The 72,089-nt window shown below is 38.6% G+C and overlaps 2 protein-coding genes and 3 pseudogenes across 2 annotated transcripts; all 5 read left to right on the top strand.

Moving 5' to 3' along the window:
- The first annotated feature begins 730 nt into the window (after positions 1-730).
- On the top strand, positions 731-1,695 carry LOC140507363 (olfactory receptor 14C36-like; annotated as a pseudogene).
- Positions 1,696-9,136: 7,441 nt separating this feature from the next.
- LOC140508497 (olfactory receptor 14C36-like) lies at positions 9,137-10,072 on the top strand. Its single transcript, XM_072616452.1, has one exon. It carries the CDS (start codon positions 9,137-9,139, stop codon positions 10,070-10,072), a length of 936 nt encoding a protein of 311 aa, XP_072472553.1.
- Positions 10,073-36,260: 26,188 nt separating this feature from the next.
- Positions 36,261-37,063, top strand: LOC140508496 (olfactory receptor 14C36-like; annotated as a pseudogene).
- A 17,599-nt stretch (positions 37,064-54,662) lies between these two features.
- Positions 54,663-55,598, top strand: LOC140508495 (olfactory receptor 14C36-like; annotated as a pseudogene).
- Positions 55,599-64,789: 9,191 nt separating this feature from the next.
- On the top strand, positions 64,790-65,728 carry LOC140508494 (olfactory receptor 14C36-like). The gene has a single exon (XM_072616451.1). It carries the CDS (start codon positions 64,790-64,792, stop codon positions 65,726-65,728), a length of 939 nt encoding a protein of 312 aa, XP_072472552.1.
- Positions 65,729-72,089: the final 6,361 nt, after the last annotated feature.

Raw genomic sequence — 72,089 nt, 5'->3', positions numbered from 1 at the left:
TGGCTGGGCTGATCAGTGGACTTCTCCATCCTCCTGTGCCTAAACAGGGGAAATATATTTTATATACATCTCCACCATTGACTTTCAATTTCTTGTTTCAGTCAGTGGGAGAGCGTTTAGAGGGAAATGGTAGGAGAAAAGATTGGAGTCCTTGTCTCCACTCCCAGCAAAAGCCATGAAAATGTTGAAACTTTTTTTTGTAAAGTTTCTGACTTTCTCTTCTATACTGTTTATGGCTATTTACAAAAATGAGATGTCCATGGGAAAGGAACACAGAGGGATTCACACTACATCTAGGAGGACTTTAAGAACTAAAGAATCATCATAGTCGTTGGTGACTTCTGATCTAGGACAGATTGTCTGTACTGATTATTCATTCAGAGATTATCAATACATTACAGGAAAAGGAAGTCAATGAGGTTATTGGGAATGACTTCGAGTCCATTAGCATTTAATCTTTGATAGACGAAATTCCCAGGTAACAAAATGTCCTTTGTCAGCACAGTTATGCCCCTCTCATATAAATATCACTCTAAGAGAGTTTTTCCTTGAGCAATAACCTGACTTTCCCACAGTCACATAGCAATACATCAGGAACAATTTCTCGTACAGTAATTAAAAAATTAAGAAAGTCTTGTAATCTTTAGACACAGTGTGTTCTTAATAATCACTGCTTGACAGATTGTTTCATTTCTCTTTGGCTCCTCAGGTCACTCAAAGGATTCTGAAAATGTCTAACGTTACCTCCACTGTGACTGAATTTCTCCTTATGGCGTTTTCTGATACCCGAGAGTGGCAGATCTTATATTCTTTGCTCTTCTTTTTCATTTACTCAGCAGGACTAATGGGGAATCTCCTCATTGTCATTGTTACCACATTTGACAGGAGACTCCACACACCCATGTACTATTTCCTTAGGAATTTGTCCATTGTGGATGCCTGCTTCATATCAATAACTGTTCCTAAGGCATCCATTAACTCCCTGATGGACAACAGAGTTATCTCAGTTACTGGATGTGCAGCTCAGATATTCCTGGTAATTTTTATGGCATATGTTTCCTGGTAATTTTTATGGCATATGTTGAGCTTACTTTGCTCACTGTTATGGCCCGTGATCGTTATGTTGCTATATGCCACCCACTTCTCTATCCAGTGATCATGAATCCTCGTGTCTGTACACAAATGACTTTGTCATGCTTATTCACTGGACTTTTCTATGCAGGGTTCCATACTGGTTACACATTTCGATTATCTTTCTGCCAGTCCAATGTGATCCACCAGTTCTTCTGTGACATCCCCTCTCTACTCAAGATCTCTTGCTCAGAGACATTCAGCAATATCTTATTCTTACTTATCTCTATTCTGGTGATTGGGGTTGGCTGCTTTGTCTTTATAGCTGCCACTTACATAAGAATATTTTCTACTGTGCTCAAATTTCCAGTGAAAGAGGACCAAAAAAAAGGATTCTCCACTTGTCTCCCCCACATCGTTGTGGTTTGTTTATTCCTTACTTCATCCTCTTATGTGTACCTACAACCACCTTCTGATTCTGGGTCCATTAAAGATATAATCCTTTCAATATTCTATTCCATAATACCCCCCTTTCTGAATCCTATTATATACAGTCTAAGGAATAAGCAGATGAAAGAGGCTTTAAGAATAATAATGAAGAGAAAGCCTTCTTTAAAGGAATAAAGGATAAATTCTTGGGGTAGCTAGGTGGTGCAGTGGGTAGAGTACCAGTACAGGAGTCAGGAGTACCTGAGTTCAAATCTCACCTAAGACACTTGACACTCACTAGCTGTGTGATCTTGGCCAAATCACTTAACCCCAACTGCCTTAGCCTGGGTCATCTCCAGTCATCCTGATGAATATCTGGTCACTGGATTCAAATGGTTCTGGAGGAGAAGTGAGGCTGGTGACCTGCACAGCCCTCCCTCACTCAAAACAAAGTCAAGTGCAAGTCATAGCATCATTCCTCTGATGGCATGGTCTTCTTCAGCAATGAAGGACAAACACACAAAGGATAAACTCTAATTCTTTCCCAATGTTGTTGAACCAAATCCCTCTGTAAATGAAAAATACCTTTAAGATATATATTTTCACTTGTATTTTGTTGGTTTATATGTTGCTATTTATATTTTGATGGGTACAGATAAATCATTGGTCTAAATGAATCAAACGTTCCTAGAATTGACTTTGATACTGTAAATATCAGTAGCAATTTTTAGCATTTTGATATATGTTCAATAATTCAAAATACTATAATTCCCTTAGCCCAAGTTTTTGACAGCACTGCTTATGACATATATGTCAGGAATGTTTAGCACATATGATTCAGAAGGTCCATTTTTTCCAATTCACTTTCACATAGAAAATTTTGACCAATTAGAAGAAGGCAGAATTTCATACTTTTAAAATTACACACCCATATATAGATATATATGTGCATATACATATATGTATATGTATATATGTGTGTATATACACAGGGTGCTTGTCCATGTCACTCTTCCACTCAGAAATCTCTAATAGCTTCCTGCTTCCTGTGTGATTAAGTGAAAACTAAAATATATAGAAGCTAATGTCTTTTACACTGCCAATTCCATCCACCATTCATGACTCGATGTGAAATAACAAGTGCCTATGAGCAATAAAATAATTAAACTTTTTGAAAATAAATGTGGAAAGATTTAAGAATAATAATCAGTAGATTCACAGACAAAATTAAAAGGACAAAGAATAGTATATTTAGGAGAAATAGTTGATTCTTTGTAAAAGTGAGTGACTGATTTAGAATGCAAGAAGCAAATACAGAAGAAAATTATGTAAATAAAATCAAAAGGAATAAGATTTTAGAAAGAGTTGCTGAATGAAGAAAAAGTATTTCTTAAGCACTCACAATAAGCCTAATACTGAGGCACACCCTGTGAATACAAATAGAAAAGGGTGAAACAGTTCATTCTCTTGGGTAACTCATACTTTAAGGGGAGGGAATAAAACACCAAAGATAGTTTCACGATACGGTAGATGGGAGACTCAGATGATTCTGATATTGTCTCTTCTGAAGCTATTTTCCAAGTAAGTTCTTTTTCTATGAGATATTTTACCTTTTCTTCCATTGTTTTCACAATTTCGATTTTGTTTGATCACCTCTTGTTTTCTCACAGACGCATTAAATTACGCTTGCCCAATTCTAACTTTTAAACTGTTATTTTCCTCACTAAGGTTTTGTATTTTCTTTTCCATTTGGCTAATTATACTCTTTCAGGTGTTTTCTTCAGAATATTTTCTAATCTCCTTTTCCATTTGGCCAGTTCTAATTTTTAAGTATTTTTCCAAGTTTTGATTATTTTTTCATAATTCTCTTGCATCACTCTCATTTCTTTCCCCCATTTTCTTCTACAATTCTTATAGCATTTTTAAGCTCTTTTTGAACTCTTACATCAATTTTTTTTCTAGGCTTGAGAATATGTTGCCTTTTTCTTTGGAAATTTTGCCCATAGCTGTTTTGACAGTTTTGACCTCGTCTGAGTTTTGTCTTAATCTTCTCTGTCACCATCATAACTTTCTATAGTCAGACTCCTTCTCGTTGCTTTTTGCTCATTTTTTCTCCTTTCTTTTAAATTTGTTCTCTGTTACCAGGTGGGAAAGGGTTTTGCCTGAGACTCGTTGTACCAGTGGCTGCAACCCCTGACTATTTACCTGGTGCTACGCTGATGATGCTGATGAGGGACTTTTGTGTCTGGTGTTCTGTGGATTGGGTGGCTGGTGCTTCTGGAGGCTGACTGGTTCTGACAGCTTACGCTGAGATAAGACCCCAGTGGTGGTGTCATGTGTGTGCTGAGGCCTTGTGGGGCTTTTTTGTGTTTCTCCAGGGTTACAGTGAAGCACATTGAGGTCTGACTGCTAGAGGGTGCCTGTTGACCTTGGGTTGTGTTGAAGTGTGAGAAAGTATGGTTACTGGAGTATGCCTGTTTGCCCCAGGCTGTGCTGAAACATGTGGTGATTTTTGGTGCTGCATTCTGGTGTGTTTTCTGGCTATGTGAAAGGCAAGTGGGAGGTCCTGGTGTTGTCTTTGGCTTGCTCCACCATATTGGGGCTCAGGATCTCCCACTGGCTTGGTGAGGTCGGATTTGCTGCTGACTTGCTAGGATGCTTTCTATCCTGGACTACACTCCCCCTTTCCCTGAGTGAGATGCACCTTTCTTAACAATCCTACAAATCTCTTAGATTAAAAGATTGCTCCACTCTATTTTTCTGCTGGCTGCATTCTTCTAAGCTTTATTCTGGGGAGCTATTTTATGGTTGTTGGAGGTGAATACGAATGAGCTATAATGATTTAGTGCTCACTGCCATCTTGACTCCTGGAAGTCAAGCACCTGTGTTTTCTTGGTGCTAAATTCTTAGGTTCAAATTAGTACAAGCAGCAGAGAATTGATTCATAATTTGTTACATCTCGGTTTCAAAGCTGTATTGAGTGCACAGTTATTGGCTCACAAACAAAAGACATGCATCAACACTCCATCTATTTTTGTTTTAGCTTGTAGTCTTTCCAAGTTGAAGAATTTCCCATCAGTGTGATAGCTGACTTTGATGATGTGTTCATCCTCTTTGAAGACATTTGACAATATGGTGACAATATCATGGGAAAAAACTTGAGAGCCACTGTACAACCTTGCTTGACCAAATTGATGACTAGGAACACACTAGAGCATTGTCCATTATTCAGAACTTGGCTAAACATGCAGTCATGACATTTAGATACAAAGCTGATGAAATGCTTCAGAAACCAGATTTTGCCATAATTTTCCATAAGCCCTATTGACTGACAGTATCAAGGGTAGAAATATACTTTTATTTACCTTAAGTGGTGCTTAAAATCTAACTAATCTTTTGGAAATCAATTTTGAATTTTCAAAAAATCTCATTAGACTGGATCTAACTTTTAATACTAAGAGACATTAAGGTGCATATGGCTCAAGCACATGAATTACAGAAAAGAAGTTACCACAGGCTTGAGAATTTTCCTTCCATTCCTTTTTATCACAACCAAAATCAAATGGTGAAACAACTGTTATGTTAATGTAAGAAAATATATTTTACTCTAAGGTCAGATGACAGATATCAAAGACGTGAGTGAGAGACCAGAGAACACAAAGCCATCAGATGGGGATACACCACTATCCTCTCCGTAGAGAGATGGGGAGCTGCGAGTTTCAAGAGTTTTCTAATCTCTCACATGTCATTACTATGTTGGTAGCTTTCCTTAACTAGTATCTCTCTTGTAAAGAAAGGCAAAAAAGGGAAGAGGGATCCTTTGGAACTCAATGTGATGTAAAAGGGAAAATATATTGTAAAACATTTTGCACAAGATTTGTGAAGCTCTGGTATATATGTTAGTCAAAGACATAACCATAGCCACAGGATACTTGTATCAACTGAGCTAATAAGGCAAACGCCTCCCCAGGACACTTGGATCTTTTCTCTTCTGCGTTTTCAAGAATAAGTGAAGGAGGCTTATTTGGTTCTTTTTGGGGAACCAGAGAGATAATGAATCCTACAACCATTATATATGTGTATATATGTGTATATGTATGTATGTATATATATATACATATATACATATATATATACATATATATATGTATATATATATATACATACATATATATATATATATATATATATATATTCAAACACATACACCTTAATTAGTATTTCTTGAACTCCATGCCAGTGCTCCTGAGAGGATTTTATTTGGCACCTTCTCTTTTGATACCCAGAGACAGTTTCTTTGTTTTTGACTAAAGAACATGGACAGTGTCCCCAAGGAGATGCAAGTAAGTTTTAGCAAAAAGTGAAATTGGCATATCGTGTCAGTCTATCAAACATTCTGTACAACTTGAGCTATAAATGCAATGGTGAAAATAGAAAGAAATCATGTTCATAAACCAAGGAGAGTATTCGCTGAGGACAATGGAAACTTCATAATTTTCTGCCAATCCAGCCTGAACTTGGGAAATTCTGGAGATCTTTTCCATGGCATTAAAATTCAGTGATATTACCTTTGCGTAGTTCAGACTGGAGAAGATAACACCACGGAGACTTGTTATCTTATTCAAGAAAGATACAGTGAGTTTTACTGGATTGCTTTTTCACATTATCCCCTTTTATTTTTTTCTCCTACCTTTTTTATTACTCTTTTTTCCCCTTTCTCTATTTTCTTTCTTTCTTTGGTTCTTTTTCCCTCTCAGCCCTCCTTTCTTTCTTTTCTCTTTCTTCCTTCTTTTTTCTTCCTCCATTCATGCTTTCTTTCTTTCACTCTTCCTTCCTGCCTCTTTCTTCCTCTCTTTTGTTTCTTTCTTTCCTTTATGTCTTCTTTCATTTCCTTCCTCCTTTCCTCTCTTCGTTCCTTCCTTCTTCATTTCTCTATCCCTCTATATATCCTTGCTTTCAAACCTTTCCCTACTTTCATTACTTCTTGGTAAAGGAAGTCATATCTCATGAAATGAAAATATAAGTGAAACCATAGTTAGAATTAAAAGAAAACTGAAAACAGTCTGTGGAAAAACAGAAAAACTTTCTTACATCTCAGTTCAGTAGGGATCAAGAAGGGCAGTTTATATACAGGTAGCTCTGAGGGTGTGTAAATTTCCATCATAGTTGTAGAACTGGAATGGGTAGTAGATGTCATCCAAAGAAACAAAGGAAAAGTGACTAGTTCAAGGCTTGCACCTTTGGAAGTGAGATCTGCTAACTCCAAAGTCATATATAGTTTTTTAAAAAAAATCTGTCTTTGAACCAAGTAGTCATTCTGTTATAAACATTGGTCCAGTCACCCCTGTTAAATATTACTTACGCCAGCAAGACTAAAGAACAATAAGTGAAAGGAAGGAGATGATACTCTTCCGTAGGTGCTAACATTTTCAAAACTGACTGTTTCAAGTACAAGAAAATGTTGAGCAAAAGATTTCCAACTTCTAGAAAGAGGTCAATACAAAATTTGAAATGCACACAGAGAAGTTAAGAGAAACTTAGAATCTTTGGCACTATGTCACTTGAAGGTGACATCTGCCTTCAAGCTCAGAAAGCTTCCCTCTGTCTAACACACTTTAAATATTTGTGAATTTCATATTTTTATTCTATTTGCGTTTCTAAAAGTGTGTCCTCTGTTCTGCTCATTTAAGTGGCTGCCAGGTTAATGATATTTGATCACTTCCTGACACTGCCCAGCCATAAAACTCACTACATATCTGATTGAAACTGCAACAAATGGGTGAATGTGTATAAAACTAAAAGAAAAAAGTCTTTCTCGTTAATTCTTTTGAAATATCAATAAATTCCATATAAAAACAAGCTTATTTTGACAATGTAGACATTTAGGAAGCAGGTATCTCCATAGATTTTCCCAATATGTTCTTAGTATATTGTCAACAATAATAGTCACAAATATTGGACTGAACACCTTCTTTTCTCAATTTAATTACCAATAATTTGAACAGACTCAGCTTTAGGTTTTCCTTTGATGGACGCTTGGAAAGTAGTTCTGAGCTGGGCTTGCAGGAACTTTTGTGTCTGGGTGTGGTACCTTGATATTATAACCCTGGAAAACTTGTACCTGATGTCTCTCATGTATCATTTTATGTTTTGTTGTTGTCTTTCTTTTTATATCACATTGATAACAATTTCCCTCACTATCACCCCCAAGAACATCCATTTGTAAAAGAGACTGAAAAACAAATCAATCTTTTGGTGGGAAAACAGAGGGACCACAGTAACTTTGAACTAGCTCAACTACTATGAAAAACAATTAGGAGCAATGCTTGATAAATAATTGGGTTGTGAATAATATCCTTTTATCCAATGCTACCCCTTATTCCTAAGAGATTAAAGAGAGAAAGGACTCATATGTATAAATATGTTTTAAACAGTTTTTTTATGTCAAAGAATTGGAAACGAGGGGATGAATTTGAATTAGAGAATGGATACACAAATTATTGTCCATAACTCTGAAATGAATGGGATCATTTCTAAAGAACTTGGGAAGATCTGTGTAAAACGATGCAAAGTGAAGTGAGCAGAAACAAGAAAATAACTTATGTAATAACAGCTTCAGAAACAGTAATTCTAATTAACATAATAACAACCTCCTGATACAGAGGTAATAGACACAGTACTGATTAAAGCATGTTTTCTTTCCTTTGTTTCCTCCTTCGTTTCGTTCCTTCTTCTCCTTCTTCCCTACTTTCTCCCTCCCCTTCCCTTCTTTCATCCCTTCCTTCCTCTCCCCTTTCCTTCTGTTCTCCCTCTTTTTCTCCATTCCTTCCTTATTCTTATATTTTTTTTTCTATTTTTTCTTAGAAAGCTAAAGTGGTCATTTGTTTTAAGTGCCCACGCATATGTATAATAGGTTTCATTTTTGTCACCTCAGTGAATGGGGGAGAAGGAGTAAAAAGAGACACATGTTTAAAATGACAATAAAAATGATATATACAAAAAGAGGGATCACATACACTTATGTATGTATATATATGAATATGCATATATATTTATGCATATTTATGTACATATATATGTATGGGTGTATTCAACATAAACAAAACGTAGTTTTTATGTCAGGATCTGCTTATTTTTACTTTAAATATGTTTTCGCAGATAAGTAATTGGCAAGAAATACCTGCCTACCCTTTGTCCCAGCATCTTGCATCTTTAACCTTGAAAGACTTCTTTAGGGAAATAGTACACATAAAAGACATAAAATATCTAATGTCAGGAAAGTATGCTCCCTTGGATGCCATTCTGTATGAGAAAAGAGTAGAGTTGGAGGAGGAGGGCTATAGTTCTCTCATTTTCTTTCCCTGATGCCTTTCAGTTGAAGAAAATTGAAGTGATAAGATCAGGTGAACACAGGTCTGCACCTCTCATGTAACCCTTAGGGAGATTTTCCTTGAAAGGTAACAAAACTGGTTCAGAGTCATATACCTAATACTTGATATGGGCGATGTCTTATACAGTAATGATAAAAATGAAATGATGTCTTCTAATCTTTACACACAATGTGACCTTAATAATTACTGTTTGAAATATTGTTTAATTTTTCTTGGCTCCTTAGGTCACTCACTGAAATCTGAAAATGTCTAACTTTACCACCACTGTGACTGAATTTCTCCTTATGGGATTTTCTGACTCCCATGAGCTGCAGATCATATATTCTTTGCTCTTCTTTCTCATTTACTTATCAGGCTTGATGGGGAATCTCCTCATTGTCATCATCATCACCATTGACAGGAGACTGCAGACCCCCATGTACTTTTTCCTAAGGAATCTGTCCATTGTGGATGCCTGCTTCATATCAGTAACTGTTCCCAAGGCATTCATTAATTCCCTGGTGAACAACAGAGCTATTTCAGTTACTGGATGTGCAGCTCAGATATTTCTGGTGTTATTTCTATCATATATTGAGTTTACTTTACTCACTGTTATGGCCCGTGATCGTTATGTTGCCATATGCCACCCCCTTTTCTATTCCATGATCATGAGTCCCAGTGTATGTGTGCAGATGACTTTAATATGCTTGTTCACTGGCCTGTTGTATGCAGCATTCCATACTGGTTACACATTTCGATTGTCTTTCTGCCAATCCAATGTGATCCACCAGTTTTTCTGTGATATCCCCTCTCTTCTCAAGATCTCTTGGTCAGAGACTTTCAGCAATGCAATATCCTTTCTTTGCTCAGTTCTAGTGGTTGGGATTAGCTGCTTTGCCTTCATCACTGCATCTTACATTTGCATATTTTCCACAGTGCTCAAATTTCCAGTGAAAGAAGACCAAAGAAAAGCCTTCTCTACTTGTGTCCCCCACATCATTGTGGTTGCTTTGTTTCTTATTTCAGGCTATATTGTATACCTACAACCATCTTCAAATTCGGGGTCCCTTAGAGATATGATCCTGTCAATATTCTATTCCATTGTACCTCCATTTCTGAACCCCATTATATACAGTCTACGGAATAAGCAGATAAAAGAGGCAGCAAGAACAGTGATAAAGAGAAAGCTTTTTATTGAGTAATAGAGCATGAATTGTAATTCTTTTCCAATATTTTTCAAACTAATTCATCTATAAATGCAAAATCCTATGAAGATATATTTTGATTGTGACAAGTAAGATTCTGAATTTACTATTTTTATTTAAAATATAGTAGAGATTGACATTGCATGTACCCTCAAAACAACAAACACTGCCATTTCTTCACCAGGAGAAATCCAACCTGTATTCCATCCAGTTCCTCTTACGCCAAATCTACTCCTCTTTACACGACCCCAAGCTACTTACCTAATGAATAGAACATCAAAAACATTCAGACGAGGATGAAAGGATGATTTCTGAAAGAGAAGTTAAGAGTTAGGGAAGGGAATACACTGAAAGCAAAGAAGATGCAAGTGTGGATGGTCTTAAAATATAATATAGGGAGAAACAGTAGTGATACAACAACACGGACATTGTGGGATAGGGCAAGAGAACGATTTATCACTGCTTAAATGCAAATTGGGTGAATAGAAAAAGATATGCTGTACAGGGAAGAAATATTTAACACTAGGGGCAGCTAGGTGGTGCAGGAGATAGAGCACTGGCCCTGGAACCATGAGAACCTGAGTACCAATACACTTACTAGTTGTGTGACTCTGGGCAAATCACTTTAAAAAATCAGTACTTGTCCTTCTAGAAATATATCTTTGCACTTTCAACCCAGAAAGGTGACTGAATTATGTCACAAAAAGTTGATGTAGCACATGGTAACATCTTGCCTTAGTAATGGAGGTTCAGAATTCTTGCCCAAAATATCAGAATAAATTGAAATGGAATATAACTGTTATCGTATTATTTGCGTCCTCTATTTCAGAGAAAATGATGACACCATCAACAGAAAGAGGAAATGTAAGATGTATTTCAGTGGGAAAACAATAAGAAATCATTTTCTTGAGCCTGAAGGTTCAATGTCTTTCTATCATCCAGCTACCGATGATACTGATGAGCTGAAGGAATGAAATGACTCCAAGGTCTTTCTTTTTGGCTACTTGGAGGAACTGAATAATAAAAAGGAATTCATTTAAAAAAATACCATTGCAGTTTAACATGTCATACAGTTGGGCACTCCCTACTATTTTTTTTCACAAATTTTAAAATTTATTTACTAACAATTTTTAAAATATATTTTTTTTTGTTTTGAGAGCAATGTGAATTAATATGTTTCCTTATTTCTGAAAAATTCCTGTGTACATGCCTTGGGGGAAAGGGTGGGCTTGTAAATAATAATTGTCAGTAATTAATTATTCGGTTAACTTCACTGATGTAGCTAGCCAAGCAGGTGAATTGCTTTCTTTCCTTTGTTAAATAATCAATTAATAAATCAATAAAATTTTATTAAATGTTTACTCTGTGCTAGACACTGTGCCAAATACCATACAAAAAAATACAAAGAAAGACAAAAAATAATCTCTGCCCTTATGAAGCTCATATTCTAACAAGGTAAATAACTCTGTATATAAAGATGTGTTTATACACACACAACGAGTTGATGAGAGGTAAAGGAAAGTTCACAGGAGTACTCTCTAGGATCTGGGAGCATTGGGAAAGGTATCTGACAGATAGGAAAATATGAGCTGAAACCTGAGGGAAGGTCTCTAAGAGGCAGAGGTGAGGGAGGAGGGCACTCCAGGCACAGGGAGATAGCCAGGAAGTTGGGAGATCAAGTGTCATGCGTGAGGAAAAGAAAATAAATCCTTTTAGTTAGAATCTGTGGAGGAGAAAGAAGTGTAAGAATTCTACAAAGATAGGAAGGGGCCAGATGGAAAGAAGCTTTATATTTGAGTCTGGAGCTAAAAGTCAGCTCTACTGGAGTTTTTTGAGTCGGGGTAGGGTTGGGTGACATAACCAGACATACTTTAGGAAAACAAAAAATAGAAAAATACATGAGGCAAGGAGACTAGTAGGGAAATCACTGCAATAGTCAACATAAGCTTAAGTCCTGAATTTAGGAAGTACGTGGCAGTGAGAACAGAGAAAAGGGGAGAGATGTGAAAGATGTCCTAGAGAGTAAAATGGCAAGATTCGGTAACTGCTTCGGTAGGGGGAGTGAGTGAAAGCAAGAAGATGAGGATAACACTAAGGTTCCAAACGTGGATGACTGTTTTATATAGAAAGTTGATGTTGTTTTTGCCTCAGAGACATTCAGGAGACAAATGGGTCTTGGGGAAAAGATAATGGAATAAGACTTCTGGCCATGGATCACAATCCAATCATGCCCATTCACCTTTTGCAATTTGTTTCGTTTCACTTTTAAAATGAAAAGGTAGATGGATTCAGACCTGCAGAGCCCACCTTCCAAAGGATACCTGCCAAAACGTCAGATCAGGCAGCAGAAGGTAAATGTTGGGGAGAGAGAGAGAGAGAGAGAGAGAGAGAGAGAGAGAGAGAGAGAGAGAGAGAGAGAGAGAGAGAGAGAGAGAGAGAGAGACAGAGAGAGACAGAGAGACAGAGACAGAGAGACAGAGACACACACACACACACATACACACACACAGAGAGAGAGAGAGAGAGAGAGAGAGAGAGAGAGAGAGAGAGAGAGAGAGAGAGAGAGAGAGAGAGAGATGGAGAAAGATGGAGAGAGACAGAGACAGAGAGAGACAGAGAGGCAGAGAGACAGAGAAAGTGAGTGTATGTATATCTAAGTTATGACTACCCTGAAGGGGGCAGTACTAAGAAAGACAGAGGTTAGGAAAATGTTGGATAAAGGTATACACTGAGGTAAATCCCACAACTGACTGCCTATAGTGGGATCTCTTTTTCCTACCCTTCAATTACATGATCACTTACCCTTTGGAGTCATATCTTGGCATCCCAGGAAGCTTCCTCCCTTCCCCTGATTTTGGAAACCATTGACTTAGTCCAACCCATATATGTCAAAACTCCTCACTAGAACATATCCCACTCCTGGTCATCCAGGCTCTACCTTAACAGTTCCAAGGAGTTGCGAACCTACCACTTCTCCAGGAAATCTGGCTATTGTACTTTTGAACAGCTGTAACTGACAAAAAAAAAAAACAGGAAGTTTTTTTTTTAAATAATTTATTGAAATTTTAACATTCATTTTCACAAAATTTTGGGTTCCAAATTTTCTCCCCATTTGTCCCCTCCCCCCACCCCAAAGCACCAAGCACTCTAATTGCCCCCTATCACCAATCTGCCCTCTCTTCTATCATCCCTCCCTTCCCTTGTCCTATCTTCTCTTTTGTCCTGTAGGGCCAGATAACTTTCTATACCCCTTTACCTGTTTCTTATTTCCTAGTGGCAAGAACAGTACTCGACAGTTGTTCCTAAAGCTTTGAGTTCCAACTTCTCTTCATCCCTCCCCCACCCACCCATTCCCTTTGGAAGGCAAGCAATTCAATATAGGCCATATCTGTGTAGTTTTGCAAATGACTTCCAAAATAGTCGTATTGTGTAAGACTAACTATATTTCCCTCCATCCTATCTTGACCCCCATTGCTTCTATTCTCTCTTTTGATGCTGTCCCTCCCCAAGAGTGTTGACTTCAAATTGCTCCCTCTTCCCATTTCCCTCCCTTCCATGATCCCCCCACCCTGCTTATCCCCTTCTCCCCCACTTTCCTGTATTGTAAAATTGGTTTTCATACCAAAATGAGTGTGCATTTTATTCCTTCCTTTAGTCGAATATGATGAGAGTAAACTTCATGTTTTTCGCAGACCTCCTTTCTTTTTCCCTCCACTAAAAAGTCTTTTGCTTACCTCTTTTATGAGAGATAATTTACACCATTCCATTTCTCCCTTTCTCCTCCCAATGTATTTCTCTCTCACCGGTTAATTTCATATTTTTAAAGATATGATCCCATCCTATTCAATTCACTCTATGCTCTCTGTCTCTCTGTCTCTCTGTCTCTCTGTCTCTCTGTCTCTGTCTCTCTCTCTCTCTCTCTCTCTCTCTCTCTCTCTCTCTCTCTCTCTCTCTCTCTCTCTCTCTCTCTCTCTCTCTGTGTGTGTGTGTGTGTGTGTGTGTGTAATCCCACCCATTACCCAGATACTGAAAAGTTTCAAGAATTACAAATATTTTCTTTCCATGTAGGAATGTAAACAGTTCAACTTTAGTAATTCCCTTATGACTTCTCTTTGCTGTTTACCTTTCCATGCTTCTCTTCATTCTTGCGTTTGAAAGTCAAATTTTCTTTTCATCTCTGGTCTTTTCATCAAGAATATTTGAAAGTCCTCTATTTCATTGAATGACCAATTTTTCCCCTGAAGTATTATACTCAGTTTTGCTGGGTAGGTGATTCTTGGTTTTAGTCCTAGTTCCTTTGACTTCTGGAATATCCTATTCCATGCCCTTCAATCCCTTAATGTAGAAGCTGCTAGATCTTGTGTTATCCTGATTGTATTTCCACAATACTTGAATTGTTTCTTTCTAGCTGCTTGCAATATTTTCTCCTTGACCAGGGAACTCTGGAATTTGGCCACAATGTTCCTAGGAGTTTCTCTTTTTGGATCTCTTTCAGGTGGTAATTGGTGGATTCCTTGAATACTTATTTTGCCCTCTCGTTCTAGAACATCAGGGCAGTTTTCCTTGATAATTTAATGAAAGATGATGTCTAGGCTCTTTTTTTGATCATGGCTTTCAGGTAGTCCCAATAATTTTTAAATTGTCTCTCCTGGATCTATTTTCCAGGTCAGTTGTTTTTCCAATGAGATATTTCACGTTATCTTCCATTTTTTCACTCTTTTGGTTTTGTTTTGTGATTTCGTGATTTCTCATAAAGTCATTAACCTCCATTTGTTCCATTCTCATTTTGAAAGAACTATTTTCTTTGGTGAGCTTTTGAACCTCCTTTTCCATTTGGGTAATTCTGCTTTTTAAAGCATTCTTCTCCTCATTGGCTTTTTGAACCTCTTTTGTCAATTGAGTTAGCCTATTTTTCAAGGTGTTATTTTCTTCAGCATTTTTGGGGGTCTCCTTTAGCAAGGTGTTGACCTGCTTTTCATGCTTTTCTTTCATCTCTCTCATTTCTCTTCCCAGTTTTTCCTCCACCTCTCTAACTTGATTATCAAAATCCTTTTTGAGCTCTTTCATGGCCTGAGCCCATGGTATATTTATTTTGGATGTGTGGGATACAGAAGCCTTGACTTATGTGTTTTTCCCTAATGGTAAGCAATGTTCTTCCTCATCAGAAAGGAAGGGAGGAATTATCTGTTCATCAAGAAAGTCACCTTCTATAGTCTTATTTTTTTTTCCCCTTTTCTGGGCATTTTCCCAGCCAGTGACTTGACTTCTGAGTTTTCTTTCCACACCCACCAGGCCTCCAGATCCACCCAGCCAGTGCTTGGGGTCTGAGATTCAAATGCTGCTTCCCAGCCTCAGGGCTTTGGGCGGGGGTGGGGCTGCTGTTCAGTGTGAGTTTCAGTTCCGGTGCTCAGGTCAGGGCAGGGCCACCTCAGGGGGCTCAGTTCCTTCAGGGGGTTTATGTGGAGACCTTCAATAATGGATCCTGGCTCCTGCCTGTTTGGGGAGCCCTGGTCTGCTCCTGCCTCCACTGCTGCCTCCTGAGGGGGCCTGAGTTATGGGGGCACCCCACTCCCCTCTCGACCCGCCAAAGAGACCCTCTCACCAACCCTTGTCACCTGTGGGTGTATGGACCCGCGCGGCCACTGGAGATACCATCCCTGAAGCCTGCTGGGATCTGCTCCTCTTGGTGCCGAGTGGCCAAGGCAGGGCTGAGCTGGGCTCTGTGTCTGCAGCATGAAGGACCTTTTGTGAGAGGTTTTCAGGGTCTCTGGAACAGAAATCTCTTCCACTCCGTTGTTCTGTTGCTTCTGCTGCTCCAGAATTTGTTGGGAGTTCTTTTTTTACAGATATTTTATGGGCTGTGGGTTTGGAGCTACAGTATGTGTGTCTTTCTACTCTGCCATCTTGGCTCCGCCCCCCCACATTGATTTTCAAAGAATGAAGATGTTCCTCCCCTCCACCCCAATCCTTCAGGATTTTTAAAGCCCTATTATTCAGAAAATAATTTATACCTATGCTAGCTCACCTCACATTTCTACTACACGAAGTACCTCAACAAACCATCAAATATATTGCTTCATCTTCGAAAGAAAGTTTTCAATATCAATTCATAGCTGGTACCTAGAAGTCAAAATCTATTGAATAGCCCAATATCACTCTTCCAAACCTCATATTCCATGAAAATTTGAAAGTTTTGCCCGTCCCCCACTTTTTTAGCAAAAGTGTTTATCAGAGAATGAAATACAGAGATTAAAAACTTGATCATAAATCAGAACTCTGATTGAGTACACATTGAACAGAAAAAGACCGTAGGAATCTGTGATCATATCATTCACTTTTGCAAAATAGATATTTTGAAAGAAATATTTTTTACATTTTATCCTAAAATTTAGTTTGCTATTTTTCAATATTTTTTGTTGTGTTGGCAACACAAGTAAATCAGAGAATGGAATGCCACCTCTCTCCATATTTCCATGTTTTTCACAGACACAATCACTGTTACCTTTTTGAAAGTTAAAAACTGTCACTTAGCATTAAATATGTAAATATATCAAATTATAATTTAAGAAAATGAAATTGAGTGTAATGTTATTGTCTATATTTCTAAATTTACCAAATAATATCTAATAATTTAATTAAACAATTAATTAAACAATATATAACATACATTAGTTTAATATATGATTTATTATATATTATATCATGATATTTTAATATAAATATTTAATATTAAATTATTATTATTATTAATATTAAAATTAAAATATTAAAATTAATTATTATTAATATTAAAAATTGCACTTTTTTTCTTTGCTGTTTCTGACAGTGTAAACACGTACAAGCCTGAAAAGTACAACATCAAAATACTCCAGTCTTTAAAGAAAATATTCAGGCTCTAATGTAAAGTTATGTAACTGAATATGCATTCATTTCTGCACGTTGTTGTAAATTATGATAAAAGGCTCTTTCATGACAATTATCAATTTGGCCCTTGGTTGGGGGAAAGACTTTCAAATTTAGGGTTTATTATAGTTGCACTCATAACCGTAATGATTACAATACATTTTTAAAAAAATGAAGAAAGACTTACTTTGTGAACTATTAAAAGTGTTGGTCAAGGCCCCAGGATGTTTCAGAAAAATACTGAAAACAGAGTCAATTACGTCTAGACTGCATGCTTTTGCAGGTGGCCACCATAATAGTAGTAGTCAGGCCTCATTTTTCTTGCAAAACTGTGTCACATAAAGACACATAAGGTTCTGCCCCACACAGCATTGCTGGACATATTCAAGTATATCTGAAGGAAATTGGAAGGGAATAAGCACAAACATTTCCTTGTTATGTGTTTGCCAGGAACAGAGTTTAGCAATGTTATAAATATTATATTATTCCAGATAATAAAATGACACCATTTATGTTATCAATAAATTTATCATCTGAGACAATGTATTCAGTGAAAAGAGTACTTTGTTCTTTGAAGTAATTCAGGACATTTAACAATGAGCAATACATCTTTGAGCAGTGAAGCAATCTGCCTAACTCATTGATGAGTTTGAGCCCATTTCTTACCTTCAATCTGATTTAACTCATCTGCCAAGAGCGTTTACTGGGGTTTGGCTGTTGTGCATACTACATCTTGCAGCTAGAGGTGAGGTTTGGATGCTAGGTAGAGACCAAAGACCAAAGAACATCCCTGAAAAGAACTCAGCAGTCATCCCACCAAAGCTGGTAAACTGACATAGGCGCTATGAATATCATGTTGGCACTGCATTGCCATGCACTGGGCTAGATGCTTTACAAATATCATCTCTTGATCCTCATCACAATTTTGAGAGATAGGTGCTATTATTTACTCCATTTTACAATCGTGCTAGACAAAACACAAAGAGGATAAGTGACTTGTCCAGGATTATGCCCTTAGTAGGTGCGTGGGTTAATATTGAACTCAGATCTTCCAGAATATAGGCCCACTGTGCCACTTAGCTGCATTAGGAATAGAAAACAAAAGCAGAAAGAGATACAATCCCTGTGTCTTTCTCCTCCAATTCTATGGGAGAAGAAAACACAAAAGGAACTCAAAGGTGGGGAACACCAGCAGAAGTGGGGGGAAGGGGATACACATAAAACAGCATACTAGAAAATGTATGAAGGGTCAGGAGGGATCTCTGGAGAGGACAGAAGGCAAATTTGGCCTTGGGTCTCCTCCTTAATAGAAATATTCTGAGAGAAGTCACCCAATAAGCAGAGTAAGGCTGCAGGTGATAAGGGTTCTTTGATTGTGATAAACTTTGTGAAGAAGGAGAAAATGTCTGGGACAAGGTAGAGAAAATCCCAGAGCAGAATATGGACTGACGTCAAGAAAGAATGAAGGACCACGTTGTACGAATATTTGGGACTGCTTTCTTTATCAGCCAGAGGGTTTCCAACCTATTCTAGGTTTGTGTGAGACACAGCAGAGATGGAGGTGTACCACATGCCCAGGGTGAGGACAAGCCATGTCTTCCAGAGAGTTCAGATCAAATGGGTTAATTCTTCCAGTGTGATATTCAGTAGTCCAGTTTAGAGAGCACAACATCAGTCAGGCAAAGAAAGGAGAAAGCACAAGTTTGGAAACATACACAAATATCTATTGATTCCACACCAAGAACCAGTAGAAGCTGGATAAAATGAAATGGTCAATAGTATTTTCAGACCAACCATTTTGGAGCATGGTCTTTCTCCCTGTTGGCTGATTGGTTGTTGTGCTTCGTTCACGAAGAGGACCAAAATGACATCACCATGATAAAGTGAAGTTTCAGTGTGTCTGAATGTGGCTAATCAGATCAATACGAACTTGGAATGATCTACCACAGGTTGGGCAGAGAGTCCGGGTGAATATTTGGGGTGGATAGTCCAAATTTGCGTATCCTACATTTATTTTGTGCTATCTCAATTGTGCTTTGCTCATAGAGCACAGCTCTCTGTCTGATGTGGGCACACCAAGTTGAAAAAGTAAAGAGGTGGCATCATTGTGCAGATTATTTCATAGTTCATGTAATGTGGTCGTTTTATTTGTTGATTTTTATTTGCTACTTTTTCAGATAGAATTATTTTAAGAAGGGAATTTAAAACTAAATTTCATATGGAACTTGAAGCATATTACTAAAATATTTGAAATAAGGTGATTCTGTGTATGAAGCTAGTGTACTCATACACAGATGAAACCCATCATATTCGTTATATTATGTTCATGATCTAACACTGATTTAACCAGATAATTTATTTCATCCGTATGATTATAGAAATCATAGAGAACTCAGATTTTCTTCCTGAATAAATGAAAAATCACTTTTACTTTAAATTTTTTCAAATATGATTGAGATATTAGTAAGATTCGAGAATTGTAATCATTAATAACTGCTGCCATGCATTAATAGGCAGCTACATGGTATAGTGTATAGAATGTTGGACCTGAAGTCAGGAAGATTCATCTTCTTGAGTTCAAATCTAGCCTAATCCTCTTATTGGTGCGATATTAGACAAGTCATTTCACCTTTTTTGCCTCAGTTTCCTTATCTGTACAATCAGCTGCACAATAAAATGGCAAATAATTTCAGTTTCTTTACTAAGAAAATCTCAGGAGGGGCGGAGCCAAGATGGCGAAGTGAAAGCAGCAACTCACCCAAGCTCCTGGAAAAACTCCTCGGGATATCTCTGGGGGGAGAGTCTGACCAGACTTTGGAGGTATAGAATCCAGTGGGTGACGGACTTTGACGGATTCGGAGCCCAGGTTGGACTGGAGGGTCCACGGGAGGGATCTGTTCCGCGGAGGTAAGACCCCGGCGCACAGCGCAGCGTGGTTGGCGCGACAGGGCAGAGGGGACCTGAGGGGCCCGAGAGTGGCGGGCGAGACCAGTGGAGCAGGAGATAAGCCAGGCCGAGCCGATGAGAGCCGCTGAGGGCCACATATCAGCGCAGCAGCCCTTAAAACCTTCAGCCTGAAGACTGGACTTCGGTGGGTCAGCTACTTGAACTTCCAGGAGTTGGGATGGCGGAGTGATCAGTAAGTGCTCTCTCCTCCCCCCTGATGACCGTGAGGGAACGATAAAATTCTTCCCCAGATTAATCCTGGATCAGCGGGAACAGTAGAAGGGGGCGGGTGGTCTCACAACACCAGAGGCTGGAAAAGTGGCAAGGGGGGATTCTTCCTACTGTGGCGGAGGCGATCTGGAGGGACAGACGACCCAGGGCAGAGAAAATTCGCACTGAGACCCAGGCAAGCCTCAGAGCCGGGAGACAAGCCCCAGGAGGGGCGGGAACACGCATTAACTTCTAGGCGTACCCCAGCCCTCCAGGGGAAAAGGGAAGACAATAGGGAAGCTGGGATCACCATCCCCTGACCTTGCCTTTGCTTCAAGTCAGCTGAGGAGATCTCCTGAGACAAGACCACCCCTCCCACACACCCAACAAGCTAACCCCAGGGTTGATCTGGGAAACAACAACAACAACAACAACAATAAAAAGCCTGCTTTCAGCTTAGACACACAGCAGCCCAACTTAAAAGATCTGTATCTTCTGACTGAAAGAACCAAAAGCTACAACACTCAGCCAACATCATGAATCGGAAAAAGCAGACAAAAAGTGAAAGAACCATAGAATCTTTCTATGGGGATAACAAAGAGGTCAGAGCTGAGACTGTACTTTCATCTGAAACCTCAGATGGGGCTATGAATTTCTCACAAGCACAATTAGATTACCTGGAACGTCTGAAGAAGGATATAAAAGAAAAACTGGCTAATGATTTTAAAATTATAAAAAAAGAATTCACTGATGAGAACATCACTCTGAAAAGGAAAATTGAAGAAATAGAAAAGGAAGTTCAAAAATTAACTGAAGAGAATAACTCCCTAAAAGGAAGCGTTAATCAAATGGAAAAGGAAACCCAAAACCTAATTGGGAAAATTGAACAGATGGAAAAGGAAACCCAAAACCTAACTGGGAAAACTGGTCGAATGGAAAAAGAAATACAAAAATTAAATGGAGAAAATAGCTGCTTAAAGGGAAAAATTGGTCAGATGGAAAAGGAAATGCAAAAGCTAACGGAAGAAAACAATACGATGAAGATTAGAATTGGGCAAGTAGAAACTAATGACTCAATGAGGCAACAAGAATCAGTCAAACAAAATCTAAAGAATGAAAAGATAGAAGAAAATGTAAAATATTTAATTGGAAAAACAACTGACCTGGAAAATAGATACAGGAGAGAAAATTTAAGAATTATTGGCCTGCCAGAAACCCATGATGAAGAAAAGAGTCTGGACAACATCTTCCAGGAAATCATCAAGGAAAACTGCCCAGAAGTACTAGACTCAAAGGGCAAAATAATCATCGAAAGAATCCACCGTTCCCCTCCCGAAAGGGATCCCAAACTCAAAACCCCAAGAAATATAGTTGCAAAATTCCAGAGCTATCAAGTGAAGGAGAAAATGCTACAAGCAGCCAGAAAGAAACAATTCAAACATCAAGGACACACAGTCAGGATCACACAGGACCTTGCAGCTTCTACATTAAAAGATCGAAAGAACTGGAACCCAATATTCCATAAGGCAAAGGAGTTGGGACTTCAACCAAGGATCAACTACCCAGCAAAGTTCAGCATAACATTTCAGGAAAGGAGAAAGTCATTCAACGAAATAAGGGATTTCCAGAGCTTCCTGACCAAAACACCAGAACTCAATAGACAATTTGATCTTCAAATGCAGGTCTCAAGAGAATTATAAAAAGGTAAACAGAGGGGAAAAAACAAAAACAAAAACTTGCTACTCAATTAGGACAAACTGTTTACCTCCCTATAAGGGAAGATGATACCTGTTAATCTTATGATAAAAGGGATATATGTAGAGGGAACGGGCATAAAGTAAATGATGTCATGTCAAAAATATGATTTAAGTATGAGAAGGGAATGTAATAGGAGGTGTGGAAAGGGGGAAGCAGAAAATGGCAAATTATATCACAGGAAGAAGTACAAAACTATAGTAGAGGGATGGAGGGGAGGGAGATGAGCATTGTTTCAGAGGTATTCTAATCTGATTTGTTCAAAGGAGGGAACAATAATCTTAAGTAGATAATCCTAACTAGCTCTATAGGTAGTAGGAGGAGAAGGGGGAAGAAAGGGGAGGGTGGCTAAAAGGGAGGAAAGAAGCAATAAGAGTAAAGGGGAGTAAAAGGTAGGGGGGCTAAAAGAAGGAGGGGAAGGCTGCAGGAGGAGGGGGTGAAAAGTGAATACTATTGAGGAGGAGAAGGGAGAAGGGAGAGCTAAAAGCGCAAATGGTGGGAAAGGAGATGGAGGGAAATACACAGATTGTAATGATAACTGTGAATGTGAATGGAATGAATTCTCCCATAAAACGGAGATGGATAGCAGAATGGATTAAAAACCATAATCCAACAATATGCTTCTTACAAGAAACACATTTGAAACGGGGTGATACACATAGGATAAAGGTCAAAGGATGGAGCAGAATATATTGTGCTTCAGCTCATGTAAGAAAAGCAGGAGTAGCAATCCTAATCTCAGACAAAGCAAAAGCAGAAATAGATCTAATCAAAAGGGATAAGGATGGAAACTATATCCTGCTAAAAGGCACCATAGACAATGAAGCAATATCATTACTAAACATGTATGCTCCAAGTGGTATAGCATCCAGATTCTTAGAGGAGAGACTGGGGAAGTTGAAGGAAGAAATTGATAGCAAAACTATACTAGTGGGGGACCTCAACCTCCCCCTCTCTGAACTCTATAACTCTAACCTCAAAATAAACAATAAAGAGGTGAAGGAGGTAAATAAAACTCTGGATAAGGTAGATATGATAGACATTTGGAGAAAATTGAATGGGAATAGAAAGGAATATACCTTTTTCTCAGCGGTACATGGAACATTTACAAAAATTGACCATGTAATAGGACATAAAAATCTCACAATCCAGTGCAGAAAGGTAGAGATAATCAACGCATCCTTCTCAGATCATAATGCATTAAAAATTACATGTAATCAAAGGCCATGGAAAGAGAAACCAAAAATCAATTGGAAACTAAATAATCTAATTCTAAAGAAGGGTTGGGTTAAAGAAGAAATCATAGAAACAATCAACAATTTCATTCAAGAGAATGACAATAGTGAGAAAACATACCAAAACTTATGGGATACTGCAAAAGCAGTTATTAGGGGAAGTTTTATATCTTTGAATGCTTACATAAATAAAATAGAGAAAGAGGAGATCAATGCCTTGGGTGCCAGGCCTAGAGGCCTGTATTGGGCTACCCGAGTCTTTCCTACCTCACCTCCGAGGTCTTCGGCTGGCCACGCCGGATGCACGTATGAGAGAAAGGACGTTCCAGAGTCGAACAGGGGTTGAGCTTTATTTCAGGGTCTGGGTTACAAGTGCAGGGAGTGTCTTCCTTAGGAGGAAGAGGGGGAGATTTCCTAAGGAGGCTAAGCTTAAGGGATTGGAAGTAGAAGTACAAGCGGGGAGAGAGGGGGAGGGGAGAGAGAAGAGAAAAGAAGCGGAGCCCTACTGTCCTCTTTGGTTCCACACGTGCTAAGAGCGCTTTCAGCCTTCCTCAATCCTACTTAACTTTCAGCCACACAGTTTGCATCTCAATACCGTGCTATTAGGTAACTAGGTGTGCTCCAATCCGGGACGACCTCGAGGGCAGGGAGACTCCACCCATCACGTATCTCCCGGGAGAGGCGGAAATACCCGAGCTAGCCGAGCTAGCTCAGTCTGACCTTCTCGAACCCCCGCTGTTCATGGAGGGCCTCGTAAGACTCTAAGATTTAGAAGTCCCACTTTTACCCGCCCGAGACTGTCCACACGGAATTGAGCTTCCAATCCCAACATATCGCCTTCTTTGTTATGCGCGGAGCGCACCTGGCTCTGGAGCAAACAGTGGCTGGAGGCTGAGTGGATTAGGAAGGCCTTTAGCATATGAGTACCCTACAACAAGACTTCATTCACACAGAAATCTGCAGCTAGCACAACTGACAAAGGGAGGCATCAAATAAAACAAAGATGAAACTAAATGGCTGAGTTACAACAGGGGAAGTGCAATCAACTAATCCCAAAGCATATTTTAAGAGGAGCAGCTGGTGTAGGCGCCTTACATCACCACTCCCTTAATCTTGCAAATGGATCTATACAGGTGGAAAATTGGTCACCTCCTCCCCACCCAAGTGTCCTGGGTTTGTGATATCAAAGTCCTCATTCAGCTGGTGAAAAAAGGATGCCTAGATTGAAGCTGTCAGCAGCAGTGTCTGCGGTTGTGATGAGTGCTGCCTCCTCTCTAGGCAGCAAGGTTAAAGCTGTCAGCAGCAGGCTCAGGTGGTGTATGATCCTTCTCCGGGGTCTCCGGGCTCTCCACCTCCTGCGTCTCCGCCGTCTCCGACCTCAGTTCCCACCTACGGATCCTTCTAATGGGAATCCACGCATCACCTTTTCCTGTGGAGACACAAGCATACCCTGGACCCCATATTAGTATCTTAAAATGTCTCATAGCTGGAGTATTATGTGAGCCTTTTGAGACAGCTGTATCAAGCTCTGATTGTATTAGGCCTCTTAATCTTGGCTCTGATTGTATTAGGCGACTTTTTCCCCTTCTTTGTTTAGCGAGGATCGCCTTTAAGGTACAATTGATAAGAATGCATAGTGGCTGTTTATTTTGGTATAGCTGCTGCCAGGTACTTACAAATGCTTGATTAACATCTGTAAGGAGCCTGAATTTCCCAGATTTTTTCTTTATAACAAACACAGGAGCATTCCAGGGTGCTAATTGCTCCTTAACCAGTATTTGTAATGCCTGGAGTTTTTCTGGAGTCAGGGGCCACTGCTCCACCCAAATCGGGGTGTCTGACTTCCAATTCAAGGGTGGGGACTCCAGTACAACAGCAATGGCCCTTACTAAAAATTTGATAGCTTCATCCCGAGGCGGCTCATAATGTCCCTGCCCCAGATGTTAAAACTAAGTCCTGGAATCACCAACGGCCATACGGTCCCTTGGCGATCCTCTGCCTCCCACTTTACTGGGTGCGTTGTCTCTAAGGTATTTTGGCACCCTCCTATTCCCCACACTGGTCTTTGTCTTTCTTTGAGCTTCCAGTGCCGGGGTACTGAGCGACCGCTAAGGCAGGTCCTATCCGCTCCAGTATCAAGGAGGCCAGTCATGGGAATTCCATTGAGCCAGATTGTACACTCGGGTCTATTCAGTCCTATTTCCTTTAGTAACTGGATTTGAACTGAGTGCTTTAAAGGAAGGGCAATAGCTATGGGAAGCTGATTGTCTATATGAGCTGGCTCAGCTACCACATTGGAGCATGGAAGGGCTGTGGTGCCGGTGGGATAAACTCCTGTATATATAACTATGGGTGCATGAGAGGGGTTCTGTAATATCAGGGATTCCTCCTGTATGGGGTCTCTCAGGGGGATCATGGCAAACTGATGAGCTGCAAGCTGGCACTTCTCTAAGCTGTAAAGGTGTTGCATTCCTTCCTCTGGCCCCATAATCTCCTGTATTCTCCCTCCAAGGGGCCGTCCCGATTCTCTGCCAAAGGGTACACTTTCGGGGCCCTCGAGGGGCCCCTCACCCCGTTTCCCGACTTCCTACATTGTTTAGCTAAGTGACCTGGCTTTCCACATGAAAAACAAGGGTCCTGGCCCCTCCCTGTACTTATTTCTTTCCTACACTCTTTCTTAAGGTGTCCCGGTTTTCCGCAGTTAAAACATTTTTTCTCCAAAGAGATATTACTTAAGGCGGCGGCCAGGTACTTCCCTTGCACCTGTGCCAAGTAGACCTGACTTCCTACCCTTTCACATCTCTGTATCATTTCTTCAACAGATGCATTCTTTGGCAGTCCCAGCATTGCCTTTTTGCAGTCATGATTACAATTCTGCCGCAGCAATGTCCTCAACACTATCTCTGTCCCTTGGTTTTCCTCTCCCATATCTCGACCTACTGCCTCCTGCAGCCTGGCCACAAAATTAGTAAATGGCTCATTGTTTCCTTGTGTAATCCTAGTCATGGGAAACTCTCTCTCTTTCTTAGAGGCTATAACCTTCCAGGCGGCAATAGCCATTCCGGCAATCAAAACATAATCGGAGGCTGAGTACTGTAATTGATTTCCTGTAGCCTCAAACTGCCCTGTTCCTGTAAATTGCTGATAAGCCTGGGGGGCCTGAGCCCCTAGCCCACCGGTAGTGCTCTTTACCCTCTGAGAAAATTCTGATACCCAAATCACATTCTGCCCAGGGGTAAGGCAGGCTCTAGCTAAGCTCTTCCACTCATTAGGAGTCAGAACGAACTGACCACTGAGAGTTTCAAGCATGGCTATGACAAAGGGTGAATTAGGGCCATGCTTGGTACAAGCCTCTTTAAGAGTCGCCACTCTCTTCCACTCTATGGGTATGTGGCTCCTCCGAACCCCACCGGGGACACTGGGGTCCGCTATTTCTAACACAGGAAATGTCCCTACATCTTCTCCATTCTCTATAGCCTTTCTTATTCCTTTTTCTAAACTGGACTGTGGCCCTGAACTGTCTGACCAATGGAGCAGGTTATAAGGAGGCGCGGAGGGAAGGCACGGCGTATTCTCCCCTGCCTCGCCTTTTCCATCCGCTAGATGGAGCTCCGAGTCTATTTTTTCTTTACGCTCCTTAACTTTCCGCTTAACTTTCTGCTTGCCTGGACTCTTCGTCCCTCCCGTGTTCTCCCCTCCCCTCTCTCCACTTCCACTCTCATTCCAATCCCGCCCTGGCCTCTCCGGCCCTTCCAGCAGGCTTTTAATTACACCGAATATCAGGAAATCTAAATCCTCCAGCTCCCCAGGGTATTGTTGCTCGTAAGCAGTCATTTGCTCTCCAACCGCTCCCCATTTTTCTCTTGATATTCCTGCCTGCTTGAGCCAAGGAGAAACTTTCCAAATCCTTTTACAAAATTCTCGGAGGTCATCTAACTCTATTGTGACCCCCGCCTTCCTGCATTGCCTGTGAAGTTTCTCAGCCCAGACCTCCTGTTCCTCTGGCTCTATTACTGGCAATAGATTCCCCATCTTCGCCCTTTTCCCAGGGGTTTGGGAAGTTTCTCTCCACTTTCTCTCCTTCCGAATCTAGGATTCGGGACTCGCTTCTTTCACAGCCCCTTCCGGGTGTACCCCAAAAGCACCCAGGATTATCTACGCTCCCAATCCCTGTTGGGGCGCCAACTGCCAAGCCTAGAGGACTGTATTGGGCTACCCGAGTCTTTCCTACCTCACCTCCGAGGTCTTCGGCTGGCCACGCCGGATGCACGTATGAGAGAAAGGACGTTCCAGAGTCAAACAGGGGTTGAGCTTTATTTCAGGGTCTGGGTTACAAGTGCAGGGGGGTCTTCCTTAGGAGGAAGAGGGGGAGATTTCCTAAGGAGGCTAAGCTTAAGGGATTGGAAGTAGAAGTACAAGCGGGGAGAGAGGGGGAGGGGAGAGAGGAAAGAAAAGAAGCGGAGCCTACTGTCCTCTTTGGCTCCACACGTGCTAAGAGTGCTTTCCGGCTTCCTCAATCCTACTTAACTTTCAGCCACACAGTTTGCATCTCAATACCGTGCTGTTAGGTAACTAGGTGTGCTCCAATCCGGGACGACCTCGAGGGCAGGGAGACTCCACCCATCACGTATCTCCCGGGGAGAGGCGGAAATACCCGAGCTAGCCGAGCTAGCTCAGTCTGACCTTCTCGAACCCCCGCTGTTCATTGAGGGCCTCGTAAGACTCTAAGATTTAGAAGTCCCACTTTTACCCGCCCGAGACTGTCCACACGGAATTGAGCTTCCAATCCCAACACTTGGGCTTGCAGTTGAAAAAGCTAGAAAAAGAACAAATTGAAAATCCCCAAGTAAATACCAAATTAGAAATAATGAAAACCAAAGGAGAGATTAATAAAATTGAAATTAAGAAAACTATTGAATTAATAAATAAAACCAATAGTTGGTTTTATGAAAAAACTAATAAAATTGATAAACCTTTGGTCAATCTGATTAAAAAAAAGAAAGAAGAAAACCAAATTACTAATATTAAAAATGAAAGGGGTGAACTCACCTCCAATGAGGAGGAAATTAAAACAATAATTCGAAGCTACTTTGCCCAAATTTATGCCCACAAATTCGATAATCTAAATGAGATGGATGAATATTTTAAAAAATACAAATAGCCCAGAATAACAGAAGAGGAAGTTGAATACTTAAACAACCCCATCTCAGAAAAAGAAATTGAACAAGCCATCAATGAACTCCCTAGGAAAAAATCTCCAGGGCCAGATGGATTCACAAGTGAATTCTATCAAACATCTAAAGAACAGTTAATTCCAATACTACATACACTATTTTTGAAAATCGGGGAAAAAGGAGTGCTCCCAAATTCTTTCTATGATACAAATATGATTTTGATACCCAAACCAGGAAGAGACAAAACAGAGAAAGAAAATTATAGACCAATTTCCCTAATGAATATAGATGCAAAAATTTTAAATAAGATTTTAGCAAAACGAATACAGCATCTTATCACGAGATTAATACATTATGATCAGGTAGGATTTATACCAGGACTACAGGGCTGGTTCAATATTAGGAAAACTATTAGCATTATCGATCACATCAACAACAAAGCTAACAAAAATCATATGATTATCTCAATAGATGCAGAAAAAGCTTTTGACAAAATACAACATCCATTCCTACTAAAAACATTGGAGAACGTAGGAATAAAGGGAACTTTCCATAAAATAATAAGCAGTATCTATCTAAAACCTTCAGCAAGCATTACATGCAATGGGGATAAGCTAGATGCATTCCCAATAAGATCAGGGGTGAAACAAGGTTGTCCATTATCACCACTATTATTCAGTATGGTACTAGAAATGTTAGCTGTAGCAATTAGACAAGATAAAGATATTCAAGGAATAAGAATAGCCAAAGAAGAAGCTAAGTTATCACTATTTGCAGACGATATGATGATTTTCCTAGAGAATACCAGAGATTCAAGTAAAAAATTACTTGAATTAATAAACAACTTTGGAAAAGTTGCAGGTTACAAAATAAACCCACACAAATCTTCTGCGTTCCTATATATTAGCAACAACGTCCAACAGGAAGAGATAGAAAGAGAAATCCCATTTAAAGCTAGGGTAGACAGTATAAAATACTTAGGAGTCTACCTGCCAAAACAAACCCAGGGATTATATGAACACAATTACAAGACACTTTTTGCACAAATAAAGTCAGATTTAAGTAAGTGGAAAAACATTAGTTGCTCATGGATAGGCCGTGCTAATATAATAAAAATGACAATTCTACCCAAATTAATATACTTATTTAGTGCCATACCAATTAAACTATCAGACAATTATTTTCTAGAGCTGGATAAAATAATATCAAAATTCATTTGGAAAAACAAAAGGTCCAGAATATCAAAGGGACTAATGAAAAGAAATGCTTGGCAAGGTGGCCTAGCGCTACCAGACCTCAAACTCTACTATAAAGCAGCAATTATCAAAACCACTTGGTATTGGCTAAGAAACAGAGAGGTAGACAAGTGGAATAGACTTGGCACTCAAGATGCAGTAGGCAAGCAATATAGCAACCTTCTGTTTGATAAACCCAAGGACCCCAGCTTCTGGGATAAGAACTCATTGTTTGACAAAAATTGCTGGGAAAACTGATAACAATGTGGCGGAAATTAGGCATAGACCCATACCTGACACCGTACACAAGAATAAAGTCCAAATGGGTACATGATTTAGGTATAAAGATTGATACCATGAATAAACTGGAGAAGCAAGGAATAGTGTATTTATCAGACCTATGGAGAAGGGAAGAATTCTTTACTAAAGGAGAGATAGAAAGCATTATGAAATGCAAAATGGATAACTTTGATTACATTAAACTGAGAAGTTTTTGCACAACCAAACCCAATGCAACCAAAATCCGGAGGGATGTAGTAAATTGGGAAAGAATTTTTACAGCTAAGCTCGGGGATAAAAGCCTCATTTCTAGAATATATAGAGAACTGACCCAAATGTATAATCATACAAGTCATTCCCCAATTGATAAATGGTCAAAGGATATGAACAGGCAATTTTCAGAAGAAGAAATTAAAGCTATCTGTAATCATATGAAAAAATGCTCTAAATCACTATTGGTTAGAGAAATGCAAATCAAAACAACTCTGAGGTAGCACATCACACCTATAAGATTGGCAAACATGACAGAACAAGAAAATGATAAATGCTGGAGAGGATGTGGGAGAGTTGGAACACTAATTCCTTGTTGGTGGAGCTGCGAGTGCATCCAACCGTTCTGGAGAGCAATTTGGAACTATGCCCAAAGGGCTACAAAAATGTGCATACCCTTTGACCCAGCAATATCGCTACTAGGACTATATCCCCAAGAGATCATAAAAATGGGAAAGGGTCCCACATATGCAAAAATATTTATAGCAGCACTCTATGTAGTTGCCAAAAACTGGAAGTCAAGGGGATGTCCATCAATTGGGGAATGGCTGAATAAATTATGGTATATGAATGTAATGGAGTATTAATGTGCCATAAGAAATGACGAACAAGAAGACTTCAGAGAGGCCTGGAGGGACTTATATGACCTGATGCTGAGTGAAAGGAGCAGAACCAGGAGAACTTTATGCACAGCAACGACCACAGTGTGTGAGAGTTTTTTCTGGTAGACCTAGATTTTTGTAATAACACAAGAACTTCTTACAAAAAAAAAAAATAATAATAAATCCCAGTGGTGGTTCTCAAGGCAAAATGCCTTCCACACTCAGAGAGAGAAATATGGAAGTCACTCACATAATGTAACAGATCATGTTTGTGTATGTGTATGTGTTTGTGTATCATGTTTTGATTTGTTATACGATTTCTTTCATTTATCTTAGTCTGACTACATAGCATGACTATAGTGAAAATATAGTCAATAGGAAAGTATATGTAGAATCTATACAGAATTGTATGCAGTCGTGGGGAGGGAGGGGGGGAGTGGAGGGTAGGTGTGGGGGGGATAAAATCACAATTGTATGGCAGTGATTGTTAAACATTAAAAAATAAAAAAAAAATAAAAAAAAGTAAAAACTCTTCACAACCTAAAAAAAAGAAAAAGAAAATCTCAAATGGGATCAGAAAGTGTTGGAGATGACTGAAAGATCAGACAATAGTGTGCATTTATATTTTTAGAAAACTAAAACCAACTCTCATGATATGACTTAGTTGCTTTTCTTTCCATGCGGATACCATTGCTCCATTGAAACTATTTCTGAGTTTTCTAAGTCTAGATGGACACCAGGGATAATGTCCCTGAAGGTAGAGCCAGAAGTGTAATGTGCAGTATTCCAAGAACTAACATCCTGCCAAGTCAGAATGCCATGATTGTTCTGAGATAGTATAAGAGCCCTTACAATCTCTGACTTTCCTGAGAAATTCCTGAATAATTGGTCCTCCACCTCGAAGCTGCTGTTTATTATTTTGTAGTACCAGGAGTCATGAGAATCTAAGAGCAAGGATCTCTCTTAATTTATATGGGAAAAAAAACAAGTAAGTATCCATAGAATGACCCTTCCCTTCCTTTTCCCTCTCACACATACATATTATTATTTTTCCTGGCAGGAGGTATCTTCATCTATGATCTCAGTGTAATGTAGTTCTTGCAGGAAAGAGCCCCCTGTACTAATGCAGATCGTCACTTGCTCTGCAAATTCTCTGCTTACACAGTTTCCTGAGCACAGAGAGGCTGAAGCTCTCACCCGGGCTCCCATCAAATTAATCTGTCAGAGGCAATACTTGAACCTAGGTCTACAGATATCAAAGCTACCCTCTATACATGTGCCATGACCCCACTCCTTAAATATTAACATGCATCTGTTTACACTTCTGCTTATATAAACAGGTAGTATCTATGTAAATACAAGTATGTGTGTATAACATATCAGTAGATACCATATATTCATGTATGACAGTTTTAATTATCATTATTATTTGTCCTTCATGAATGAGGGGGACCAATGACCACACAGGAGATGTCTTGTCTCACGAGGGAATTAGATTTAAGTGAGGCAGAGTTGCCCAACATCATGAACCTCACTGTCCCTATGACAGTATGGCATAAGGAATACTCATTTTACCTCAAAATTCAGGAGAAGTAGACTCAGGCAAATACCACCTGTGCGATTCTGGGCAAGGCCCTGAACCTTTCAATGACCCAGAGAATTAACTGATCAGGTGGGAGAAAAGGAACTGATCTGCAGTTTCAGATGGTGTTTTCTCACCTGCAGTTCCTTATAGCAATAAAATCATAAGTCTGTTCTATCTCTTTACTTATCAATTTGCCTGTCTATCTTCAAAACAATTTTTTAACTGAACTAATCCCATATGTCGAAGTGGTTGATATAGTGACCCCATAGGCATATGTGTAGATAAAGTCGATATTGACAGTGTTTGGATACAGCGAAAGGAGTAAAAATGACAAAAGGTCTTTAAAATATTGGCAATAATTTCAAGGTCAAGTGTGGGATTACTTGAAAGGATGCCATATTAACTTGAAAGAAAATAACCTGATTTATATTAACTATGTTCATGTGTGTACCATTTACATAAGTATATACAATCACCCATGTTACAATCCATTGGAAAATATTTATGCATACACACATATATCTATGTACCCATGTTGAATACACACAACCATACTCATGCCTTTACATGATGGTTAACAAGGTGGCAAAATGAATAGAGCACTGGGCCTGGAGTCAGATAGACTACTCCTTTTGACTCCATTTGAGTTTTTTTTTTTTTTGTCAATAATACTGGAGTGGTTTGCCATTTCCTGTTGCAGTTCATTTTATAGATGATAAAACTAGACCCAAGTAAGGGTCTAGTCCAGGGTCACAAAACTAGTAAATGGCTAGGCCTGGGTTTGAATGAATGAAGAGTAGTTTTCCTGATTCCCAGAGGAGTTCTCTATCCACCGTATCCTCAACTCCCTCATGAGTTGAGTGTTATTAGACAAAAAGCAATCATCCCTTGCCCTCAAGAATGTCACACTGCAGAAACTGGAGTACCATGTGAGAAGTGGAAAGAAGATGAAGGTATTACATACAGTAAATGCACCAGGTGTGGAGATGCTCCCCTATAGTCCTTGCTACCAGGAAGCTGAAAGTGGATGCATAAAGGTGAGTACAGGAATTTTGAACTACAGGGGGACTAAAACTGATGTAGTGTCCACAGTATGCCTGGCAAGAACATGATAAGCTTCTCCACTGATCTTGTATTGAGATTGGGCCATGAATGGCTGCTATACTTCCAAATTGGGTAGAAATCGAGAGAGAGAGAGAAAGACGGGGGGGGAGAGAGGAGAAGAAGGTAGAGGGGGAATGAGAGGAAGATTGAGAAAGAGTAAAGGAATAGAGAGGAAGAGGGAGGATAAAGAGAGAGTGACAGAAGCACAGATACAGAGACAGAGAAACAGACAGAAAGAGGGAGAAGGAGGGGACAGAGAGAGAGAAAGAGAGAAACAGACAGAGGAAGAGGGAGTGAAGGAGATGGGAGGTGGAGAGGGATGGGGAGAGAAAAGGAAAGAATGAAGGAAGGAGGAAAAGAATAAGGAAGAAAGAAAGGAAGCAAGGAAAGAATAAATGTAAATATATACCGAATAAATGGAAAGTATTTTCTGTAGTGGGGAGAAATGGTTAGAAATCGGGGAAAGAGAATCCAGAAGGCTGTAGGAGTTTTCACCTGAACTGTAGGAGGTTGAACCTGAACTGAAACTGAAACATTCTATAATACAGAAGTTAGAAGGGAGATAATTCATGACATGAGGCAGAGTTATTGAAAAAGTGCAGAAGTTGGGGATGTGAAGTGCGGCATGGTGGAATGTAATTCTCTGTCCAGGAAATACATGAAAACTTAAAAGTAATGTGAAATGCCAGAAGGCAGCAAGAAGCCACATTGTGAAAAGCTGTAAGTGTGCAACAGAGTGATTTGCATTTTTCCCTGGAAGCGATAAGATGCCATTAAAGATATTGAAACTGGGAAGTCAAGAGGCCAGATCTGGATTTTCAGAGTACCACTGGTTGTTATGCAGACGATACACTGAATGAAGGAGCTCCCATGTGCTTCCTGAGACCGGCAGACTTGTGAGTACAGAATCCAGGGTGAGAAATGATGAGGACTTGAGCTAGTATAGTGGCCTTGGGAGTAAAAGGAAGCAAATAACTATGAGAATTTTTGGAAAGTGATGGTAAGACTAGGGAATTAAGGATGATAATGGGTAGATAAAAAGGAATAAATAAAAATGGAAATAATGAGACAGAAGTAAAGAGAGGGAGGAAAGGAAGGGAAGAGGAGAGAGAATCACAGGAATTCATCCCAGGAAATGTAATATATTTAGTTCATAGGCCCTGATGGGCATTGTTTTAACTGAAATTATGTCCCTAGTAATCTAATTTCACCTAACCTTCGTTAAATAATTTATGCTCCAAAACTTGATCATTGGAAAAAATTCTTATTTCCAGTAGCTTCACTAATACACTCAGCAGAGCTTTCAATTGACTCAATCATACTGAGAGGTAATTTGGAATTATTCTTCAACATCTCTTGTTAAAAAGAATTCACTAGTAGATATATTCTACAAAGCAACCAATGACAAACTATATACACATAAAACTAATAGCAGTACTTTTTCTTCGAGCAAAAAATCAGAAACCTATCCCTTATCAATTAATGGGGGGATAGCTAAACACATTGGAGTACACAAATGTAATGATATGTTACTCTGTTCTGTATGATAAAAATGAAGACAGTAAAGTATGAAGAAGTCATACAATCTGATGGAAGAGCTGATAAATTAATAAAACTAAGGAATACATACGTGCAATGACTACAAAAATGTCAAAGGAAAGAACTGCAGCAAATGTATCCAAATTGAAGGTTTGGAAATCATTACTAAGCTTGGCCTCAAAATGAGAAGAGTCAAGTCCTTTCTTTAAATCTTTGTTGCAAAGGCAAGAGACTGTGGGGATAGTACTATTAAAAAAATGTCAGACTTTTTCAATGGACTGGATGGTTTTATTGACCCCTCCCCCACTTTTTAAAGATAAATGAGTCAGTAATTTTCAAAAAGCAATGCTTTTCAGTAAGGCATCAGTGCAGCGACATATGGGGAAATCTAGGGGATCTGAAAGTCATTGAAAAAATGACTTGAATTTAAGCTTTAAAATATCAGATCCCAGTGATGGCAAGTAATTGAATCCTATAACCTTCTTATGAATATAAGGATATTTTTATTAAGTTGGATTTCAATTTGACATCTTGTGTAAAATTTGGACAATCAGACTGATCAGGATGTGTTTATTGGCTAATTCTTACAGGAGCAAAAATGTGAAAAAGCTAGAAATTATACATTGCCTACCATCTGTCAGTGATTATGCTAGGTGCTTCAAGACCATTATCTCATTTGATCATTTCAATAGGACCAGGTAGGTGCTACTATTTTTCCCATTTCACAGTAGGGAAGACTGAGGCAAATAGTGTTTAAGTGACATATACAAGGTCGCACCTCTGAAAGTGTCTGAGACTGGTTTTGAACTCAAGATTTCCTGACTTCAGGTCCAGTGCTCTATCCAGTATGTCACCTGGATACCTGGAGGCCATTAAAATGTAACTTCACTGGATCATCATGGAATGAATTGACCATAGATACACCAACACACAGCCATCATGCACAGTCTAGAATGACTTAGCATATGGGATCAGGGATGCACTGCATATGTGTTAAATGAAAACCAATGCAATAAAATTAGGAAAAGATCTCATCAGATTTGCTGCATGTCTATGAAATGACCATTTACATCAAAGTTCAAAGTGGACTGATGCTTTCCTACATCATGCCAAGGTTCTGATATGGGTCATTTAGGCAGGGTCCACACCAAGGAGTGAAGTCTCAGTTCTTTAACGTATGGAACAGATGTCAACAAAGTACCAGGGATAGCAATCTTTTGCCTCCTGAAGAAACCAACACATTATTCAAAAATCTTATGTGCCAAGAATAATACAAACTGCAATGTCTACTGTTCTAACAATATATTTCTTTCTTGCTCCTTAGGTGACTGGATAAGAGATTTAGAATATGTCAAACTTTACCATTGTGAATGAATTCTTTCTCATGGGGTTTTCTAATATCCGAGAGCTGCAGATCATCTATTCTTTGCTTTTCTTACTGATTTTCTTGGCTACCCTGTTGGGGAACCTGCTTATTGTCATTATTACCACTACTGACAAGCGTCTTCACACCCCAATGTACTTTTTCCTGAGGAATCTGTCCATTGTAGATGCCTGCTACATAACAGTCATTCTCCCTAGAGCATCCACCAACTCTTTTTTGAACAACAGGGTCATCGCAAAGAGTGAGTGTATGGCCCAGATCTTCCTTGTGGTTTTCTTCGTTTATGTGGAGTTGACCTGCCTCACCATCATGGCCCGTGATCGCTATGTTGCTATATGCCACCCACTCCACTACACAGTGATCATGAGTCCCAGAGTCTGTATGCAGATCACATCAACATGTTGGCTTACTGGCCTCCTATATGCAGGTTTCCATACTGGTTACACATTTCATTTGTCTTTCTGCCAATCCAATGTGATCCATCAGTTCTTTTGTGATATCCCCTCTTTACTCAAACTATCTTGCTCTGATACTTTGAGTAATGAAATAATTATAGTTGCCTCTGGCCTGGGAATTGGGGGTGGGTGCTTTACCTTCATCATATTTTCTTATGTTAGAATATTTTCCACTGTGCTGAAGTTTCCAGTGAAAGACGACCAAAGAAAAGCCTTTTCTACCTGCATCCCTCATATCATCGTTGTAATGGTGTTTCTGATTTCAGGCTTTTATGTGTACCTTCGGCCATCTTCGGTCTCTGCATCCATTGAGGACATGATTCTTTCGGTGTTTTACTCTGTAATACCACCTTTCTTGAATCCCATCATATACAGTTTAAGGAACAAACAGATAAAGGAGGCTGTGAAAACAGTGGTAAAGAAAAATATTTTTTCCTCGAAGATAACGAACTATTGATGTCTGTAACTTATCCAGTCCTCTTACACTGTAGGTGTAAGCTTCCAATTTTTCCACTTTCCCCACTGCGTATTCGGTGACAGTGAATTTTTTCTGTTCCTACCACACAACAGTCCATCCCTTGACTGTGGGCATTTCCATTGACTGCCACAATACCTCAAATGCTGCTTATACTTTTCTCTGCCTCCTGGCTTCCCTAGCTTCCTCCAAGGGGAAGTATAAATCCTGTTTTCTACAAGAACCCTTTCCTCTTCACTTTCTTCTTTACTACTGACTTTTCTTTGCTGTTACACCATTTAACTGTCCTTATCTATATCTATATAGAAATGTCCATTTATTTCTATATAAGCATTTATGTCTTTCATCCCCTATAAGAATGTGACCCACTGGAATATAAAGGCAGGGATAATGATTTTGCTTATTCTTCCCTTGAATCCTTTGAAATCCCCTCTTCCCAAAATCATGATGCATACTGACCCACTAATGAATTCTTAAGAACATTTTAGTGCTAGTGGTTCCTCCCTCCTCCTTTAGGGATGAGATCTTATCCCTCTTCCATATTCCAGCAATGTTCCCTGCTTATTAAAATTGCATCAGGATTAGAATTTCTATATTTGATTCCTTAAACATAATATAATTATCTTCTTTCTCAGTCAAATAGGCATTACTTTTCCTGTTGGGGGAGGAGAGACCACTCCACTAGGCCTCTGGGTATTTGAAGCCCTTCCTTTACTAATTTATCTTGCCTCATTGTCAGGATTACCTTGAGCTTTCCTGCTTCTTTATCTCCTCTTTCATTGAAAATGTTGATTATTATATCGGAAAGACAAAGTTACTTATGTATTACTTTACTTTTACTTGCATTACTTTCCCCCTTCCCCATTTAGCTTTGAACTCCATGATAATAAACCTCCTCAGCTTAGGAATTTTGCCGTCTATTGCTGCTATATCTTTTAAAGACAACTTGTTCTTCCCAACCAACTCCATTTCCATTTCTGTCTCAGAGAAAGGAATTTTGATTACTGGATAATGGTTTAAAAGAAAAAAAATACTGAAGTATCTGGATTCTGAATAAGAATGGTAGACATCTCAGAACTTAGAAGAAAAAATATCACTAAAAGGACTTAAAAATTAAACAGGAAGACAAAACTGCAAGTGTATTTCCACCAGGGAAGAATAAATACAAGGAATAAAAGCCAAGAAAGGAGTTAGTAATATAATACATGACCTCAATTGTTATTACTGTTCATTGAATTTATATAGTACTTTCAATACACTAAGTGCTTTGCAAATATTATCACACTTGTTCCTCGTAACAACCCTGTGAGGAAGATGCTATTATAATTCTCATTTTGTAGTTGAGGAAACTGAGGTATACAGAATTTAAATGACTTGGATATAGTTAGTAAGGTTCTGAGGTCAAAAAAAACAAACAAAACAACTTAGAGCTTCCAATACTCCATTCACTTCACCACCCAGCCTCCTACCTCTGGAAATTAAGTATTCAGATCAAATAGGATATATAAGAGGAAAAACAAAGTAACACTGAATATTGAGATTGTAGCACACCTTATGAGGGAGTTTCCCCAACTTGCAATTGCACTGGCAGCTTCTCAGCTTTCTAGACTTCATCTTGAGGGATTAAAGTTTCTAGTATAGTTGCTTGTGAGTGACCACCAGTGTGCTCACGATTGATTGTCAGCCAATACACTAAATTAGATTTGAGAAAATGTGTATATATCGATAGTATAACCATCATGGCCAGATAGAAATTATATATTTTAAATAATTTTATTATGTTTAATTTATTTAGATGTAAACACAAAATAGAAAAGAGAATGAAATATTGCCATATACACAGAAGAATATTTAACAAGGTTCAATATAAAACAACACATTTCCGTTTTAAGAAAACTTACAAAATAAATACTATACGTTATTCTCAATGCTGTCCAATTTTCTTTGCTTCCTTATATGTTTTCTTTTTTCCTCTACATCACACTTTTTGATTTATTCCTCACCCCTTTCTCAAGAAGGCTACAATGTGGGTATAGATGTGGATATTCATACACACATATACACTCACAAGCAAACAATGCATATATACATGTATACAGACATATGTACATATATATACATGCATATATATTCATCAACATGCACACCTATAAACTCAAATGCATATATGTAAGACCATACTATGCTTATTTTCACTTGTCTACTGTTTCTACAAAGACGAATAACATCTTCTCCCTGTATTCCTATCCTTACTTTAATTCTATATGTTACTTTGCCGTCCTTTTCCTTAGACTACTCCCTCCAGTAATTCTTCCCTTATCCTCTTCTTCCATCCTATGCCATTACTCTCATTTCTTTCTGAATTCAGGATGTGCTTTTTACCCAGCTAATATATATGCAATTCCCCCTTTATCCTATTCCTATTACTCTACATACCCTTCTATACTCCACCTTTTCCTATTCCATATACTTCCCTTATCCTCTCCCTGTTCCCTATACACTCTTCTTGTTTCTTTCTGAATTTAGAATAATTTTATACCTTTCTTGATATATATTTTCTTCCATTTTTAACTCATACCAGAGAGTAGCGTTCCAGAACTATCACATCTGATCCCCCAACAAATTCCTCCGTATGAGTAATTCCTATCATATTTCATTTGTATGAGATAGTTGCCCTTTTTACTATTCTTAGGTCATTTTGCTTTTTTTGAATCATCTTATTTAGCTCTATCTCACTCTTTCTTTTGAACTACCAATTACAAATAACAATCTCAGGCACATAATTTATATTTTCATGTGTAAAACATACGCAATTCTTACTTATCGAGTCTCTCATAGTTTGTCTTTGATGTTTTCCACATACTTCCCTTGGATTTTGTATGTCAGATTTACTATATAGTTCTTGTCTTTATGCAATCAAATGTTGAAAGTCTGTCAATTCATTGAATGACCACTTTTGTTTCCCATTCGGGAATATACTCAACTTTACTGAATTTTTAGTTGTAACTCCATTTGTATTGTTCTTCGATGGATAGTTTTCTAAGACCTTTAGTCTATCAATTCAAGAGCTGCTAGGTCTTTTGTAATTCAAATCGAAGTTCTACAACATTTGATTTTTTTTTTGTTGGTCATAATATTTTCTCCTTAACCTGGAAATTTTGGAATTTTTCTATGGCAATACAGTAGGGTTTCCTCCAAGCATCTTTTTCAGGTGCTGATCGTTGCATTTTTTCTGTTTCTACTTTCTGCTTTTGTTCCAATACTTGACGACAATTTTCTTTCATTATTTCTTATATTTTGGCATCAAAATTCACTTTTTATTGTAACATTCTGGATCAGTTGTTTATCTTATAAGATGTTTTACATTCTCTTTTATTTTTTTCATTCTTTATAATTAGTTCTATTATTTCTTGGTCTCTCATAATTTCACTGTTTTCCCCTTGCACAATTCTAATTTTCAAGGAATGATTTTCTTCCTTAAGATTCATGATAGCCTTTTCCAGTTCGTTGACTTCCTTTTCACAATTTTGTTTTTCCTGAATGGTTCTTACTAAAAATAAAATTACCAACTTACTCTTATTTGATTTCTGAAGACATTTTTAGTCTATTCTTTTAAAAATTAGCAGCTTTTTATTTCAATTATAATATTATTATAATCACCTCTAATGCTTTGTGGAGTATTTTGCCTCTGACCTCAGGGTCTTCATACTGTTATGTTTCAGTCCTAAAATCTGCACTCCTTTGCCCCTCCAAGCCATATCCAGTACCCCAGGCACACTATGCTGCAAATGGTCTTACTCCCTGAGAACCCTCCAGTGCCTTTGTCTTTCAGTTCTTCCCCCTGGCTTGGAACTGAGATAATGAACTTCACCTTCATATAAGTGCCTATATTCAGCAGCAACCCTGTCTTATTTCTGCGCTCACCTAGCATGTGCTTGTTTCATCTCACCCAGGACCAAATTTCAGCAGCAGAGCTAGCCCTGGCATCGCTTGCCAGCAGAAGCTTCCTCAACATCCTCCCCACCTACTCAAATACCTGACTCCCCACACTGTCCAGGGGAAGAAAATGTCTGTGTCTGAGGTCAAGGTTCACTCCAACCCAGCTGTCCCCAGTACCTACTGCTTGCTATTTCAGTGGAGTCATTCTGGAGGTGTATACATTTTATTCGTTCCAAATATTGATCTTGGGATCTTTCTTCAGATGTTTCTTCTCTTCTTCCAGGAAGACTCATGTTCTGCTGCAACTGTTGTTTATTTTTGACATTTTATATTGACTTCAGTGTCAATGCTATTGATTTGTTTGTGGAGGAAATTAGGAGAGCTTGGAATTTTCAAACATAGTCCACTGTCTCCCCAGAATCTTTTCCCCCACATATAAATTCTTAAAGGCAAAAGTTCTCAATTGAGGAAGTTGAAAAAACAAGGTAAAGCAAATACCTTTTTAAAAATTTAAATGCTAAGTTAAAAAAAATAATAAGCAATCAGCTTCACAGAAATGATGGTATTTTAAAAAATCCTCTACATGAATGCAGCATATAAAGAAGTTGAACCCACTCTTATTTCCCAAATAGCAAAGAGAAATTCTCAGAAATTTATTACTTAGAGGAAAGTAAGCTTTGCATGTAATCTAAAAATGTTGCCTGGGATTGAAGAATACCATTGATGAGAGAAGAGATGTGGAAGGCTGATATATTACAAACAATATTCTTCCTTCGCAAAACCAGGTACAGAGTCCTTTATAGCAAAGAAAGAAATGATAAAAATTAAAATGAATATATAACATCATCCCATATAGATCAAGATGTAGAAACACTAGGAAGTCAAAAGAAAAATAGAGCTCTCGACCTTATAAATATATAGCCTTATGATATTGCAGAATGGTTACTCTTTCCATTACATGTAATTCATTGGTGATGAATAATGAATAATCCTTCACCTCTTGTCCTGGGTATATTACTACCCTACTTAGCTATTACTGTTACTATTACTAGTGTTGCGGTATTTGAGCCTAATAATTTATTATTGTTGTTCTTGTCATTGCTTGTACTGAATTCTTCTACTATATTTAAAGCAAAATATCAGTAATACTTTGCATTAAGGTATGTTTTCTGTTTTTTATTATGAATCTAACATTTGATGTACTTAGAGGAGTTATGAAGTTCAAGAGAGATATTGGACAGAAATCACTTTGCAAACCTTAACACACTATGTCAATTATCATTATTCTTAACCTACAGTCTTCAGACCCCTGGCCTGCTAAGTTCCTTCCACCTAGACAAATTTATTATTTTCAGATATCTATGGAATGAATCACAACTCCATAAGCATGGCATCTAAGTCGTTTTATAAACTGGTTCCTAATCATCTATCCTAACATTGTTTTATCTTTTTTGCTACTTCAGTCACTTGAGCTAAATTGGATGGCTCACTGTTGCATGAGATCCATTCTGTGGCTTTCACTTCTGTGTAGTCATGCAAGCCATACCTCAGGAGTCCATGCATTACTACCTCTGCCTTTTCAAATCCATGTCTTACATTCAAGGTTCAACTCAGGTCCCTCCTCATCTTTCCCTCACCTATCCAGTTGCTGATTCAGGGCATCGCCCTCTATAATTACTTTGTAACTATTTTCTGTGGTCTTATCATATCCCCTGACTGAATTTCAATTCTTGGAAGAAAGGGGGTAATTTTCACTGACATTTTCGTGTTTTGTTTCCAATACCTGGTGCAATTATTAGTACACAGCAGACACTTAGGAAATAATGTTGCGTTTTGGAGCATTGCATGAGTCAGGCTTCTCTGCTTTCTTGCACCTAAATGGAACTTCTGCCATCAAGGCTTACTTAGTCAATAATGACTTACCTCGGAGGGAGGAGCCAAGATGGCGGAGTAGAAAGATACATATATGCTAGCTCCTAACCCACAGCCCATAAAATACATGTAAATAAGAACTCCCAACAAATTCTGGAGCAGCAGAAGCTACAGAACAACGGAGTGGAGGAGATATCTGTTCCAGAGAGACCTGAAAAATTGACGCGAAAGGTCCATCTCACACCAGACCTGGAGCAGAGCCCAGCCCTGCCTTGCCCTCACAGCGCTGGGGGGAGTCGATCCGAGCAAGCTTCAGGGACAGAATCTCTAGCACAGCGCAGGTACCTCCACACACAGGAGCCAAAGATCAGTGAGACAGTCTTTGTGGCTAGCCTAGAAGGGGGCTGGGTGTCACCATAACTCAGACCACCTTGGGAAGCAGCAGCAGAGGCAGCAGCAGACAGGGGCTCCCAAAGCAGGCAGGAGCCCGGATCCATTCTTGAAGTTCTCCACCATAAACCCCCTGAGGGAACTGATCCCCCTGTGGCGGCCCTGTCCTCCACCTGAGCACCTGAACTTAATCTCACACTGAATAGCAGCCCAGCCCCCGATGAAAGCCCTGAGGCTGGGGAGCAACATTTGAATCTCAGACCCTGGCTAGGCTAATCTAGAGTCGAGGTGGGTGTGGAGAGGAAACTCAGAAGTCAAGTCACTGGCTGGGAAAATGCTCAGAAAAGGGAAAAAATAAGACCATAAAAGGTTACTTTCTTGGTGAACAGATATCTCCTTCCATCCTTTCCCATGAGGAAGAACAATGCTTACCATAGGGAAAGACATAGAAATCAAGGCTTCTGTGTCCCAAACATCCAAAATAAATATTCAATGGGCTCAGGCCATGGAAGAGCTCAAAAAGGATTTTGAAAATCAAGTAAGAGAGGTGGAGGAAAAACTGGGAAGAGAAATGAGAGAGATGAAAGAAAAGCATGAAAAGCAGGTCAACACCTTGCTAAAGGAGACCCAAAAAAATGCTGAAGAGAACAACACCTTGAAAAATAGGCTAACTCAATTGGCAAAAGAGGTTCAAAAAGCCAACGAGGAGAAGAATGCTTTAAAAAGCAAAATTAGCCAAATGGTAAAGGAGGTTCAAACACTCACTGAAGAAAATGGTTCTTTCAAAATTAGAATGGAACAGATGGAGGCCAATGACTTTATGAGAAACCAAAAGAATGAAAAAATGGAAGACAATGTGAAATATCTCATTGGAAAAACAACTGACCTGGAAAATAAATCCAGGAGAGAAAATTTAAAAATTATGGGCGTACCTGAAAGCCACGATCAAAAAAAGAGCCTAGACATCATCTTTCATGAAATTATCAAGGAAAACTGCCCTGATATTCTAGAACCAGAGGGCACAGTAAGTATTCAAGGAATCCCCCGCTCATCTGCTAAAAGATATCCAAAAAGAGAAACTCCTAGGAACATTGTGGCCAAATTCCAGAGTTCCCTGGTCAAGGAGAAAATATTGCAAGCAGCTAGAAAGAAACAATTCAAAGACTGTGGAAATACAATCAGGATAACACAAGATCTAGCAGCTTCTACATTAAGGGATCAAAGGGCGTGGAACATGATATCACAGAAGTCAAAGGAACCAAGACTAAAACCAAGAATCGCCTACCCAGCAAAACTGAATATCATGCTTTGGGGAAAAAAGTCTTTCAATGAAATCTAGGACTTTTAAGCATTCTTGATGAATAGACCAGAGATGAAAAGAGAATTTGACTTTCAAACACAAGAATGAAGAGAAGCATGAAAAGGAAACAGCAAAGAGAAGTTATAAGGGATTTACTAAAGTTGAACTGTTTGCATTCCTACATGGAAAGACAATATTTGTAACTCTTGAAAGTTTTCAGTACCTGGGTAGTTCGTGGGATTACACACACACACACACACACACACACACACACACACACAGAGAGAGAGAGAGAGAGAGAGAGAGAGAGAGAGAGAGAGAGAGAGAGAGAGAGCACAGAGGGAATTGAATAGGATAGGATCATATCTTAAAAAATGAAATTAAGCCGTGAGAGAAAAATATATTGGGAGGAGTAAGGGAGAAATGGAATGGGACAAATTATCTCTCATAAAAGAGGCAAGGAAAAGACTTTTTAGTGGAGCAAAAAAGAGGGGAGGTGAGAGAAAAACATGAAGTTTACTCTCATCACATTCCACTAAAGGAAGAAATAAAATGCACACTCATTTTGGTATGAAAACCTATCTTACAATACAGGAAAGTGGGGGAGAAGGGGATAAGCAAGGTAGGGGGGGATGATGGCAGGGAGGGCAATGGGAGGAGGGAGAAATTTGAAGTCAATACTCTTGGGGAGGGACAGGATCAAAAGAAAGAATAGAAGCAATGGGGGGCAGGATAGGATGGAGGGAAATATAGTCTTACACAACATGACTTTTATGGAAGTCATTTGCAAAACTAAACATATATGGCCTATATTGAATTGCTTGCTTCCCAAAGGGAAAGGGTGGGGAGGGAGGGCTGAAAAGAAGTTGGAAGTCAAAGTTTTAGGAACAACTGTCGAGTACTGTTCTTGCTACTAGGAAATAAGAAATACAGGTAATGGGGTATAGAAAGTTATCTGGTCCTACAGGACAAAAGAGAAGAAGAGAGGGATGATAGAAGAGAGGGCAGATTGGTGATAGGGGCAATTAGAATGCTTGGTGATCTGAGGTAGGGGGAGGTGAGAAATTGGGAGAAAATTTGGAACCCAAAATTTGGTGAAAATGAATGTTAAAAGTCAAATAAATAAATTTAAAAAAAAATTTAAAAAAGTAAAGTGAAATTTCAGTGTGTCCAACTGGATGATGAGAGCAATACGAGCTCGGAATGCTCTACCACACGTTGGGCACAGATAGTCCATGTGAATATTTGGGGAGGACATCCCAAATTTGGGCATCCTGAATTTATTTTGTGCTGTCTCAAATCTTCTTGGCTCAAAGAGCACAGCACCTTTTTAATGTAGGCATGCCATGATGAGCAGTCCTCTGTCAGTACCTGTGCCGGCAGTCACATGTTGCACAGTCTAATGCAAAGTTCTTGAGAGAGAACTTGAGAGTGTCCTTGTATCAGTTCTTCTGGTCACCATGTAATCCCCTGCTCCATGGGAGTTCTCCATAAAATAGTCTTTTTGGCAAGCATGTATTTTGCATTCGAATAATGTGGACATCCCATCAGAGCTGCACTCTCTGAAGCATAGTTTGAATACTTGGCAGTTCAGCTCGAGCGAAGCCATCAATGTCTGGTACCTTATCCTGCCAGGTGATCCTCAGAATCTTCCTAAGACAGTTCAAATGGAAATGATTCAGTTTCCTGACATGGCTCTGGTAGACTGTCCATGTTTCACAAGCATATAACAACGAGGTCAGTACAACGGCTTTGTAGACCTTCAGTTTACTAGTGAGTCTAATACCTCTTCTCTCCCAAACTTTTCTTCAGAGCCTCACAAACACTGAGCTACCTCTGGCAATGCGTGCATCAACCTCATTGTCAATGTGTACATCCCTGGAAAGTACACTATCAAGGTAAGTGAACTTTAAGATTAGGGGTGGAAGGTGTGTTCAGGGAGGACTGGTCCTTTTCGGGGCTCCTTCCACCTTTGATTTCCACCTGTTCCATTCAACTCTCACCTGTGACTCCAAGAAGCTGCAGCATGTGTAGCGACCATACCTCAGTATTGTGCTATAGAAAATGATGAACTGGAGGATTTCAGAGAAGCCTGGAAGGTCTTATATGAACTGATGCTGAGTGAAAGGAGCAGAACCAGGAGAACTTTGTACACAGCAATAATCACAGTGTGAGAAGAATTTTTCTAGTAGACTTAGCCCTTCACGGCAATACACAAACCTAAAAAATTCCCAGTGGATTCTTGAGGCAAAATGCTTTCCACATCCACAGAAAGAACTATGGAATTGAATAGCAGAATGAAGCAGGCCATTTTCTCTTATGTTATGTTTTGTTTTTATTCATGGTTTCTCCTATTCATTTTAATTCTTCTATGCAACATGACTAAGGTAAACATGTATTTTAAAAATGTATGTGGAGAACCTATATGAGATTACATGCTGTCTCGGGGAAGGAGGTGGAAGGGAGGGACAGGCAGAGAAAGGGAGAGGGGAAATCTGAGATATGTGGAAGTTTTGTAGAAAATTGAACACAAATAAATTAATTTTAAAAGAAAGAAAGAAAGGAAAGCAAAAAAATGAGCAATACATCTTCGAGCACTGATGCAATTTGATGACAGCCCAGGACAAGTGGAGCACTCTGTATCAAAGAACATTTTTCAGGGCTTTTCACTACATGGGGCTACCAGAATTTGGAAATATCTTGTCTCATTCAATTGATTGATTTACTTTACATATATTTGGATGTTTCCATGCCTAATGAATATATTTTGTGCAAATGAATTAACAGTTGGTGGTACAGGTTATTCAAAATTATTTTATTTGTCTTGCATCTAATAATTTGGAGGCCCATTAGGGGTGGAGTTCTCTAAAGATAAGCACTTCATAAATTGTGGAGCTCCAGGACAGCTATGCCAATTATCTTTGTAAGGATTTCATAAAGGGAGAAAATGGACTACCAGGTCCAGGAAGAAGTCTCATTCTGGTGAGTTGTGGGTAATTGTCGTCCAGCAGTAAAACTTCATCCATTCTTTCAGGAAGTAAAGTGAGTATGAATAAGGGAGAGTGAACCTGTGGTTCAAGATATCACTGACCTATCCTTCCTATAAGCTCACAGTAAATAGACAATGGAATACTCTGCTATAAGGAATGAAGGACATGATGAATTTAAAGATATGTAGCAATATGTGACTTGTATTGTGGAAAATAAAAAGTTGAATGACAAGACATTTATTAAGTACATACTATGTGCCAAACACTATACCTAGTAATGAAGATGCAAATGCAAATGCAAGATAGTTTCTATTCCCAAAGAACTTACATTTATTCATTTTAAGAGCATGAGAGCTAGGGCTGTTGTGTTCTGGGAGGTTCAAGGATAATGAGGAAAACAATGGCTGAACCAATTGTCACACTTCAGAAATACTGCTCACATTGATTGAATTAGAGTTCTTATAATAGAAGTGGCAAGAAAAATCACAGAATTCTGAGAAATCGGTGCTATTTTTTGCTCCATTTTACAGTTGTGCTGCCCACAACAAAAAGGGAATAAGTGACTTGTCCAGGATCATGCTTTTAGTAGGTGTTTGAGGTTACATTTGAACTCATGTCTTCCAGAGTCTATTCCCAGTAGTCTATCCACTGTGCCACTTAGCTGCATTAGCATTCTGCATTGCAAAAACAAACAGAGAGACAGTCCCTCTCTATTCCTCCCTGCAATTCTATAGGAGAAGTCAACAGAAAAGGAAATTAAAGGTGGGGGAAGGCCAGCAGAAAGGGGTTAAAGGGGATACTCATAAAGCTGCATACTAGAGAAAGTATGGAGGGTCAGGAGGGCACCCTGAAGCGGAAAGAAGGCAAGTCTGGCCTTGTGTGTTCTCCCTAAAATAAACATTTTGAAAGAAGTCATGCAATAAGCGGGGGAAGGCTACAGGGGTGGAGGTTCTTCCAATGTGATAAACCCAATGGTGAAGTGCACTTCCAGGAGGAAGTTTCTGGGACATGTTAGAGAAAATCCAAAATAAGTATTTGAACTGAAGCCTAGAAAGAAAATAAGACCCAGGCTGTTCAAATGTTTGGGACTCCTTACTTCATCAGCCAGAGGGTTTCTAACTTCTCCTAGGTTTGTATGGGATTCAACAGAGATTGGGGTTAAGCATAGACACCTAATACATGGCCAGGGTGAGGCAAAGGCACGTACTCCAGAGAGGTCAGGCCAAATGGGTTCCTTCTGCACAATGTGATATTGAGTGGTCCAATTTAGAGAACAGAAGAGCAGCAATCGGGCAAAGAGTGGAGAAAGCACAGGGATGGAAACATACACTATGTTTGTCCTATTGAATCCACCACCAAGAACCAAGAGAAACTAGGTAAAATGAAATGGTCAGTATTATTGCCAGATGAATCATGTGGTGCATGATCTTTTGCCCAGTAAAGAGGTGGTTGATCATGGTGCAGATTGTTGCATACTCCATCTGATGTGGTCATTTTATTTGTTTATTTTGATTAGGCATTTTTTTTTTAAAGATATAAGTATTTTAAGAAAGTTATTTAAACTTAAATTTGATATGAAATTCGAATTATATTAATAAAATAGTTGAAATAAAGTGATTGTGTACCTGAAACTACTCTACCCATATACAGATAAAACCCACGATAATTGTTATATTATGTTCCTAACAATTTCCCTAACCAGTTACGCATTTATTTCATTCATATGATTATAAAGACTATGAAGAACTTACATTTTCCACCCAAATAAATGAAAAATCAATTTTACTTTAAATTTTTTAAGATATGAGTGACAGAGTAGTAGAATGTAGGAATCGTAATAACGAACATCTGCTAGTATGCCTTAATGGGCAGCTAGGTGGTATAATCCATAGATTTTTGGACGTGAAGTCAAGAAGTTTCACCTTCCAGAGTTCAGATCTAAATCTCCTCCTCTTGTTGGTTGTATGACCTTAGACAGTTCAGTTAACCTTTTTTTTGCCTCAGTTTCCTTATCAGTATCTGGACAAGAAAATAGCAAATAATTTCAGTTTCTTTACCAAGAAAACTCCAAAAGTGGTTATGAAGAGATGGACATGACTGAAAATACTGGACAATAACATGCATTTATATTTCTATAAACCTAAAAACAAGTCTCACGATATGATTTAGTTTTGCTTCTTTCCATCCAAAGACAATTGTCTCCTTGAAAATATTTATGGATTTTCGAAGTTTAGCTGGACACCAGGGATACTATCCCTGAAGGCAGGACCAAGGCTTTATATAATAGGCAGCATTCCAAGAGCTGACTTCCAGCCAAATGAGAATTTCATGATTGTTCTGAGATGATAGAGGATCTCTTAGAATCTCGTGCCTCTCCTAAGAAATTACTGAGTCATTGTACCTTCAGTGCTAAGGTGCTGTTTATCAGTTTGGAGTAACATGAGTCATGACAGCAAGTGTGAGCAAAGATCTCCTTTATTTTATATGAGACAAGAACAAGTAAGTTTCCATAGAATGGTCCTTCCTTCCTTTCCCATCCCTTCGCTTTCCCTCTCACATAGTCATTCTTATTTTATTTCCTGGAAAGAGATGCATGGTTTCAGAGTAATGTAGTTAGTGCAGTGAAGAGCTCCCTCTGCTAATGTAGATCATAACCTGTTCTGAAAATTCTCTCCTTAGACAAGTAACTGAGCACAGAGAGGCTGAAGGTCACCCAATTAATCTGTCAGAGGCAATAGCTGAACCTAGGTACTCCAAACATAGAAGCTACCTCTGTATCAACTGTGCCATGACACCACTCCTTCCATATTAATATATATCTGCATACACATATGCTTATATGAAAATGGAGATATCTAAGTATAGACAAGTATGTGCGCATAATATGAGTAGATGCCACACATTCATGTATAACGGTTATGATTATTATTGCTGTTTGTTTTTCATGTTTGAGGAGATCAATGACTTCACAGATAATGTCTTGACTCATGAGTGAATTAGATTTAAGTGAGGCAGAGTTGTACAGTCGTCAGCCTCACTCTTCCAATGAAAGTAGGGTGTAAAGAATTGTCTTTTGTCCTCAGAATTCAGAAGGAGTAGCGTTAAGAATGTGTGATCCTGTTCAAAGAGCTGAACTTCCCAATATCCAGGAAATTAGTTGATCAGCTTGCAGAAGAGGAAGTGATATGCCATTTCAGATGGTGTTTTCTTACCTGGAGTTCCATGCAGCAATAAAACCTTAAGTCTGGTCTATCTCTTTATCTGTCAATTTAGCTGTCTCTCTCCAAAGCATTTCTTTTAGTGATCTAATCCCATAAGTCAAAGTAGTTGGTATAGTTGTCCCATAGGTAGATATGCAGATAAAGTCAATATTGACAGTGTTTGCATACAGTCAAAGGAATAAAGATGATCAAAGACTTTTTAAAAAATTGCCAATATTTTCAAGGTTCAGATGGTCATGTATGGGATTAGTTGAAAGGGTGGTATCTTAACCTGAAAGAAAATGACTGGGATTTATATTAACTATATTCACATTTGTACTGTTTATATAAGTGTATGCATTCACACACACGTTACAATGCATTGTAACATGGGTGTACATACACACATATACCAATGTACACATGTTGCACACATATACAACCATACTCATATCTTTTTATGAAGGGCAGCTAGGTAGCACGGTGGATAGAATGCTGGGCATGGTGTCAGGAAGACTACTCTTTTTGGTCTCATTTGGATTTGTCTTGGCAAGGATACTGAAGCAATTTGTCATTTCCTTCTCCAGTTCATTTTATAAATGAGGAAACTGACGCAAATCAGACTAAGTGATTTTCCCAGGGTCATAGAGATAAGTAGCTAAGACTGGGTTTGAAATCGTGAAGACTCTTACTGATTCCCAGCCCAGTGCTCTAGCCACTCTACCACCTAGCTGACTCATGCCTTGCCCTCAAGAATGTCACAGTGGGGAAACTACAGTGTAATGTGAGAGTTGGTAAGAAATAATTTACGTTACATACATACATGAAATGCATCAGGTGTGGAGGTACTTGCTGCAGTCCATGCTACCAGGAAGCTAAAAGCGGGTGTATAAATGGGAGTAAAGGAATTCTGAACTACAGGGACACTAAAACTGATTTACTGTCCACACTAGGTCTGGCAAGGACATGGTAAGCTTCTCCACTAACCTTGTGTTGAAATTGGGGCCATGAGAGGCAGAGAGAGGGTTTGGGTGGAATATGGAGAAAGAGCAAAGGAATGGAGAGCAAGAGGAAGGAAAAAAGAGACAGAGAGTGGCAGAAAGAGGGACAGAAACAGGGACAGGTGGGTAGATGGAGGGAGAAGGAAGGGGCAGAGAGAGAGACAAAGAAACAGACAGAGACAGAGGAAGAGAAAGAAAGAGTGAGTGAAGGATACAGAAGGGGGAGAAAGATAGTCAGCAAGAAGGAGGGATGGAAGGAAAGAAATAAAGAAAAGGAAAGAAAGAAGGAGAGAAGGAAGGAAAGAAAGATTAAATGCAAATATTTAACAATTAAATGTAAAATACTTTCTGAAGTTGGGAGAAAGAATTGGAAACTGGGGGAAGAAAATCCATAAGGGACTCAAGTAGGTTGTGGCACCTAAATTGGGACATTCTGTGATACAAAAGTTAAAAGGGACGTAATTCCTGGCATGAGGCATAACTCTTGCAAGTATTCAGAAATCGGGTGTGGGGGTAGGACATGGTGGAATGCAATTCTCTGTTCAGGAAATACTGGCCAACTTGAAAGGAATATGGAATGGCAGAAGTCAAAAAGAAGCCAGGTCGGTGAAAGGCTTTAAGTGCCCAGCAACTTCATTTGCATTTTAACCTAGAGGATATAAGGAAGTACTAAATATTTTGAAACTGGAAAGTCAAGTGGTCAGATTTGGATTTTCAGGGAATCACTGGTTGTTTTGGAGAGACTGCACTGCATGAAGGAGCTCCTATGAGCTCTCTAAGTCAAGCAAGGACATGACTACAGTCTCCAAGGTGAGAGATTAACAGAACTTGAACTGGTGCAGTGTCCTTGGCAGTAAAAAGAAGCAAATTGCTATGAGAGATGTAGGAAAGTGATGAGAAGATTCGGGAACTGAGGATGCTAAAGGGTAGATAATTTGGTATAAATACATTAGGCACTGGAGTTTAAACATAAAGAAAAAAGACAGAGACAGACAGAAAGAGAGGGAGGGAAAGAGAGGGAGGGGAAGAGAGAATCACAAGCATTCATTTCAGAAAATAACATATTTAGTGCATAGGCCCTGATTGGTATCCTTTTCCTGAAATTGTATTTCTAATAATCTAATTTCACCTAACCTACGTTAAACAACTTATCCTCCAAAAACTGATCATAGGGGAAAATTCCTATTTCCATTGCCTTCACTAACACTCAACAGAGCCTTGAACTGACCCAATGATTCTGAAAAGTAATTTGGAATTATTCTTCGATATCCTTTAACAAAGAGATTTCACTTGTAAATGTATTCTACAAAGCAGCAAATGAAAACTTATAGACACATAAAACTTGTACCAGTGCTTAGTCTCTTCCGCCAAAAACCCTTATTAATTGATTAGGGAATGATGAATGAGAAGCAGAATAGAAAGGAGTCATACAATCTGATAGAAGAGCTGTTACATGAGTATACCTAAGAAAAAATATGTACAATGATTGCAACAATGACAAAGGAAAAAACTGGAACAGATTCATCCTAATTGAATGCTTGGAGACGATTACTAAGCTTGGTCTCAAAATGAGAAGAGCCAAGTCCTTTCATCAAATCTTTGTTGCAATGGAAAGGGACTGTGGGGAAGATACTATTCAAAATATGCCAAACTTTCTCAATGTATTGGCTGGTTTTATTGAACTCCATCCCCTTCGTTTGTGTGAGAAGAAAAGAATCAGGATTTGTTGAATGAAATGTTTTTAGGAAGTTATCAGTGGAGGGACATATTGGGAAATCAAGATTATCTCAAAGTATGTGCAAGAGTTACTTGAATTTAAACTTCAAAATCCTCAAACCCTGTAAAGGTAACAATTGAGTTCTACAATTTTCTTGTGCATATGAGATTTCTACTAAGTTGAATGTCAACTTGACATCTTGTGTAAAGTTTGGAGGATGAGACTAATCAGTGTGTTGTTCTTTTTTTTTTTTTTGGCAAACTCTTAGAGGATAAAAATATAAGCAATAATAGTAGCTGGAAATTATATATTGTCTATAATACATCAGTTACTATGTTAAATACTTTACACCTATTATCCCATTTGATCCTTTCAAGAGCCATGAGAGGTGGATGTTATCATTATTCCTATTTTAGAGTTTGGACAACTGAGGCAGTGCTGAAGTGACTTATTCAAGGTCCCACATCTGAAAAGTGTCTGAAATCGGTTTTGAACCCAGTACTTCCTGACTTCAGACACAATGCTCTATACAGTATGCTGCCTGGATTCCTGGAGGCCATTGAAATCTAACTTCACTGGCTCATCATGGAATGAAGGTGACTATAGATATTCAAATACACTGCCATCAGCCACAATCCTGAATGACTTTGGATGTGAGGTCAGGGATGCACTGAATATGTGTGGAATGGAAAACAATGTGATGCAATTTTTCATCAGGTTAGCTGCATGGCAGTGAAATCATCATTGACATCAAAGTTCAAAGAGGCTGGAATTTTTGCTCCATAATATCCAGGTTCTGATCTGAGTTGTTAAACGATTATCCACAACAAGGAGAGAAGTCTTGGGTCCTTAATGTAACCAACAGGAGTTTATAAAGGAACATGGATAACAATTTTAGCCTCCTAAAGGAACCAACATATTATTCAAAATGTCTTATGTGCCAACAATAGTACAAAGTAGAATGTCTTCTGTTTTCAAATTATAGTTTTCCCTTGCTCCTCACGTCACTGGATAAAAGATTCAGGAAATGTTTAACTTTACCATTGTGAGTGATTTTTTCCTCATGGGGTTTTCGGATATCTGAGAGCTGCAGATCATCTGTTCTTTGATTTTCTTACTGATTTTCTGGGGTACCCTGTTGGGGAACCTGCTTATTGTCATTGTGACCACTATTGACAGGCATCTTCACACCCCCATGTACTTTCTCCTGAGGAATTTGTCCATTGTGGATGCCTGCTACATAACTGTCATTCTCCCTAGAGCATCCATCAACTCTCTGCTGAATAGCAGGGCCATCTCGAAGAGTGAGTGTGTGACTCAAGTGTTCCTTGTGCTTTTCCTCAGTTATATAGAGTTGACCTGCCTCGCCATCATGACCCATGATCGCTATGTTGCCATATGCCACCCACTCCACTACGCAGTGATCATGAGTCCCCAAGTCTGTATGCGGATGACTTTAACATGCTTGCTTACTGGTCTCTTATATGCAGGCTTTCACACTGGTTACACATTTCATTTGTCTTTCTGCCAATCCAATGTGATCCATCAGTTCTTTTGTGACATTCCCTCTTTACTCAAACTCTCTTGCTCTGATACCTTTAGTAATGAAATCATTACAGTTGCCTCTGGACTGGGAGTTGGAGGTGGCTACTTTATCTGCATCGTTGCTTCATATACTCAAATATTCTCCACTGTGCTCAAGTTTCCAGTGAAAGAAGACCAAAGAAAAGCCTTTTCTACCTGCATCCCCCACATCATTGTTGTATTGGTGTTTCTGATTTCAGCTTTTTATGTGTACCTTCAGCCATCTTCAGTTTCTGCATCCATTGCGGACATGGTTCTTTCTGCGGTCTATTCTGTAACACCACCCTTCTTGAACCCCATCATATACAGTCTAAGAAACAAACAGATAAAAGAAGCTGTGAAAACAGTAGTAAAGAGAAATATTTTTCCTAGAAGATAACAAAAGCTATAGATCTCTAAGTTTTCCAGTCTTCTTACACTTTGGTTATATACTTCCACTTTTCCCATATTTCCCTCTATATGTTCTGTGATCCAGTGAGAGTGTCTTTTTGTTATTCCTTCCACACAACAATCCATTCCTTAGCCGTGGGCATTTCCATTGACTGTCGCACTACTTGAAATGTCCTTTCTTATTGTCTCTGCCTTCTGTCTTTTCTAGGTTCCTCCAGGAGAAAATCCAAATCCCATTCTCTACAGGAGGCCTTTCCTCCTTTACCTCCTTCACTATTAGTGACTTCTCTTTGATCCTTCGCCATTAAAGTGTTTATATCTTACTTGTAAATAGTCCTTTACAAGTTTTCTCATCTATCAGAAGAGAAGACATTGAATATAAACCCTGGGTCAATGATTTTGCTTATTTTTGCACCAAAGTCTTTTGAAATCTCTTCTCTCCAACCCCATGGTTTATACGGACCCATGAGTGGCTTTTTCAAAAGATATTTAGAGCTAATGGTTCCTTCCATCCTCAGAGATGGCACACTCTTGCACACTCCAGCCATGCTCCCTGTTTAAGAACATTTAATCAGGATTAGAACTTCTACATTTGATTTCTCAAAAATGATGTACTTTTCTTCAAGTAAAGTAAAAAATCATTTCCTTTCCTGTTTGTAGAGGAGAGAACATTCCAGTAGGTGTCTGGGTATTTGAAGCCCTCCCTCTCACTAATTTATCATGCCACTTTGTCACAATTGGAATTTGTTTTCGAAGTTCTTCATGTCCTCTTTCATTCCAGGTGTCATTTATTATACTACAACGTTACATATATTTTCCCCTTACATCGACCTTCACCCAAATTTCCTCCACTGTGATTGCTAAATCTGGTTGCTGGTTTACATAATATAAATGTTTCTTCATATACCATGCAATCGTCATACCCCTACCTTTTTTACACCTTTTAAATAAGACATGTGAATCTATATTTCCATTCACAAGACTAATTCCATGGAATCCTTTCATTTTCGGTATATAGGACATATTCAATTAATTCTTAGTGATACCCATGAGGTCAAATGTGTCTTCTAGGATTCAGATCTCCAATTCATGTAATTTGCCTTTTAGATTTTTAGCATGCATAGACTATTATTATTATTAGTAGTAATAATAATAATAATAGTAATATAAAACATTGATATATCACTTTCACTTTTGCTAATCATGCGTTAAACATTATTTTGCTTTATCCTGAAAAGAAATATTGCTGCCAAATTCCACAGCTATCAAGTGAAGGAGAAAACCCTACAGGAAGGCAGAAAGAAACCATTCAAAAATCGAGGAGCTACAGTCAGGATCACACAAGACTTTGCAGCTTCTACATTAAAATATCGAAGGAATTGGAATATGATATTCTGCAAGACGCAGGAGCTGGGACTGCAACCAAGGATCAATTCCCCAGCAAAGATCAGCATAACATTTCAGGAAAGGAGATGGACGTTTGATGAAACGAGGGATTTCCAAACCTTCCTGGGAAAAAAGGCCAGAACACAATAGAAAATTAGATCTTCAAATGCAGATCTCAAGAGAGGTATAAAAACGCAAACAGCAGAAAAGAAAACTTGTTACTCTATTTGGGGAAACTGTTTACCTTCCCATGAAGGACATGGAAGAATATGATGCTTGTTAATCTTGAGAATTGTGAAACTATTGTGAAATATAAAAGGGATATACAGAGATAGAGGAAATGAGTATAAAATAAATTATGTTATGATAAAAATGTGATTTAAGCATGCAAAAGTATTGTAATAGGAGATGTAAAAAGGAGGAAGCAGAAAAGGGTAAATTACATTACTGGAAGAGGTAATACATTATATTACATTAGAAGGAAAGAACAGAGGGAGATGAGTATTGTTTGAGAGATGCTCTCATCTGATTTGGTTCAAGAAGGGAACAAAAACTTGATTAAGTATATAAATCTAACTAGCTCTATACGCAGTAGGAGAGGAAAGGAGAAAGAAAGGGGAGGGGAGGCTAAAAGAGGGAAGAAGTAGAAAAGGTAAAGGATAGTAAAAGGGAGGGAGGCTAAAAGAAGGAAAGCTGTGAGAGGTGGTGGTCAAAAATTAAAACTCTGTTGTGGAGGGGAAGGGAGAAGGGAGAATTAAAAGCACAAACTGTGGGAAAGAGGATAGAGGGAAAGACACAAGTAGGAATCATAGCTGTGAATGTAAATGGGATGCATTGTCACATAAATGGACAGGGAGATGAATAGCAGAATGGATTAAAAGCCATAATCCAACAGTATGTTGTTTTCAAGAAACACATTTGAAACAGGGGGATACACACAGGGTAAAGGTTAAAGGCTGGAGCAGAATATATTGTGCTTCAGCTGATGTAAGAAAAGCAGGGGTAGCAATCTTATCTCAGACAAAGCAAAAGAAAAAATAGATGTAATCAAAAGAGGTAAGGAAGGAAACTATATCCTGCTAAAAGGCACCATAGGCAATGAATCATTATCATTACTAATTTCTTAGAAGAGAAAGTTAAGAGAGTTACAAGAAGAAATAGACAGAAAAACTATATTACTGGGGGACCTCAACGTCTCCCTCTCTGAATTGAGAAATCCAACCTTAAAATAAACAAGAAAGTGCCAATAACTAGTGCAGCAGAGGCACTGTGGTTATCGAACATAAAGAAAGAAGAGTAGGTGGGCTATGCTAGCCTGTACTATCTGTACATGACTGCTTTATTGATCTGAGTGTCAAGATTTATACACTCTTTTAATCAAGCAAGAAAGGTTATTACCATGAGAACATTTTTAGTTTTCATCTTTTACTTCCATATTTTAGTTCCCTCTGTGTAACAACGTAGGGGGATGCAGTCAGGGTCAGGATGATCTAATCCTTGCTTATCAGTAGTGGAATGGTGAACCAGTCCTGAGAACATCAGATTTTACGCTAGTATAAGTTTCAAGTAAAACTTGGGCAGCACCTCACATTCTGGAATCCATCAGCACTGGCCCTCTACGTCTCCCCCTTTTTTCCTTGCAAGTAATTATAGTACATGTAGGTTTCTGCCAGTTTTGACAAGAAACGGATGTAGCTTCACAAGGCTGTTAAAGAGAAATGTGATGTTAGAATTGGAATTGGGGCCCAAGTACAAGAACCAAGGCACCCCATGATTCACCTCCTTAAACAAACAAGATCTTTTGGGATAAGGGATGAAGGTTTTGGCTCCTGAAACTGCTTCCTCGTGAGACTGGGCTTAGAGCTGTCCCTGCCTCATAGGGTCCCCACACTGGAAAGGTTGGGTCTGTAGCTAGCGTGATGTCAGGTTCAGAGGGTGATGGGTCATGGTCTTGGACAGTGAGTGATATACAGCCAGAGCTGTCATCTGCAGGTAGAGGGCATTGAACCTAGAAGAAGCAAACAAAGGCCAAAAAAGGACCAGAAGGGGTTAAATATGGGTTGGTATATTTTAGGTAGGACCATCTCAAGTTTTATTGGTCTATTAATTATCAACTCACGTTTTATCATTTTTCTTCCTTCTGAAAATATTTTCTCACACTCTCTCAACATTCTTAAACCATCTGAGACTGGTGCAAAGGTTTCCAGAGCAATTATCTGGGGAGGACTTGGATGTTCCCCACTTGTCCCAACCTTCTTATCTGCTTTCCATATTTTCAATCAGACCTTTATTTATCTTACAAAATCTCTTGAACCCATTGTTTAGACTGCTTCACTTTCCTTTATATTTCTGCCCTAGACAGGAAAGTTCACAAGCTATACTCTTCACTACCATTGCTGTATTGTATTAAACAAAAGAGGTTTCTGATTTGAATCACACAAATGAATAGATGTTTATCGTTGTTTCACAGGCTTGTTTATCCCTCCCTGATTATATTCACTCTGGAAGAAAAACTTTAGAAATTGAGTTGTGCATAAGTTCAAACAGTAATTTTAACTCTTGTTTAGGCCATGGAATGACAAATTTCTTTCTTAGGGCTGATAACATTACCCACATGGATGGTTTCCAGGGGCCTTAGCAGTTTTACAAAATAAAGGGAATTGTCAAGGACTCCATGCCTGCCAACCCTCAGACAGACAGGAGGACTCTTCCGAATGGGCAGAACCAATCTAAATAAAGTTTTCATTTAGTTCCTGTCTTTCCATATGCAGTAATCAATTAACACTTTTAGGCTTAGCATTAAACAGTAACTCCAAATAACTTAGTTAACAATCATACAGCTTTTATAAATGATAGCCAAATTGTTTTAGCTGTAACTTCTTTAAAGAGGAAAAGGTGAAAATACCTCGCTTTCTAAATGTCAATTACAAAACATTATAAGGCAAGGTTAGTAGGATTGATAAAATTTAAAATAACATAACTGGTTTTACACAATTTTCCCAAAATCTTTAAGTTTCAACAAAATTCAAATCAAAAATTGTTTTCTCTAACACCATTTCTATATTACAGTGGTCACTCAATTTTTTACAATACAAGAGATTTTTCAAATTAGGGGTACCATGTTACACTTAAAATACGACCAGAATGACTACTTTTTAGTTATTTCCCATTCTATAAAACTTTTCTCTTTTAGTTGAGGCATGAAATGATTAAATGCTAGTCAGTCTACTTCTCTTATATGAAGGAAAAAAGTTTCCCTGATTTTTTCTTGTCTTTCTCCCCACCTTCAAAACCTGGCCAGGGTTAGAAGATAGAAAGTGAGAGACAATTTTACCAACAACTTTCCAACAATTTCCAACACTTTTATTCATTCCTTAAACTTCGTACCCATGTTGTTCTCCTAGTGGGCTTTGATTAAAGCTACTTTAAAACTGCACATGCATTATTTCCCTGTATTTCTGATGTGAAACTGCCTTTAGCAATCATATAAACTAAATAATACAAGAATTATTTTCTTTCTTTCTCTCTCCCATTCTACTCCTCGATGGTGCAGCAATCAGAAGCAGAGGAAGAGGGGGAGGGAAAGAGATAACTGCATTCCATAGTCCAACTGCAGAGGAGCTGGCTGCATTAATCACACAGACACACAGAGACAGAACTCATATACAGAGAATGAAAAGAAGAATCCAAAAACTGAGAAGAGATTGTGATAGGAAAGTAATCCCCCAAGAGAGCCTAGTTATTTACAAGATTTCCCCAACTTTCAAAATTCTGTGTGCATTACTGGTTGGGGCAGCTACTCCACTTTCACTTCTTGGCCCTGTTCTGGGTTCCAATTGCCAGCAAGTGGCGGATCAGAGGAGCGTTGGTTATAAAAAAGAAGGAGGCACCAGCACGTGGGCTAGGCAAGGCTGTACCATCTGTACATGACTGCTTTATTAATCTGAGGGTCAAGATTTATACACTCTCTTAAGCAAGCAAGCAAACAAGAAAGGTTATTCTCATGAGAACGTTTTTAGTTCACATCTTTTGCTTCCATATCTTAGTTCCTTTTGCATAACAACCTCGCGGGAAACGATCTCATCCTTTCTCATCAGGAGTGGAATGGTGAGCCAATTCTGAGAATATCAGCCTTTACACTAGTACAAGTCTCAAGTAAAATCTGGGCAGCAGCAGGTTTGCAGGTGCCCTCAACCCACAGGCACCATAGGTCAGTGACAGGGTTTTTTCAGCTGGCCAGGAAGGGAGAAGGACCTTCCCATAGCTCTGGCCTTAGGCAGTGGCCACGGAGGTCACATCGGGCAGGCAGCAGTTCCTACAGTAACCCCTACAGCAGTTGGCATCCATTGTTGGATCCTAAAACCCCTGGGGGCACTGAGCAGTCCATTCTTACCTCAGCCCTGTGTAGAGGCCCTGTGGGAGCTGATCTTTATTTCACACTGAATGTCAGCCCTGTCCCCACAGCTTAACTGAATCTAAGCCCCCAGTGCTGGCTTGGTGGAACTGGAGGCCAGGTGGCTGTGGAGAGGAAGCTCTGCTAAGATTCTGGGCACAAAAATCTCTCTCTGCTCCCAGACCAGTGTAGGTGCTTGATTGTGCCACCTAGGAAGAACTGAGATCTTATAGATTCCCAGACTATACCCTACTCTTGACAAAGGAACCAAAAGTCAAGTAACTAGTTGGGAAAATGCCCAAAAGAGGGGAAAAAGTAAGATTATAGAAGGTTACTTTCTTGGTGAACAGATATCTTTTCCCATCCTTTCCCATGAGGAAGAACAATGCTTACCATCAGGGAAAGACATAAAAGTCAAGGCTTATGTACCCTAAACATCCAAAATAAATATTCAGTGGTTTCAGACCATGGAAAAGCTCAAAAAGGATTTTGAAAATCAAGTAAGAGACGTGGAGAAAAATTGAGAAGAGAAATGACAGAGATGCAAGAAAAGCATGAAAAGCAGATCAACACCTTGCTAAAGGAGACCCCCCCAAAAAATGCTGGAGAAAATAACACCTTTAAAAATAGGCTACCTCAATTGGCAAAAGAGGTTCAAAAAGACAATGAGGAGAAGAACGTTTTAAAAAACAGAATTAGCCAAATGGAAAGGGAGGTTCAAAAGCTTACTGAAGAAAATAGTTCTTTAAAAATTAGAATGAAACAGATGGAGGCTAATGACTATATGAGAAACCAAGAAACCACAAAACAAAACCAAAAGAATGAAAAAATGGAATATAATGTGAAATATCTCATTGGAAAAACAACTGACATGGAAAATAGATCCAGGAGAGACAATTTAAAAATTATGGGACTACCTGAAAGCCATGATCAAAAAAAAAGCCTAGACAAGAATCATAGAATTTCAGAGTGAAAGGAATCTCAGTGGCTATCTAGTCTAAGCCATTGCTCAGAGAGAATGCCCAACATATCCAGACTGCAAACGATCATCTAACATCTGTTTGAAGACATTCAATGAGTAGGAGCTTCCCAAGACTCCCAAGACTTCCCAATATATTTGGGCATAATTCTATCCACCCCTGGGTTGTGCCCTCCTTTCTGTCAGTCTCCCACCACCACCTTACTTGATATCCTCTTTTCTTACTTCCCTGACACATAAGATAAATTTCTGTATTCTACTGATTGCATATATTATTTCATATTTGAGCCAATAATGATGAGAGAAAGGTTCAAATAATGTTTTTCACCCACCCTCCCATCTTTCCCTCCAGTGCAAGGGATTTTTAGTGCCTCTTCATTTAAAATAATTTGTCCATTCTGCCTCTTTCATCCTTCTGCATAAAAATGTATCCCTCTTTCTTATTCCTTATTGTTTTATATCATTCCCTCAAATTAACCTTATAGTGTACCCCTGTCTATGGATGTTTCTGCTAGCTCTACTAGAAGTAACATAATTTTTAAGAATTAGAAGTACTGTCTTCTTGTGAAGAGATATAGAGAGTTTAGCTCTATTTAATCCCTAATGTTTTCTTTTCGCTTTTTACCTTTGTAGGTTTCTGTATTTGTATTGGTCTTTGTATTGGCTTCTGGTCTTCTACTTTTGAAAACTTGAAATCCTATTTCATTGAATTAAAATTTATTTTCCCTTTCATGTATCCTGCTTGATTTTTGTGGGTCATTCTTACTTAGTCCTAGGTCCTTTACTTTCTAGAATGTCATGATCCATGACCTCTGATCCTTTGATCTTTCATCTACCAAGTCCTGGGTAATCCTGAGAGTGACTCTCTGATATTTGAATTGTTTCTTTCTGGTCAATTGTAGTATTTTTTACTTGATCTGATAGTTCTTAAATTTGACTTATAATGTTCCTTGGAGTTTTTATTTTGGTATTTCTTTCTTGAGGTGATCAGTGTGATCATTAAATACCAACTTTCTACTCTTGCTTCAGGAAATCACATCAGTATTCCTTGATAATTTTCTTGAAACTTACTATCTAGCTCTTCCTTTTGACTATGGCTTTCAGGTTTTCCAATAATTCTCATATTGTCTCTTCAGAATCTATTTTCCAGTTTGGCTGTTTTTCACATGAAATATTTTACATTTTCTTCTATTGTTTTCATTTTTTTGATTTTGTTGATTCTTTGCTCACCCAGGCATTATCTTGTACTTGCCCAATCCTAATTTTTAAGGTATTATTTCCTTCAATTAATATATGTACTTTTTTCAGCACTGGGTTGTTTGTTACTGAGACATTTTCAGGAATGCTTGCGATCTTTTCTGTCCACCTATTATACTGTCTATCTGTTTTATCCAATTAGTACCTGTTACTCCAAAAAGACATTACATGCACAGAAGCCACCCTATAATAAACCATGTTGGTAGACAAGGTAAGTAAGATCGAAGATAACCAAGGAGTGTCAGATCTGTTGGTGATTTAAGGGAATGTTTGTACCAACAAGGTCAAGACTTCAACTGTTGAAAAGAGTGGATGAGGACAATTTGTTCCAACAGCTATGAAGGCAGTTGAAGCAGGTTCAATGGAGCCACTACAGCTTGGTTAGACAATGAAGATGCTGTGGTCACTCACTGTATCTTGAGTTATCACCAGTCATTTTGATTATGTCCTGCCACTTGACTGCGATGACGCTGGAGTAGATAGTGAAGCTGATGAATTCATGCAACTCTGTCTCAAAAAATTCTGTTTTCTGAATGAATGAATGTACATCTCCTTAAAATTTTCACTATTTGACTTATCTCAAAATCTTGTCTCACTCGTCAAATGATGAAGCAGCAGGTGCAGATACGCTGGGAGCTCAAAAGAAACAGAAGATGCCTAAATTTAGAGAATTCATCCCAAATGCTCACAGAGAGTATTTGTGCACCAATTATGGTACAGCATTCTGATCTGGCACTGGTATGATCAGCCCCAGTTGGACACATTGAACTTGGTTAGACACCAAAGACACCAAGGTCATCCAGTGCATCCTGAGCCATCAGCAGCTGTCTTGACCCTATCCTGCCACTGGACTATGTTGACTCTTGAGGAGAGAATGAGGCTGACCATTTCTTGCGATTCTGTGTCACTTAAATCTAATTTACCCACTGATCAAAAGATATCACCCATTAAACACCTCTCACATAAATATCACTCTTAGAGAGTTTTTCCTTGACTAACAACCTGACTTTCCCAGAGTCAGGGAAATACATGAAAAGGACCATTTGTTATACAGTAATGATAAAAGTGAATAAAAAATGTCTTCTAAACTTTACACACAGTGTTTTCTTAATAATCACTGCTTGATACATCGTTTCATTTCCCTTTGGCTCCTTGGATTCTGCAAATGTCTAACTTTACCACCACTGTTAATGAATTTCTCCTTATGAGATTTTCTGACAGCCGGAAACTGCAGATCTTATATTCTTTGCTGTTCTTTCTCATTTACTCAGCAGGCTTGATGGGGAATCTCCTTATTGTCGTTGTCACAACCTTTGACAGAAAACTCCACACCCCCATGTACTTTTTCCTTAGGAATCTTTCCATCGTGGACGCCTGCTTCATATCAATAACTGTTCCCCAGGCATCCTTTAACTCCCTGGTGAACAACAGAGCTATCTCAGTTACTGGATGTGCAGCTCAGATATTCCTTGTGATTTTCATGGCATATGTTGAGCTTACTTTGCTCACTGTCATGGCCCGTGATCATTATGTTGCCATATGCCACCCACTTCTCTATCCAGTGATTATGAATCCCCGAGCATGTATGCAGATGTCTTTGTCATGCTTGTTGACTGGCCTTATTTATGCAGGGCTCCATACTGGTTACACATTTCAGTTGTCTTTCTGCCAGTCCAATGTGATCCACCAGTTCTTCTGTGATATCCCCTCTCTACTCAAGATCTCTTGCTCAGAAACATTCAGCAATACGTTATCCTTACTTGCCGCTGGTCTGGTGATTGGAGGTGGCTGCTTTGTCTTCATAGCTGCCACTTACATTAGCATATTTTCCACTGTGCTCAAATTTCCGGTGAAAGAAGACCAAAGAAAATCCTTCTCTACTTGTCTCCCCCACATCATTGTGGTTTCTTTATTCCTTATTTCATCCTCTTATGTGTACTTACAACCACCTTCAGATTCTGGGTCCATTAAAGATATAATTCTTTCAATATTCTATTCCATAATACCTCCCTCCCTGAACCCTATTATATATAGTCTACGGAATAAGCAGATAAAAGAGGCTTTAAGAATGGTAATGAAGAGAAAGCTTTCGTTAAAGGAATAAAGGATAAACTGTAATTCTTTCCCAATGTTGTTGAACCTAATTCCTCTATATATGAAAAGTCCTTTATATATATATATGTTTTGCTTGTGATTTTTGTGGGTTTATATGTCACCATTTGTATTGTGGTGGATACTCATTGGTCTAAATGAGTCAAAAGTTACTAGAATTGACTCTGATAATATGAATATCAGGAACACCTTTTTTTTTTTTTTTAACATTTTGAGGTAGAAAGTGCATGTCCCTGTCACTCTCCTACTCAGAAAGTCCATTAGCTTCCTGCTGCTTGTGGGTTTGAATGCAAGCTAAAATGTATAAAAATTAATGTCTTTCACGCTGCAAATTACACCAAACATTCAAGACTAGATGTGAAATAACAAATGGACTAACCGCCCAATGACAAGATGAGAAAAAAAAATTATTTGTGTTATTTTGATTATGCAAATCATTTATTTCTTTATTTCTTTAAATTAATTTATTTGTTTTCTATTTTCTATAATCACTTCCATCTGTCTTAGATTTTGTTCCCCTCCATCCCGCCTCTGTTCCCTTCCCTCCTCTTCCCTCCCTGACACAGTGCGCAATCTTATATAGGTTCTACACATACATTCTTATTAAATACATTTTTATCTTAGTCACATTACATAAAAGAATAAAAATGAATGGGAGAAGACATGAAAAACAAAACAAAACAAATAGCATATCACAAGAGAAAATAACCTGCTTCATTCTGCAATCCAGTTCCATAGTTCTTTTTCTGGATGTGGAAAACGTTTTGACTCGACTCTACTGGAAATTTTTTTAGGTTCTTGCATTACTGTGAAAGGTAAAGTTTACCAGGAAAATTCCTCCCACACTGCAGTTGTTGCTGTATGCAAAGTTCTCCTGGTTCTACTCCTTTCACTTTGCATGAGTTCATATAAGTCCTCCTAGGCTTCTCTGAAACCTTCCTGTTAATCATCTCTTATAGCACAATAGTATTGCTTTATATTCAAATACCACAGCTTTTTTGATCATTCCCCAATGGATGGACATCCCCTTGACTTCCAGTTCTTGGCCACCACAAAGAGAGCTGCTATAAATATTTTTGTACATGTGGAACCCTTTCCTATTTTTGTGATTTCTTTGGAATACAGTACTAGAAAGGATATTGCTGGGTCAAAGGAAATGTACATTGTTAAAGCCCTTTGGACATAGTTGCAAATTGCTCTCCATAATGGTTGGATCAACTCACAACTCCACCAACAATGAATTAGTGTACGAGCTGTCCTCCATCTTTTCCAACATTTATCATTTTACTCTTTTTTGATGTTAGCCTGATACACGTAGTGTGTAACCTCAGAGTTGTTTTGATTTGCATCTCTCTAATCAATAGCGATTTAGAGCATTTTTTCATATGGCTAGAGGTAGCTTTATTTTCTTCCTCTAAAAACTGCCTGTTCTTAACCTTTGACTATTTATCAGTTGGGGAATAATTGCATTATTGTACATTTGACTCAATTTTCTATATATTTTAAAAATGAAGCCTTTATCACATACACTGGTTGCAAAAATTCTTTCCCAGTTTTTTGCTTTCCTCCTAATATCTGTTGCATTGTGTTTGTTTGTGCAAAAACTTTTCAATTTAATGCAATCAAAAGTATACATTTTGTATTTCATAATGTTCTCTATCTTTTGTTTGCTCAAAAATTTCTCCATTCTCCGTAAACCTGACAAATGTACTATTCCTTGCTCCCCTAATTTGTTTACATTATCAATAATTATACCTCGATCATATATCCATTTGGACTTTATTCTTGTGGATGGTGTCAGGCATTGTTCTACGTGCAGTTTTCATCACAGTGCTTTCCAGTTTTCCCAGCACTTTTTGTCAGTGTGTTCTTATTCCAGAAGCAGGAATATATAGATTTATCAAACAGTAGATTGCTATATTTACTGACTACTGTGTCTTGAGTACCTAACATATTCCACTGGCCTACCCCTCTATTTCTTAGGCAGTACCAAGTGGTTTTGATGATTTCTGCTTTCTAACAAACTTTTTGATCTTTTAGGGCTAGGCCAGCTTCCATAGCATTTTTCATTAACTCCCTTGACATTCTGGACTTTTTGTTCTTCCAGATGAATTTTGATATTATTTTCTCAAGGTCTAGAATATAATTATCTAGTAGTTTGTTTGGTATGGCACTGAATAAGTAAATTGCTTTAGATAGAATTGTCATTTTTATTATATTAGTTCTGCCTCCCAAGGATCAAATGATGTTTTCCCACTTACTTAGATCTGAATTTACTTATGTGAAAAATGTTTTGTAATTGTGTTCACATAATCCCTGGGTTCATTTCTGGCAGGTGTGCTCTGAGATATTTTATAGTGTTGAAAGTAGCTTTAAATGGGATGTCTCTTTCTATCTATGCCTGTTTGACTTTGTTAGTGATATGAGGAAATGAATATGATTTCTGTGGTTTTATTTTGTAACCTGCTAATTTGCCAAAGTTGTTTATTATTTCAGTTAGTTTTTAACATGATTCTCTTGGATTCTCTAAGTATATCATCATATTATTTGCGAAGAGTGACAACATAGTTTCTTCTTTGCCTGTTCTAAGTACTTCAATTTTTTTTTTCTTCTCTTATTGCTAAAGCTAATGTTTCTGGAACCATATTGAATAACAGTGGTGGTACTGGACACCCTTCTTTCACCCCTGATCTTACTGAAAATGCACCTAGATCATCCTTATTAGATATAATGCTTGCTGATAGTTTTAGGGAGATATTGCTTGTTATTTTATGGAAGTCTCCATTTATTTCCATGCTCTCCAGTTTTTTCAGAAGGTATGGTTGTTGTACTTTGGCAAAACCTTTTAATGCATCTATTGAGATAATCATATGGTTTCTGTAAGTTTTGTTGTTGATATGATCAATAATGTTGATTAATTTTCCTAATATTGAACCAGCCCTACATTCCTGGTATAAATCCTACCTGATCATAATGTATTATTCTCATGATAAGTTGCTACATTCTTTTTACTAATATCTTATTTAAAATTTTTCCACCTATATTCATTTGAGAAATTGGTCTATAATTTTCTTTCTGTATTTTGATTCTTTATGGTTTATATATAATAAATATGTTTCTATCATAAAAAGAATTTGGTAGGACTTTTTCTTTACCAATTTCTCGAAATATTCTTTACGGTATTGGAACCTTGTAAAGAATTCACTTTTAAATCCCTCTGGATCCGGAGATATTGTCCTATGAAGTTCATTGATGGCCTATTCAATTTCTTTTCCTGAGATGTGGTTAACTATGCATTCAACTTCCTATTCTGTTAATCTGGGATATTTATCTTTTCAAATATTCATCCATCTCACTTATATTATGAAACTTATGAGGATGCAATTGGGCAAAGTAATTTCTAATTATCCTTTCAATTTCCTCCTCCTTGGGGGTGAGTTCACTCTTTTCACATGTGATATTGGTAATTTAGGTTTTTTCTTTCATTTTTTAAATTCAATTGAACAAAGGGTTATCGATTGTAAATTTTTTTCATAAAAAACTAATCTTTGAGGGGGGCAGAGCCTAGAGGGAAGAGTAGAAACATGGACCTACACTAGGTCTCCCCCAGGTCCATAAAGTATCTGTAAAAATGACCAGAAACAAATTCTAGAGTAGCAGAAGCTACAAAATGACAGAGTTAAAGATATTTCCTGTCCAAGACAGCATGGAAGGCCAACAGAAAAAGTCTATCACTCAGAGCAGAGTAGAGTGCATCCCATCCTTGGTGCGTGCCTCTGATGGGACTGGAGCAGGCTTTAGGATGCAGACTCATGGGTAGCATCTGCAGTTCCCATATTTCTCAACCCCAAAACGACAAGGACAACTTCAAAGGTCATTAAGAAAACTCTTTCACCTGGGAGTGAGAGGAGTGCCATCTGGTCCTGGCCCCAGGGCAGTGGCAGCCACTGTGGCCTCAACATCCACTTTTGGAACCCTTGGCCTGAAGACCCTGGGGGAAGAGAGTGACTGATTTGGGTCTCACGTCTGAGTAACGGACCTGGAGTGAGGAAGAGCTTTGGCATGGTGGAGCTGGTGGTGACTATGGAGAGGGAATCATACTCATAGATTCTGGACACAAAAAAATGCTTGTGGTTGCTCCAAGCCTAGAGTGCAGGCCAGGAGAGGAGCAAATTCCTCTTGCTTAATTGCTCCACCTTGAAGGAACTGAAAACGTACAGTTCCAGATAGTATACCGTTCACTTAACAAAGGACTCAAAAGTCAAGTAAATGGCTGGAAAAATGTCCAAAAAGGGTGAAAAAATAAGCCTATAGAAGGTTACATTCTTGACTAACAGGGATATTCTTCCGTCATTTTGGATGAGGAAGAAAAAAGCATACCATCAGAAGAAGGCATAAAAGTCAAGTCTTCAAAATCCAAAACCTCCAAAAAATGTATGCAATGGTCTCAGGCCATGGAAGACCTATAAAAGGATTTTGAAAATCAAGCAAGAGAGGTGAAGGAAAAATTGGGATGAGAAATGAGAGTGATGCAAGAAAATCATGAACAGAGAGTCAACACCTTGCGAAAGGAGACCTAAAATAATGCTGATGAAAAAAACACTTTTAAAAATAGACTGACCCAAATGGCAACAGAGGTTCAAAAAGCCAATGAGGAGAAAAATGCTTTAAAAAGTAAAATTAGCCAAATGTAAAAGGAGCTTCAAAAGCTCACTAAAGAAAATAGTTCTTTAAAAATGAAAATAGAGCAGATGGAAGCTAATGACTTCATTAGAAACCAAGAAATTACCAATAAAAACCAAAAGAATAGAAAAAATGGGAGATAATACGAAATATTTCATTGGCAAAACAACTGACCTGGAAAAAATATCCAGGAGAGACAATTTAAAAATTATGGGACTACCTGAAAGCCATGATCAAAAAAAGGAGAGTAGACATCATCTTTCATGAAATTATCAAGGAAAACTGCCCTGATATTCTAGAGACAGAGGGGAAAATATTGAAACAATGAACCGATCACCGCCAGAAAATGACCCGAAAAGAGAAACTCCTAGGAATATTGCAGCCAAATTTGAGAGTTGCCAGGTCAAGGAGAAATTATTGCAAGCAACTAGGAAGAAACAATTCGAGTATTGTGGAAATACAATAAGGATGACAAAGGATCTGGCAGCTTCTACATTAATGTGTCGAAGGACTTAGAATATAATATTCCAGAAATCAAAGGAACTGGGATCAAAACCAAGAATCACCTATCCAGCAAAACTGAGCATGATTTTTCAGTTGAAAATGTGGTCATTCAATGATATAGAGGACTTTCAAGCATTCTTGATGAAATGCCCAGAGCTGAATAGAAAATTTGACTTTCAAACACAAGGATCAAGAGAAGCATGAAAAGGTAAAAAGGAAAGAGAAATCAAAAGGACTGTCTAAAGTTGAACTGGTTACATTCCTACACGGAAAGATAATATTTGTAACTCTTGAGACATTTCTCTGTATGTGGGGAGTTGGAGGGATTATACACACACACACACACACACACACACACACAGAATACAGTTTTAGCTGAATAAGAAGAAATGATATCTAAAGAATGATATTAAGATCTGAGAGAGGAATATATTGGGAGGAGAAAGGGAGAAATGGAATGGGGCAAATTATCACTCATAATAGAGGCAAGAAAATCTTTTGCAATGAAGGAGAAAAAGGAAGAGGTAGGAGGGAAAAAGTGAAGCTTACTCTCTTCACATTTGGCTTAAGGAGGGAATAACACGCTCACTCAATTTGGTATGAAAATCTATCTTACATTACAGGAAAGTAGAGAGAAGGGGATAAGTGAGGTGCGTGAGATGATAGAAGGGAGGGCAAATGGGAGAATGGAGTAATTAGAAGTAAACACTTATGGGGAGCGACAAGGACAAGTGAGAGAATAGAAAAAATGGTGGGCAGTGTGGGTGGAGGGAAACATAGTTAGTCTCACACAATGTGACAATTATGGAAGTCTTTTGAAAAACTGCACATATATAGTCTATATTGAATTACTCGCCTTCTCAGTGGGGATGGATGGGGAGGGCAGAAAGGAGAGAAGTTGAAATTCAAAGTATTAGAAACGAATGTTGAGAATTGTTTTTACATACAACTGGGAAATAAGAAATATAAGTAATGGGGTATATAAATCCATCTTACCCTATAAAAAAAGAGAGAAGATGGGGATAAGGGAAGGGGAGGGTGTGATAGAAGGGAGGGCATATTGAGGGAAGGGATAATCAGAATGCAAGGTGTTATGGGATGGAGGGAGGAGAGAGATGGGAAGAAAATTTGAAAATCAAAGTTTTGTGGAAATGAATGTGGAAAGC

The sequence above is a fragment of the Notamacropus eugenii genome, chromosome 5 (genome assembly GCF_028372415.1).
Source record: "Notamacropus eugenii isolate mMacEug1 chromosome 5, mMacEug1.pri_v2, whole genome shotgun sequence".
In the NCBI taxonomy this organism is placed as follows: Eukaryota; Metazoa; Chordata; class Mammalia; order Diprotodontia; family Macropodidae; genus Notamacropus; species Notamacropus eugenii.
Note: the sequence above shows the minus strand (reverse complement) of the source record. Positions and strands in the feature narration are given on the sequence as shown.

Bases quoted from the DNA above. Each gene is read 5' to 3' on its own strand.
- LOC140508497 (XM_072616452.1), top strand. From the start codon at position 9,137: ATGTCTAACTTTACCACCACTGTGACTGAATTTCTCCTTATGGGATTT.
- LOC140508494 (XM_072616451.1), top strand. From the start codon at position 64,790: ATGTCTAACTTTACCACCACTGTTAATGAATTTCTCCTTATGAGATTT.